This window comes from Cupressus sempervirens, chromosome 11, assembly GCF_028749045.1.
Source record: "Cupressus sempervirens isolate cs-2001-9-10 chromosome 11, ASM2874904v1, whole genome shotgun sequence".
Lineage (NCBI taxonomy): Eukaryota > Viridiplantae > Streptophyta > Pinopsida > Cupressales > Cupressaceae > Cupressus > Cupressus sempervirens.
In genome coordinates, this window is record NC_143128.1 from 263,425,161 (window position 1) to 263,497,249 (window position 72,089).

The following is a 72,089-nucleotide window of genomic DNA, read 5'->3' on the forward strand; positions in this document are numbered from 1 at the left end:
ATTGTTTGTTTTTGTCAACAATGTTGATCAAGGAAATGGATAGAGAAACCTTACCCACTGCACAAACAATTTTAAATAAACATAAAGAAAATATATCTGCACAAACAATTTTAAATTAACACGAAGAAAATATATTGGATAAACCCTTCCTGCAACAAACTCCACCATTTTATTTTGAATAAAAGAGTTTGATTTTATACACAAATATTAAACAAAATCCTTTAAATGAGTAGAAAATAGAACATAGAGATTGAATTAGTAATAATAATAAAAAATAATTATAAAAGAAAATCTCTTAGTTGAGTAGAAAATAGAAATTGACAAATTGAGTATAAAATAGAAATTGACAAAAAGAAAAAATTTTATCGGAAAATATAAAAATCGGCAAGGGCTCACAATTTTATGGCAAAAAAATGTAAAAATTGGGAGCAAAGCTCTCACATATAAGCCTATCGGCTTAATTATTCCCTTCATTTCATTAAATTTTGGGTTGTTTATCAATTATAATATTTTTTCTTAATACATGTTCACATTTTCTCATCATGAAGAGGAAATGGAGATTTTTTGTTCTTTACAAATACAACATTTGTTTTATGAATCTCCATGCATTTCTTTGGTATATTTTATTAGGATGACCCAAAAAAATATAATAGAATACCAATTTAGTTATTGGTGAATGGATTCTACTATGTACAAAGACCTCCTTTTACATTGTAGAGTGTCAATTTTATACAATTCCTTTTTTATTATCTAAATATTCATTTAAACTTTGTAGTGCCTGCCCCTAGATCGCATTTATGTTATCATTATCAAATTCTTTTAGGTTGACTTTATGCTTCGATTAGCTTTAGAGATACTAGAATTGTAATATTATGATATTATTTTATGACTTTGATTACAAATGTATTAGTTATTATTGCTTAGTTGATTTCATTCATGTGTTGTTAATGATATTTTAATGATCCTAGTTAGTAAATGTGATTTCTTTTATAAAAATGTTAATAGGATGTCTTTAATGATGATTATGTTGTATTGATAGAGATGCATTATTATATGTACGCATTTGATCTTAGATTTGTGATTTTATACTTACCCCATACTTGCACGTGTATGGTGCGCGTGTTTATTTTATCTTTCTGTCTGACGTGTTTAATGTGGTTAAGGGAGGGAGTCGTAGTCACCTGCTAGTCGGGATCTACACGATGAACCACTCCCCGCCATTGTCTGTTTAGTTTAGATATATTATATACATGTACATGCTCGTCTTTTATGCAGGATGCAGGTACCGGGCATCAACTTCCCTGAATTGCCAGGATGAGCGTGCCCTATTACAAATACTCAAATGGTGAGAATGGGAAGATAATGATCAGGTCCAATCCTAGCCATAAGCCTATAATACTTGTCCTGCAAGGAGGACTTGTAATAGACTGTCTACCCTTTTTAAAACCGTGAGTATTTTGTGCGTATGTTGTTTTGTGAGTCTTTGATGAATTTCTATTAATTAAGTCTAATTAATAGATTAAATTAATGATTTAATTTAATGAAAAATTATTATGACATTTTAATATTTAATTATATTTAATTAATTGATAAATTAATTAAATATAAAGAATTGAATTAAAGATAAAAGTTTTAAGATTAAATTTAGAACGTGATAATATTTATTTAATTTAATAATAATATATTTAGAGTTCATTTTTAAATAAATGCTAAATATTATTGTTATTTAAGTTAATAAATATTTATCAAATTAAACGTTAAAAAATATATTAAAAGGAGAAAGATATTAATTTATGGAAAAGATTTAAGTTCGCATGAATGAGTTTTAAATATAAAAGATTAATTTAAAAGATAAAATATATGAACTTGATTAAGATATTTTATTATAGTGCGCTTGAGATTAAAGTTATAAATTTATTAAAGTAAAGTAAAGTGGAAAGTTAAATAAAGTAATTTAACAATTCACTTAAAGTGCATGAAGGAATAATAAAAGAATATTTTAATTTAAAAAGAAAATTAATTGTGCATAAATGAATTAATTAAATAAGAGAGAATTAAATATTGGAGAGAAAAGTTAAAGTTTAAATTTAGAACATGATTATATTTATTTAATTTAATAATAATATATTTAGAGTGCATTTTTAAATAAATGCTAAATATTATTGTTATTTAAGTTAATAAATAAAGATTATAGTTCGCATGATTTATGCATGAGTTGAAAATAAAAGGAATTAATTGAAAAGATTAATCATGTGAAATTAATAAAGATATTTAATCGCATTAAGTGCGCATGAGATTTATAAGTTATAAATTGATTAAAATAGAAGTTGAGTGGAAATTAAATAAAGAGATTTAATAATCCATTTAACGTGCATGAAAATATGAAAGATAAGATAAATAAAGGTGGATTTTAGAGTTAACGAAATGGATCAGGAGACCTCTCGGGTAAACGCACAATGACTGCCCCGATTGTAGGAAGAGAACTCCTTATCAAAATTTGAGGGTTCATTTTTCAAGGGGGAGTTTTTTCAGACACGAGTTTGAAGGTATATAGGTTTTGGAGAGCAACTTGGAGGGGGGGAGAAAGAAGAGAAATTTTAGGTAGCTTGAAGGATTTTCGCTGGTAGCAAGAATTCTCATCTCGCTGTCAAAGGTTAGCATCAGATCTAGGAATTGTTCATAGCTTGAAGGATATTGTTGTAGTAGAAATCTTCGTTCCAGCTGTTAGAGTTTTAGCATCAGTACGAGGTAGGGTTTTGAAATCCTGTGAATGCAATTTTAATTGGAAATATCTGTCTGCTTCGTGATTGTTGGGTGATTGAAATTACGTTTGTCATCTTGATTGTGTTCCCGATCTGACTGATTGATAATTAGTCTCCTGAAATTCTATTTATCATTTCAATTATTTTCAAGATCTGATTGGTTTAAATTAGTTTCTCATTGTTTATACAGAAGAATCATTGAGGAAATTAATTAAATCATGTAGGGTTTGAAGGAAAAGAATATTTAAAATTAGAAATTCAAATGATTTGTTGTGTCTTCTCTACCAAACTATATTTGCTGATGATATTTAAAAATAAAAGAAAATTTGATTAGTTGCTCGAATTTTCTCTATCAGATTAAAATTGAAAATAATTTTTAAAAAAAATTAAAAAAATAAAATAAAATAAAATAATAATAAATAAATATATATATATATAAAGAAAGTTTGTTTTATAAATTTTATATGTTTATAAAATTTATTAAAATAAAATTATTGAGAAAAAAGTCTTTTGTTAAAATTAATAAATGAATTTTTTTTTAATTAAAAATAAAAAATATATATAAAATGAAATTGGGAAGTGGGGGCCACGACCTCCCCCAACTTCCCCTTGGCGTACAAACCGTCGGCAGACCTGCTAACGCAGGTACTGCGCAGGCGAGCTACCGCAGGCCCTGCGTCAGCAGGCCTGCCGCGATAGAGCCTTTATTAAGGCTTCGGCTTGCAATAGAAGCAAGCATTTATTTTAATATATGTGATTGTTAAAATTAAAAATTTTCATTTAAATTTTTTATTAAGTTTTAAAAAATTAAATTAAATTAATAATTTTAATCATTTATAATTTATTTTATTAATTATTAATAGTTTTATATTATTACTTATTAAATCTATTATTAAAATAATAATTATATAAATTATTAATAATTGAAATATGGTTAAGTAAAATTAATAATTGACTTAATTAGATTTGGATTTAATTAAGAATTATTAATAGATGAATAATAAGGATTAATGTATATTGTAGTAATTTAATTAATTTAATTGGATTAAGCAATATTGGAAGTTATGGATTTAAATGCTGAACTTATTATTAATTAATGATATTGAGTTTTAATTAAATTGCAATTAAATTTATTTAAAAATCAATAATTATTATTTTAGTGTTTTAAATCAGATAGTTATCCTTATATCATTTGGATTATGGATTTAAAGTCGTATGAGGGTAATTAAGTAATCATTCAAATATAGTAATGGGTTAATTATGAAGGTTAACTGGAAAACTTACTTACTTAAAAACATGTATTAAACTGGAGATTTAAACCTTAATTCAAACAAATATAGGGGTGTATTGTACGAGTAATGTTGAGAATCGTATACACTTGAACATACATTGAACACCAAACTGAAACTTTACTTTTGACTTAATTGGGTATTCTCAAACCAAACCCAGACTGTGAAACTGTGTTGTTTTGCTTGTATGGCTTATGCTTGTGGATTCTCGAGTTGTATAGATGTTGACCAGTCTAGGATGTACACCAGAGGTTTGTGAGATTTCTATTATACCATTTATGTGACTGGATGTCATGATATGTCTTGTGATTCAATTTGAAAATTATATTTATGAGGTTTACTTTATGAAGCATTTATGTGTGCTTGGGTGGGAGAACCATCTTATTATCAGGTTGCCTGTTAAGGAACCGAGTTTGATCTTTAGGGTTGTTGTGGTATGGGACACAACTGTGGTTTTATGTGCTTAGGAGAGGTTGTCTAGGTACGTGATTTGGGAGTGGCTTGCATAGGGGTCTGGGACCCAAAGTGGTCAGTACCAGGGTAACCTAATGCAAGTTATGTAATAAGTGATAACCTAGTAATTAAAACTTTTTGGGGGGGGGGAACACACTAAAAAGATAAGTTAGAGATTTTTGATCTAACCATGCCTTTAGTGCTTGTATAGACTAAGGATGGAATGAGATGAGTGCCTTGTCTTCTTGAGAGGGCTTTCTAGTTTCCATATGTGTGATGTTGAGGGTCCAGGGTTCAAAGTAACCAGTCTAGGGTAACTCAACGCTTGAGGGTCCGGGGTCTATTAAGAGATCAGTCTAGAGTAACTCAAGCAGCCATGTGATAACACTCCCTAGTATGTAGCCTGAGTCTCCTCTGTAGATCTTTGTGGACTTTGTGTATCTCTGGTGGTGTACTTATTGTTGGTGGTGTATCTATTGTCGGATGTGTTTATTGTGGTTATTACTTTCATTGAGGATGATTGATGATTCATGGATGATGTACTTTTGATGTGTGGCTTTTGACTTGAGGTGATTATCTTTTGTTGACTTTATCTTATGACCTTGGTATTTGGTTTATACTTGGTTCATGTATGATGTTTGATTATGTGGTGTCGGTATTGGAGTGAGTGTTCTTACTTTTGGATTATTTTATCTTCTTGAGTAGTATGGGTTACCTTTGAGGTAGTTTTGGCTATTAGGGGTACCTTGCCGAGGAATGTTTTATGTTTGATTAGCCGTATGTGGATCGTTCATTATCTTCCCTGCACGGTGGGAGTGGAAGCCTGACTAGGTAACCACGCGGTCGGGAGGTAGTGCCTTCTTACCATTTGGGTTCCCCTCACATTGCCAGCTGTTGGATGTTCGTTGCAGAAGATGTACCTTTATCATTCTTATTTCTTATCTTAGAGACTTCTTTTCAGATGATGTATATACGTTATCATGTATCATGATGTATTGTATCTTTTCTCACATACCCTGCGACATGTGCAGTGGATGTTATTGATTGGATGTACTTTCATTGTATTGTTTATACTTATGCATTTGCTTATGCGATTATGTATCTGTTATTTCTTTATGATCTTGAGACATTGTACTTGGAACTTAAACTAATTAATTTAAAAAATATATATATTAAATGTGACTCAACGTAAAGGAATCCTTGAGGAATTGAAACTGTATCTGTAATTGCAAATGTGTATTTGATATGTATGTTCTTATTGCTTCCGCATTAATATTATCTTGATGTTGTTTAAACTTTAAAAAAAAAAAAAATTTAGTAAACATTGTAACATGTTAGGTTTAATTCTCTTGGGTTCCCGAGCGGAGCGTTACAAACTTTCAAATTTAAAAACCTACTGGCTTAGTCATGGCACCTCCTTTGAGTGCAAGTACTAATATATTACCATCGACATAACTATTACATCTTTTTGTGATAAAATGCTATTATCCTTCTCACATAACACAAGGTCCCATAAGGAAGGCTTGGACTCTATTTTTTTAGGGAATAAAGGTCCCATGAGAATTTTTTTGGGGGCTAGAGGATTATTTAGAATCCTTTCCTCCAAAATAAGAGCCCCTATTTTTTAGCCATCTTAAAAAGAGGCGGGGATGGAAATAGCCCCACATGACAAGTGCTCATTCTTTCCCACTAAAAAACAAAGTTTTTACTTTTTAAAATATTTTAAAATTTTAAAATCTTTTGAACTTCCACAAATTTAATAGTTGAATTTCTAAACCAGGATACATAGAACCACTCATCTTTAAGGGCTCGTTTGGCAACGAAAATACAAGTGGAATAGGCATATGTATATTCTTAAAATTTTGAATTCTCTGTTTGGATGCACCAAATTGGAATTGGAATAGGAATAAAATTGGAATACTTATTTCAGTTTTGGCCCAAAAATGAGGATTTTTTATTCCATCTAAATAGGTGGAATAAGAATACGCATTCCTATTCCAATTTTTTTAATTTTAGAAAACATAAATTTTTGAGTCCGTCAAAAAGAATACGTAACCCAATTTTCTATTCGAAAATGGATATTCATATTCCCATTTTTATATTCCCGCAGCCAAACAGCCCTAAACATAACTAAAAACTGTCAACCCGACACCTCCATTGAACCCCACCCTAAAGAACATATACTTTCCCTTCCAAAACTAAAGCCCCACTCCATGGGACCATAGCCTTACTCCTGTCATACCAAATAAATATCTCGTTGGTTCTCAAAATATCTTTTTCCCTACATTGGAAAACGCAATTACGAAAACGTTGCAGACGCCCTCGGATCTCCAACTAGAGACACCAGCTTTCGCATTCTTTTCATCTTTTTGTTCATTGCTCTGAAGTACAGGTTTTTTAGAGGTAATGTAAATCTGAACCAACCTGTGCCCTCCTTTTTGTTCAATTATTTTCATCCACCGATCTGCAAAAAAGGTCTGGTTTTCCCATCCGCTAGGTTCTCCAAGGGAGTTTTTAGGGTTAGTTTTACTTTTCGTTTTTCCTGCACGAAATAAGATGGAGTCGTTTTTGGCTAGGTCTTAGAGTTATCGATAATGGTTTGGGGTTTTTAATGTAAGAGTTCTATGTTTGCAGCATTTAAGATGGTAGACATGAAGGAGAACGACACTTACCAGGAGGAGCTTCTTGATTACGAAGAGGATGAAGAAACCGCCCCCGATCTCGTCGCTACTAAGGCTACCGCTGAGACCGTTAAAAAGTAAGCAGAGCTTAGTTTTGTGATTTAAAGGCTACTAGAGTTTTTATTTTTTGATCAGTAGGGCTACTAGAGTTTTTGAATCAGTACGAAAAATTAACCCCATAGGAAACCACAGTACGTCTTAGAAAGGCTTTAGGATTAGGTGGGTAAGTGCCAGTATTGGTTCTGTATTCAAATTGTAGGAAATTATCAAATGCTGTGGATATCTCACAATACGAGTATTAAGGTATTTGGTCCGAATTCTCATACAGTTGTGAAAAATATTTAGAAATAATAATTTTCGTGTGTCATTTGTAGTTAGTAAATAAGATACATATCTAGAAGTTTGCCGTATTTCCCACTAATTTTCATTCCTGTGTAATTTTTTTATCTGATAAACATTATTAAATAATCTTTATAAATCTTCTTAGTCAAAATGATCTTACGTTACTTAAAATAATCTTGAATGATTTTAATTCATAAATAAGTGTTCAAATTTTTTAGAATATTTCAAGATGATCGATATATGTTGGAGCCAAACTCAGTATTAAATAAGTTTCTGAGATACAATTTTGGAAACAATGCATGATTTTGTTGGTGTCAAAGTCATAAGAATCAACAAGATATCGGTTTCTGCAGTGTAGGGGCTGTTTCAAATACAACACGATGGGCTCTCGTGAAAGCGGCTTGATAGTTTTGCCTTAAATGAATTTGATGGTTTCCACTAATTTATTAAACGAAGAGGGTGACAATTTAAAGTGCTTCTTTTATTGTCGAATCTTTCGTCTTGTTGAAGTCTCACTCCTTGATACCATGGAGCTGGATCATATCTTAAGATGCTCTTTAGATATACCAATCTACGAAAATCATTCTTTTTTTCAATAAACCTTCATATTGGTTGGTAAGCCGGACAAGTTCAGTGTAGTCTAGGTCAGCCAGAATAGGAGCTAGGAAGTTCTCGACAAATTCATAATAGTTTATCGGGGTGCATGCAGATATTGGTACTACTCTTTTAGGGGCGAAGGACTCATCTGTGATGTCCATGTAAAGAAATACCTAAAGGAATTGGGCGTTGTGATACGTCAATAAGTGCACAAGAATATTTGTTTCAAGTTGAATAAAACCTATTGATAATCCTAGAAGGATCAAACTTTTAATCTTCACCTTATTGTGTGTGTCAACTATAAATCTTTCTTTTCTAAGATATACACCGCTTTATCTCCATTTGTGAGCTATCTATGTCTTATTTTCTCTTTAACCTTTTCCTTATATCCACCAAAGTGTTCCAGAATGTTGGGAAAGATGTCTTACCCACCTTGCATAAAAAATAGTTTTGATAATGGAAAAATATATATTTATTTTTGATTCTTTCTAGAATATGAATACGATATGGTTTAGGTGTTCTTGGGTACATTTTTATGTTGTATGAGACATTAGGATAAATATTTAACATGGGTGTTACGGTTAGTACCAAATATTTAATGTTGGGGTTATGGTTTAGTGAGCACATAGTTTTGAGGTACGTGGTTTATATAATATTACTTAGTGGATTTATGTAAGCTTGTTGTTTTAGTTTTTGAGGTTGGCTAGTTGTAATTTTGGTCAGTTGGCAATGGTTGGATTAAGCATCTCTTGTAGGTTGTATATGTGAGCAGAGGAAGCATAGATAGGGATTGTGTAGCTATTGGTTCTCATTTGCTTGCTCTTATGAAAGGTTATCTAGGGTGCTTGATGCTTCACAGGCCTTGTTTGGAGACTCTCCAGGTGTATTGCAATATTTTCCTAGAGATAATACGTTGAGTTGTGTGGATGTTATTGGGGATTTGGGTATTTCCCACAATTTTTTTCTCAGTGTTCATTTGGTATTACTATTACCTTATGGTATTTTTATTATTCTTTTGTGTTGTGAGCTTGGAATATTTATTTCACACCTCTATTTCTCTCATTCAGATTGTGTAGAAATTGTAGATTTTGCTACAATTTAGTTTAAAAATTTGGGTGTTCTTTTATCTGATATAAGTTGTGCTTCCACCTTCAAGGGGTCATAGTAATTGTTGAGGACAAATCAATATAAGCAGAGATAATTTTTCGCATATGCAGAGTTCTAATTGAAAAATTCATATGTTATTGGGTTATCGTGGAAGAATTCTGAGTATGAATAGTGGGGGGGAGGGGGGTGATAACAAGAAGTGTAGAGAGAAGATTTTTGGTAAGAGGATTTTAACTAGCCAATGCTGGGAGTTTAGAGGATAATGATAGGGTTTATAGGAAGGGCCTTGGTTTATGAAGGATGCGGGAATATATCTACAGCCATATATATACCAAAATCTGATCAAATCAAGGAAATGATTACAAATCAGTTATTTAGGTTCAGTAATTTGGATTTCCATTATACTTGTTGAATGATCTGAAATGAGAATGTTCTAAATATTACTGGAGATCTTGTTAGCATAATCGATGTCAGTAAGAAACAAGCCAGACATGATTTGTGTGAAAATCAATCTCTTCAAACCTTTTTCAACAACAATTAAACTTCTTACACACTTCAGAGTTTAGCAATTGGAATGAGATTATGAAGATGTGCCTCTAAGGTGCTTATGAGTTAAGGCATTTGGAAAGGGGTTGCCAAAAAATGATGCTAATCCAACACTTCTCATGAAATAATGTTATGTATATGTCCATAATTGTTGTCACGAGGATTTTTTTTTTTAAACGATGGCACAAATGATGTTGCTATTGAAAAAGCCAATTTGTGGGGGATGGGGGAACATGAGGGCTATGCAATAGGGTTGTGATTTCTTGATTTTTTCCTGGAATCCTTGGTAGGATTTTTAATTATTGGCATTCATATGCTGGTCAATGCCTTGTTAAGGTAACTTTAAGTAATGGTTATTCAGATTCACTCAAGTTTGTGGTTTCATGTTCTATGTCTCTCAATCAAGATGTGACATCTTAATGATTTTTTTTTTAAGTACTCAAAAATCAGTTTAGAATCTTTTGCTTGACACTCATTGGTTGATGAGGATAATTAAAAATTTGATATTTCTGAGACTGACAATTATGCTTATGTTTTTGGTGGAAGCTATCTAGTGTGCTGTTTGCTTCCTTTCTGTTTGAAAGTGAATGACTTTGCATATTCACCATATTTTATTAGAAAACATCAAACTAATTAAGGGGCTTATACTTGCAGAGGTTATGTTGGCATCCACAGTTCAGGATTTAGAGATTTTTTGTTAAAACCAGAACTTCTTCGAGCTATTGTTGATTCTGGATTTGAGCATCCTTCAGAAGGTATGTGAGAAGTGTTTTTGAATTTTGCACTTAGCATTTCTTTTGTTTGGGTTTTTTGATTCTAACCCTTTCATTAAGCAGAAAGAACAAATATAGGGAGATTGAGGTAGGAAGCGTAAAAGGACCACATTTTATTTGTTTAGCATTTTTCGTTCCCTATATACATTTTGTGAAACAAGATGCATAGGCTACAGCTAACCTACCTCTACAACAATCCCTGAAAAGTAACTTGATTTTGTTTTCTGTATCTTAGTAATATTGATTACGATCCAGAGGAATTATTATGTTTAGTAATCTTTCAGGTTTGATTTATCTGATTTCTTTGCTTAACAATAAAGTATCTTTTGATTTGGTAAAAGAAAACCGGAGAGCCCAATTTGACCAGTGTAATATTTTTTTAAATAAATGAATTTTATGGAATGAGATACCTAAGCTAGAAGCAGTATATTTTTTTGTTAGATAATGGGCCAAAGCCATTATTATTAATCATTTTTTGACTACTATTATTTATTTAGATTAATTATAATTATGTGTTAAGCTCAAGTAGATTTGAACCCAAAACCTCTTGGATGAGAGGCTCACGATTTACTGTTGCGTTGTAGGCTCTTACCTTAAGGTAGAAACAGTATTACACTAGTTCAATTGATCCAATCAAAAAGCATATTTACTGTCCAATATTGTTTCTAACTTGGAAGTTTAATTTTTGGTAATTTTGAGGGCACTGGTTAATTTATTTGCGTTATGATACAATTACACTTTTCTGAAAATTTAAACAGAATTTGTTTTTGAGAAAACATTTTTTACCAGAGCTATGAACCTATGGGGCCACATATGGGAGACCTCATACCAATCATGAACACTTGGCAAGTTATACTGCACACCATGCCATTACCAGTGAAAATTTTAAACAGAATTTTTCTTTGTGTTTGAGTTGGTTGACTGTATGCGTATGGGGATCAGTTGATTGATTTTTATGCTGTAGAAAAGATATGTGGTTAATATTTTTTATAACTATTGTGATAGTTTATGTGTTGTACTTTAGAATGAGATAGATTAAGAATATGATTACGTCCAGTAGCATAGCCCTGGCCACATAACTGTCTTGTAAACAGAAAGGTATATACAATAATTAAGAACCTCTGCTTTAGAAAAATGTCAGGAAGCCTAGGCGGGAAGTGCATTGCTTCATTTCTTTGACATCCACATTATCACATACATCATTCTATCATTTAGCTTTAGATTACAATATATTTTTCCCCTTGTTTTATTCCCTTCAAGAAAACTTTGAACATTTCTTTGAACCAGAGGCATCACTGCAGCTGCATCGTGACACAACTGTTCATCTTTCCCATCATCATTTGTAATTCCTTTTGGATGCCTTTTTAAATGCATTTTATTTTTTCTTCCCAGTTCAACAATTATATTGACTAGTGCATTTTATTTTTGGATTTTCCCCACCGTCGAAGATTTCCTTTCTTTCAATATCTCTCTTTCCTCATTCCTTGGCAAGTCTCACTGTTAAGAGCAGGCTAGAATGATTAATCATCTAATGGCTTCAGCTGTCTGTATGAGCTGAATTTCCATTGAAGAAATGATAATCATTGTCTTTTTAAAAAGAGTATTCAATTTCCGTAAATCTACATTTTTTGTAGGCTTTTTTTTCACAGATAAAGAGAAGCAGCCCTACTATTTTGGTTAGAACTGTTTGTGAGAAACTGCAGTCATTGGTTTTTTTATATATTCTTGGTTCTAGGTATACTTCAAAATTTTGAAGAACAGATTTGTCTATATAGGTTGAGGATGATGAAACGTGCAAGGTGCTTGCACCTTTGTTCAAGGTTTACTGAACTGTTTTTATTTTCTTTTTAGCTTATGATTCAACTTTGTGTTTAAGAATTTCTAAGTGCAATTTAATAGTACCTTTGCACGTGTTGTTTGGGAGTTTATTGGCTGACTTGATTTTAATTTTTATATCTTGCAAAAATACTTTCAAAAATATTTTGCTTCTTCAAAATGGTAGAATTTGAGGCTGGGAAGAAAATATTGTCCATATTTAAGAAGGAAGCCACTCAGGTTATGGTTAGACATGTAATATTCTTTTGAATTCATGCTTCCTGATTTTATTGAGCTGGTCTGAATGTGAAAGATTTATTACAAAGTAATTGGTAAATATTTGCTTGATATTAACAAAGACCAAGAGGTCAATATATTCAAAAGAATGAATGATGTTTTCTTAGGAAACAATCGTAAAGAATAGAAACATTCTATTCTAGATACATGAAACTAAATATTAGAAACATTTTAATAGTTATAGTAGATCACAATAGATAACCATTAAATAATAAATAATAATAATAGAAACTATCTATTATCCTAATACCCTCATTTAATGGTTAATCTATCCACTACACCAAGTTGTCCTCTGAATTTGGCAAATTTGTTTGGACCAAGAGGTTGGTGAGAATGTCTACAGTCTGATCCGTTGTAGGAACATACTACAAGTCTATTGTCCTGTCTTCAACCAACTATCGTATATAGTGACACTGAACATCCACATGCTTGGTTCGTTCTTGAAAGATTGGTTTCCATGCTAATTCGACAATGCTTTTAACACCTTCGTTATCAACAAACAAAGCGGTTGGTCTTGTCGGCGATATCTGCAGATCCTTTGTAACGCCTCGCCAAGGGATCCAAAAGAATTAACCTAAAGTTTTACTAAGTTTGCTAAACACATTTTTTTTTTTTTTAAGTAAGAAAGTATAACATACACATCAAACACATAGTAGCGGAAGCAATTACATGTAATCATCAACAAACATACATAACAGGTTACATTCCTTAAGGATTCCAAGACGTTAAGTCACATTTAAATTAAATTAATTCTAAGTCTATCAACTACCATATCCACATGAAAGAATAATAAGAAAGTCCAATGTCCATATAATATACATTTGTTCCGAATGCCACTTGGCAAATTAATTCAGAATGCTCATTCATTCACTGTACAAGTCACAGGGTATGAAAGGCTTAAAAGAATATACATATGTAGAAATAAAGATACATTATCCTCAAATCCATGATACAAAGTACAGTAAAATAAATGAAATCATTCACCATATATGATACATCCATACATCCATAATGATAAAACATCCATCATAAAACCTAACCATCCAACATATAATATAACCATCTATCATAATGATCCATCAACAGAATGAAAGTAAATGCCAACCAAGAAAGCTCCAGCCACGGTGACCACGGACGGATCTCAATGGTAAGAGTAAAATGCACTACCACCCGACCGCGTGGAACCTAAGTGGTCCACTCCCACCGCGCTGAGGAGATAGTCTCAAGTCCTAAACAGGATAACAAAACACAAAACACAAGACACTCTCTAAGTCTGGGAAATCCTAAAAGTATACTAACTCAAAGGTTCCAACATAGATAGACATCTAGACCCAGAGGCACACAAAGACACGTAGGAAATCTATTATGCAAGCGGGAAAGTGTCATCACATGAATCATATTGGAAGTTACCCGAGCAATCCCTTAGGAATCTCGGGTTCCCAGTAATCTTGTGGCCATTAGTATCCTCTCGTATTGACGAGGCATACTATGGAATGCAAGGTCGTAACCAAGCGTTCTCTCTACCCCATCCTATTCTGTACTAGCACTCAAGGCATGAGAGAGAACATACAATTATCTTATTAGGTTCATTTAAGTCAGTATTTAGGTGAGATGTTTTCACTTATTAAAACAAACAACTTACAATGAGTCATCCCCAGAGCCACTTCAGGTCTCCTGTCCCTCATTGCAAGCCACTTCCCAACACTACACATAGATAACCTACCCTAGGCTCATGAAATTACAAAACACAAAATCACCTCAGTCCTATACAAGCGACTGGAAAGCATCAAAAGATAAGCCACAATAGTCATATCAGTTCTCCACGAGAAACTGGAAAGCATCAAGGTAAATCAAAGTATCCATTGGTTCTCAACGAGCAATCGGAAGTAATCCAACAATACTGATCAATGACTCATAATGATTATTTAGGTATCTCATAGCATACATCCCGTTATTTCACAAAGACACTGAAAACATAGTAACCAACAAAACAAACATACTCCTCATAAGCATACCATCACATACATAGTTGAGCAATAATGATCAAGATCGAGTCAACAAGATACCACACTCACAAAACCCCCAAGCCTCTGGTAGACGTCCTATAACTTGGTCAACAATCTAGACAACCCAAAAAATCCCAAACATAAATAGCATAATGAAAACAAGATACAAGCACATGTTTTCAGTTTTAAGTTAAATGTGGGGTTTCAGCTTTCCATTTTAGAGTTTGTTAACAAGTGATGGAATATTTTCATCGTTTTCCTTATAGTAAATTCAAGTATTAGCTTAAGTATAAAACAAATATTGACCCCATGATTAGTTTCCTAAATTTACTAAGGTAAATATTATTATATTGACTTCTAAGTTGCTGATGATAAGATTTCCGTTGATTCTCATTGATTTAGACTTAAATTAAATGCTCACCTAATTTAAAACAATTAATTAATATCATTGATTAATAATATAGTTGACATTATAAATCTTATAAACAAAATATTATTAAATAATATTTAATTTATTATTTAAAATATATTAATAATATTAATCTTGTTAATAATAATTATTAATAAAAATAATAATTAAAAATTAATACATATTAAAAAAACTATTAACAAATTTTAATATATTAAAAATGATAATTAAAAATAATCATATTTGTAACCCTGCGTTTATAGCCCGCGTGGCTTAAATTAAAAATTGTCGGCCGCAAGCCAGCTGCGGCCGCAGCAACAGTACTACGTACTGCTGCTGCTGCCGTAGTCTGTATTGCGGTCAGCACAGCATGTACTGCTGCGAACGGCAAGTGGGGATGGGGTGGGGTAAAACCCCCCCCCCTCCCAATTTATTTATTATTATTATTATTTTTATATAAATTTTTTTTTTTATAAAACGGACTTCAAATCAACGTTTTCATAAAAAACGTTTCAACAACCAAAATCTTTCTTTTAACAATTTTGAAAATAATGAATTTGGTTTTAATTAAGTTTATTTTAAATGAATATATGTTTATTGTATATATATATATTCTTTTACCAAAATTCAGAAATGAATCTGATAGACAAATACTAGGTACCCATTCTTTATTTCCTTATCATTATATATATATATATATATATTTTCCAATAAAATTTCTACCCTTTCTGATAAGTTTTCTCAATTTCTAATCTACTGGAGAGAAATTATATTGAACAATTAAAACATTCCATGTACAGAATAATTTTTCAATATCGAGATTTCACAAACATGATATATATATTCCTTACTAGAATTATCCAGACAATCATTTAGCAAACACGAAGAAGACAGGAATTAAAAGAACGTATTTAAAATTATGCAAATCTTCACAAGCGTCTACCTAGACACTGATGCTAATTTGCTACGCTCCAGAAATCTGTAGAGAACAATTCCCCTTTCAGAACCTTCTCCTTCTCTGAAAATTTCCTTTCTTCTCCACCAAAATTCCTAGCCCCCTGAAAAATGAACCCCCAATTTGTGAAAAAGGAGTTCTCTCCCCAAATCGGGGCACTAATTGTGCGTTCACCCGAGAGGACTCTTTGCTCACAAGACTCAACTCCAAATTAACTTTTATTAACTTATGCTTTTATCTTTTTATGCACATTAAATGAATTATTAAATAACTTAATTTAGTTTCCCTCTTGACTTCTATTTTTAATCTTTATTACTTTTAATCCCATGCGCACTTTATGAAATTAAAATAACATTATTATATTCACTTATTTGATCTTTTAATTAATTTCTTTTATTTTCAACTCATGCCCGCATCATGCGATCTAGAAACTTTAATAATTAATATCTTTCAACTTTTAATTTATTTTAGAAACTTAATTGATAAAATATTTAATTAATTTAAATAACAATAATATTTAGCATTTATTTAAAAATGAATTCTAAATCTATTAAAATCATGTTCTAAATTTATCCTTAAACTTTTATCTCCAAATTTTAATTCTTTTTATTTAATTAATTTCTCAATTAATTAAATATTAAAAATATCATATTAATTTTTTATTAAATTAAATAATTAATTAATCTTTTAATTAAACTTAATTAATAGAAAAATTCACCAAAGACTCATAAAGACAACATAAGAAAACCCAACATAGCAAAACACATACTAAAGCAACAAAGGGTTATAATCATGAAATAATATCATTTGATGCATTTGGAGGGTACTTAACTTAGATACTTGTCCTAATTATCGATTAGGACAATTGGCTAAAGGGTTTAGGATTTGGACTTAAAAGTTTATCTCCCCTCTCTTACCATTGAGATAATGCGATAAGGTATGCTCATCCTGGCAATTCAGGGAAGTCGATACCCGGTACCTGCAACCTGCATAAAATCCACGCATGTACAGACACAATATTCTAAGCTAAACAGACAATGGCAGGAAGTGGTGCATTGTGTAGATCCCACTAGCAGGTGACTACGAATCTCTTCCTTAACCACATCAGAAACACCATACATAAAGAAAACAAACACGCACACCATACACATGCAGTATGGGGTAAGTATCCATAAGAAAGCACATGTGATAATAAACCATCTAACTAATCATCATCGATAATTGAAAACATTGAATAATCATTATACATGCATGAAATATAGAGTACCAAGTAATCTCATCATATAATCAACTAAGTCTGAAATAATATCTGAAAATCTGAAAGTAATGCTACTAAATATCAAGTATAAAACTGGCCTAAAAGAGTTTGGCAAGGATAACTGAAATGCGACTTAGGGGCAGGCACTACATCCTTAAGCATCCAACAAAGCCAAACAACTTTACAACCTGTCTTAACAGTCCCTTTGTATTCAGCGTCTGTGGAGTAGAGAGAAACTGCCTTTCACTTCTTACTAGTCCATGTGACGACACCAAATCCTAAACTGAACACATATCTAGAAGTTGTCTTTTTATCGTGAACATAGCTTGCCCAATTTGAATCTGTGAACCCATTGAGTCTAGGATTAAAACTCCGAGAGTAAAGAAGTCCATAATCTGTAGTGCAAGCATACGCTTTGTTGCCATCCAATGATCAGTCTTGGGAGCTGTCATAAAGTGTGAGATTTAGGTGATTGCAAAGCTGATATCAGGCCTAGTAGTAGAGAGGTAAATGAGGCTGCCTGCGAGTTGCCTGTATGTAGTATCATCAATGGGAGGAGAATCAGACTTGGTTGATAACTTGAGACCTTTCTCCATGGGTGTAGATATAGGCTTGCAATCTTGCATATGAAATTTGTCTAATAGAGCCCTGACATATTTGGATTGAGAAATGAATATAGTGAAAGATTGCCGCGAAACCTCAACACCTAGGCAATAATGCATGAGCCCAAGATCAGGCATATCAAAAGACTGGCATAAACTCCGTTTGATTCCCTGAATCAAAGATGTCGAATTGCCAGTGATGGTCAAATTGTCCACATAAATAATTAGAAGGATGATAACACTATTAGTAGTTTTGATCTACAAATACGAGTTTGAAGAACTCTTTTGGAAGCCTTGATCACTGAGGCACTATCAGTATTTTCATGTACCATGCACTAGGGACTTGCTTCAAGCCATAGAGAGCTTTCACTGATTTGAGAACTTGATGTTCTTTACTAGTAACCTTGAAACCAAGAGGTTGTGTCATGTAGACCTCTTCTTGTAGGTCGCTATTCAGCAAAGCACTCTTGACGTCCCTCTGACGAGCCTTCCAGCCAAACTGTGCTGCCATGGCTAGGACTAATCTGATTGTGCTCATCTTTGCAGCATGAGCAAAGGCCTCCTTATAATCAATGCCCTAACCTTTGCAACTAAATGAGCTTTGCACTTATCCAAAGTACTATTAGATTTGTATTTGATTTTGTAAACCCATTTGTAGCCAATGGGTTTCATTCTTGCTGGAAGATCAGAACGGACTAGGTGTTATTCTTCAACAGGCTTTGGTGTTCAAATGTCATGGCTTATTCCCACTTTGAAATTCCTTTAGCCTCGAAATATGTTTGAGTTTCAAACACACTGTGAATGCTGGCTATGAGAGCAAAGTTAACAGACTCTGTAGGTTTGCTCTTTTTCTGAGCAGTTCTCCCATCAATGAGCTCATCATCTTGAAGATGAGCAAGTGTCTTAATCCATCACTCAGGCTGGAGAGGAGAATGACCAACTTTAGTATTAGGAGATGCTCTATGATCAGGTTCCTCATTAGAAGAATCTAGATCAAACTCAAGTGAAGCAGCTACAAATTTGGGTGATCCTGCAGGAGAAGCTGGAGGTGTTTGTACAAGGATCATTGGTATAATTGGAGCTTTAGTAGTTGTTGGAGCCCTCCCATCAGGTGTACTGTGGAGCTAATGGAAGCCTAACTCTCAAATCACCAGCCTTCATAGGCTGGTTTGCTAGATTAGGAACAAGAGAAATAAGTGTGGATGGTCCTCATTGCTCATCAAAGACTACATCACGACTGTATAGGAGATGAGTTGTCCTAGTGTTGATCAAATGGTAGGCTTTGTGAAGACTACTGTCGATCTAGCAAGCACAAGTTTTTGACTCTTGGCATCCAACTTGGTGTGTGACGCATCAGGTTTCCAAACAAAAGCAAGAGAGCCAAAAACCTTCAGGTGATTGATTTTGGGCTTGACTTGACCGGACCTCTTCTAGAGTCTTTACCTTTGACCGCCACTATGTGTGACTGGTTCAAAAGATAAACTGTAGTGTTAACTTCTTCTGCCCAAAACTTCTTTAGAACATGTCTGTGTTCGAGCATTGATCGAGCCATCTTGGTGATTGTTCTATTCCGATGTTCAACTACATTGTTCTGTTGTGGTGTGTGAGGTGTGGTTAACTGGCGTTTAATGCCACAAGTATCCAAGAAGATAGAGAATTCATTAGAACAAAATTCCCCCCATTTTTTGACCTAAGAGTAATAATAGCTTTCCTAGACTCTTTTTCAACTAAAGGTTTAAACTTCTAAAATACAATAAATGCATTCGATTCCTTTTTAAGGAAATATATACACATTTTTCTATTGAAATCATCAACAACCAACATAAAATATCTGTACCCAAGAATAGGAGTGACCATAGGGCCGTAGATATCGACATGAACAAGTTGAAGTACCTGAGAAGCTTGTAGACTCAAATATATCAAAATTTGTATGTATAGCATATATGATATGTATTACAGGAGTCAACGCACAACTTGAAGCTCTTTAAGGATTTTGAAAAGAAAGTTTGTAGAACAAACATTGTTAGAGAAATATGACATCCTAGTCACACACATGACATATTATACCTACTACCTAATATTATTTGAGGTATGATGAAGCAGACTTAGGACAAGGTTCCGATAAAGATAAACATTGAATATTAAGAGAGTCTATTGTGTGCATAAAGTTCTGGTATGGAGACTTAAACAACGATCATATAAAGAGTTAGGACATGTTTAAATGACTCAACAAATTCAAGGAAGCCACATTAGAGTAAGAACCGCCATGGTGTGGACACAAAGGAAGCCATCTTTGATAATGATAAAAGAAGTAAAGATAAATTGTCTTGAGTTTACTTCCTTACATTAAATAATAAAAGACTAAAGAGATGTTAATTAGAAAAATAAACAGTGATAAAAAAATGTGGTTTAGTTCAAACCAAAGTAATGAGAATTCGAATCAGCAAGGCCAAATCAAATTGCGAATCAGCCATGAACCAGAATCATGATGGCCACGAATCGACAAATTTAAAAAATCCTTGAAATTTAGAGATTCTAACAATTCAAAACTTATTTCATGCACCCTTACTTGAATATAACTTAAACACACTATAACATCATCAAATAGAAGCTAAAGGAACATAAATGTTAATTCCATCACATACGTTACACGTAAAATGTAAATAGTTGTTGAAGTAAATAGAAATCATAGGATCATAATGAGGCAAATCATAGAATGTACGTAAGATGAAGATCCATAAGACATCAAGTCATAAATGTATAGATGAAGATCCATGAAACGTATGTCTATCAGTACCTATAAACAAAATGACAAAACAAGGCTCTAGCTCAAGCCTCATCACCATCCTCATCATCATTCTCAAGCAGCCTTAGTCTCAACCTCTCAGTATCCTATCTGCCCTCTACAAAGGCGTCTAAGGCAGGTTTTAGGATCACTGACCTGTAGCCCCCACGTGTAAGATGGGCTCACGAACAATGTCACTAGGGCCTATGTTTGTGTGTGTGTGAGTGCGACTGCCAATTCCTGAACGTGCTCTAGTCGCCTCCTCTGCCATGGCCACAACCTCAGCCTCTCTATATACCTGGTCAAGCCACTCACGGTCTGCCTCAGTGAAGACCATATCCACTCTAATTTTGGATCAATCTCCTGTAGAATGATTAGAGAGGAGTCAACGCCCAAAATCTGTCTAATCCTAAGACAAAGGTTTTAATGAACAAAGACAAGATCATTCAACCTCTGCACAAACAACCTATTTCTTCTCTTTGAGTGGATATGCTCTAACATGGACCAACTATGCTCACATTCGGAAGCCTTGCTTGGCTGACTCAGAATACAAATGACAAATTTTTGAAGTTTGGGGGTTGTGGGAATTCACAACTTATAAGCCATAAACTTAAGATTCAAGAGTATATGGTTGTATTGTTTTTTAAGCATCTATGGCTATCCTGCTAGAAAAAATTGGCACTTCTTTATTATTGAATTTGTCTAGCTCAATGGTTGCAGCTACATAATCCTCATCACTACTCAACCTCTAGATCATTGTATATAGGCCGGTGAGAACCTCTTTATTCACCTTGAAGTCATGATAGAAACAAAATGCTGGATTCGGATAATACGCTGCCGCATGGATGGGTCGGTGGAGCTGATTCTACCATCCCCTATCAATGATCTCTCAAATAGGGGCATACTTTTCTTGCACTCTTGCATACTGGGCTTTAATGACCTTCTTGGCCCTATCAATGCCCTTATATATGTAGCCCATAGAGGGCTTCTCCCCATCAATAGTTCATAAGAGAGATACGAGGGGCTCAGTGCCTTGCATATAATGAAGAAATAACATGAGTCAAAACTTAAGTATAAAACTAAAAGTAAAACTAAATTATTAAACAGTTAAATAATAAATACTAAATGCTAAATTATAGGAAATTTAGCTCAAGGATTTCTTTAGCAGATTTCCAAAAACCATCCTCATCAAAGATGCAATTCGCCACATCTACCATTGCAGTGGTAGTAGCATATGAAGATGTAGTCCACTCTCGCCCAACAAACATGATCCTCAATTCTGCCCTTGATGTCAACAAGGAGTGTAGTGTGATGAAATTCGAGGCAAACCTTGTGATGCCTAGACGAGCTAACTCCCCGCCTCCTGTGTAGTCCCTCATTGTGCTAAGGACGAATGCATGATTGTAGATGAACTTGCATTTATTTTTGACCCTTTCTACTCATGATTTGACCCACTCAAGTTTGCCAATTTCCTTCAACATGAGGTCAAGGCAATGTGCAGCACAAGGAGACCAAAATATGGTGCAGTGCCTCTCCATCAAAAGCTTACCAACAACAATTTTAAATTAATTAAAAATTTAAACATGTTACGAAACTTAGAATTAAAAAAGCTAAAATAAAACATTTTCAAAACTTGAAAAGTTAAAAGTTCACCTGTAGCAACATAACTTCCTGCATTATCTGTCACCACCTGCACCACATTTTCTTTCCTCACCTCTACTATGACTTCCTCAATAACCTCACATAAGTACGTGGCATTTTTTTATATGAGCGGATACATCAACAAATTTAAGGAACATGATATATTCTACAAAATAATGAATTATCATGGATCATCAACAAATTAGCAATAAACAAAGTAAAGTTATTCAATCATGTTTCACAATTCACAATACATGTAGGAAATTAAATTGATCAATCACCTCCATAGGAAACAAGAAAATTGAGGAGTGTTCTATTCCTCCTATACATCCAACCATTGGTCATGATGGTGCAACCCTTTTCGGTCCACTCTTTTCGAAATTTAAATGACAAATCATTATGTAAAGTGGATTTATGATTAAACGAGTAGATATAATTAAAATTTCACTTTAAACTCAAAGAAAACAAATAAAAAAGAATCGATTACTTGGCTGCGATAAATGGATGTTGCAAAAGTACCAAATTTTGCAAATTTCTTTTATCGGAATATCATGAATATGCTTGTTCAAACTCATGCCCTCAAGCGTGGGTTGTGAACCAGGATTAGTGCGGGGCACAAAGTAACTATCCAGTCTGTTCTTCTGTGCTGCAATAGGCTGGACTCACTAGCATTAGGACAAAAAGGAGGCTTGAAATAACCCTTTCCAACACAACCTACAAGTGTGGATGCAGATGTAGATTGGCTCTGGGAGCATGAGAGCCAATAGCCCTTAACCCATCAAGTTGCCTTTTCTTATTTAAGTTCTCCTGTTCATATTTTTCTAATGCCACTAAACAAGTGCGCTTTTTGTCAATAGTTTGTTTAGTGTAAATTGTAATATCATGTCAAGGTATGGCAGCAATGTGGTATTTTGTTTGAAATTTTGTTCTTCCAAGAAAGTCTTTGATATATTTCCAATATTGATCTTTTTTACCCATTGTGGAAAATGAAAGTCATGGCTGCTGCAATAAGAAAATTCAAGTAAAACATCAAAGTTTCAAACTAATAAACAAAACAAAAATGCCTACTCTGCAATTTAGTAAAACTAAAAAACATTCAAGATTTGCAAATGAAAACTAAAAAAAAAGCAAAAAATGAATAATATATTAACATACAAAAAAAATCAACACTTATCCAATGCAAATGATTTGAGAAGTGTTGCTATTGACTCCATAGTGCTCCCAATGCAATCTTACGGCCTCCCCAAATGGAGTTTTAGTCTCTTTGGTGCTCATCCTTCTTACTAGATGCAAACTTGTGGTTTTTCTTTTCTCTTCCCTCTCACTTTTCCTCTCTTCTATTTGTGCTAAACAATTAGAAGGCTCTTTAGGGTTAAAACAAAGAGGGAAGACAAAAAAATACATTAAAAAAGATTGTTTTAAAAAAAAAATATTGCCTTGACTTTTTGTCAAGTTGCATGGGTCGATTTTTTGTGATTCATGCAAGCGATTTTGGCGATTCTTTGGATGAATCGTTGAATCGGTGATTCATGCAATTCATGGTGATGAAATAACCAATCTGGTTCAATGATTCAAAAAATTGGGAAACTCGAATCGAATTGCCAAACTGGCGATTCACGGGATTTCTAGGCAATTCTCGTTACTATGGTTCAAACGACACATCACTAATTAAGTTGAAGGAAGATATCTTTTCATTAAAAGATGTCTTTCGTGAAAAGGATATATATATATATATAGAAATCAGAATTGGGCTAAAAGGTGCAGAAGTAGAAGAATGAAATAAAAAGAATAATATCTAGGTGTGAATGGAGAATGATGTGTGAATGTGTATTGGATAAGAGAGCAGATGACAAGAGAAGTGTATAGAGGAGTATGAAATAAAAGAACATTTGGTATGGAAGTCCAGAAAAGAAGTGAAAGCAAAGAGAGTTAATGAGGAAAAGAGAAGTGTAGAAAGTGAAGGGATGAGCAAAAAGGAAGTGTAAAGAAACATATATATCGGAACATGTGTAAGAGATTGGAGGAGGAGAGTGTTAGTTCTATGCAACTTTGATAACATACTGATTTGAACAGCAGATCGTACATGATCAGATAAAGCATGGACATCCTCATGTAGGATTTGCCTATTTATAACCCTTTATGAATTACCTTATCGGTGTCTCATTTAGGAGCATTAATGAATGGAGAATGATGTGTGAACGTGTATTGGATAAGAGAGCAGATGACAAGAGAAGTGTACAGAGGAGTATGAAAATAAAAGAACATTTGGTATGGAAGTCCAGAAAAGAAGTAAAAGCAAAGTGAGTTAATGAGGAAAAGAGAAGCGTAGAAAGTGAAAGGATGAGCAATAAGGAAGTGTAAAGAAACATATATATTGGAACATGTGTAAGAGATTGGAGGAGGAGAGTGTTAATTCTATGCAACTTTGATAATATACTGATTTGAACAGCAGATCGTACATGATCAGATAAAGCATGGACATCCTCATGTAGGATTTGCCTATTTATAACCCTTTATGAATTACCTTATCGGTGTCTCATTTAGGAGCATTGCATAGTTGTTAAACTTTGTTTGCTATCTAATTTGATCTTCTAATAGACGCCGATCTTGGAGGATAATTATGTGTTTATTATAAGGGCCGACCTAGAAGAGTCATGCCCTTTGTAAGGACATGCCTTTTGGGTTCAATATAAATATTAGGTAAGTATGAGGATAGAGAGCACACGATACAAAATAAATTATTCGAATTATTGCAGAGTAAGAACATTTCCAGAATAGTATTTATACTGTTGATAAACACTCCAAGTTTGAACTAAAGAAGGTCATCTTCAGCAAAGCAATATAAAGAAGGTATTATCTCAGTCTGATTTATAGCAGAATTTGCAGAAACTTTACAGAGAGGCTATATCAGAATATTCAGATTTGATCATTCATATATAAATATATTATAAGCGTTGGTCAGAATAATTGCTGCTCCTTTAATAAGGATATAAAGGAATATATTTTTGAGATAGGAATGTAAATTCAAAGCAGATATAAATATTAGTTAAAAGAAATGAAGTTTGAAATAAAAGTGTTCATCATCAATTGAGTTAGCAACAATATAAAGGTGGAGAAGCAGTTCAAGTGTACTGGGTTGGTGCTCACAAAGATGACATTGGGGGAGTTGGTGCTTATAGAAGGTTGGTGCTTGTGAAGTGAGTGAGTTGGAGCTTCCAGTGAGTTGGTGCTCATAAACATAGGGGTTGGAGTCTCTAGTAGGTTGTAGCCTGCAAAATATTGTAAACGAACAAGTTTATATATAAAGCAATTGTTTGACGTGGCTTTCTTCCGCATTGGATTTCCACGTAAAACATTGTGTCATTGTGGTCATGTGCATAATTGTTTTTCAATATCTGAGGTTACTTGTGTGAATTAAAATTTATAATTACAAGAGTTGTTAGTATATTGATTCACCCCCCTCTCTGTATAATGGTGTGTTCTTTTGGAAATATGTGTGGAATTGAGGTGTGATAAGTCGAAATGCAGGAGGGAGGCCGCACTTGGTAAAATGGGACTTAAGTAAGCCTGGGCATCTGTCGCCCATGTATGTAGGTGTTAGCTCACTCCGGGTTGTTTGATGTCGACGTTAGTATAGGCAATTTTTGGTTGATTTGACGATGGCAAGTGCTATACCCATTACTTGAGTTTTTTAGTAAATTTTTCTTTTGAATCAATTTTTATGCAACAATGGTTTGCTAATTTCATGATATTGTATGAAACTACATTTTTTTTGGCAATTTTTGCGAATTGTAAGGAAAGAACTCCATTTTTTTGTGTCTCAAAACCCTTTTGCGCATTGCTTGGATTTATAGGTTTGTGTGCCTTCTAAGCCCAATTGTGAGGTTCGTACCATCTGAAATTTCTTAGTTGAAACTCCAAAAGGAGGAAAGGGAATTGCTAGATTTAGAGCTCTCATTTTATGTCAAAGTTGTTGATTAACCCCGAACCCTAGGAATGCTTGCGACCCAAACAACCTTCCTCACAAGATTAGCAATGGAAATGTTATGAAGCAAGACATCTCATTAGATGCAAAATAGAACTAATAAAATATGCAATGATGAAACTAGTGTTAGAAGATAAGACCTAAGAACATACTAAGAGTATTGCAAGTCTAAGAAAGCTTAATTATGAAACAAAACAAGTAAACGACCTAAGAAAGCTTAATTGTGTGTTATGAATATGAAAACGTTACGTAGTATACTTGGTTCACACCAATATATATTTGTATGTTGTTGACTATTGTATGGTATAATCATCTCATGGTTTATGGATCAAGCAAGGGTATAAAATATCTAATTTTATTAGATGCTTTGGGTATGTTAGTTTTTGTAAGGTGCCTATAGTCAATGGTTGCTTGCTCCATGTGAAAGTTATAATTCCCAAGCACATGGTTTTGCAAAAGAATCTTTTAGGCATTGCTAACCTTGATAAGAGCTCTTGCTGACATTGATTTGGTGTCAAAATTTGCTTGGATAGTCTATTACATAGTTGGAAAACTTTACTTGTGAATAACTTGGCTGACCCAAAATTTTCAACAATGTGCTACTCAACAAACTCTTGTGAAAAAGCTTTGCAGTGGGTTTGAACCTTTTTTAACACTAAGAAATGCATAAATTTGAAATTCCCCCCCTAGAACATGCATACTATTGAAGTTGGGTAAAATATTATGCATTTCCTTTATATGTAGATCAAAATTAGAGTTCCATACATACCATAGACCAAAAGGAAAAATAGTTTAATGCATACCAAGTGTAATTTCCCTAATCGAATACTTTCCAAAAACCCTTAAGCCGGAAAGGTCTAGATAAGACGCTCCTAGTCTATCCCTAAAATGCCAAGAATGTTGAGCTTCTTCACTCACTGAAAATACTAAGTGTATATAAACCCCACTGGGAAACCCTGATTAGCCCACAATTGAAATTGCCTAGACCAAAATTTGCTTTGATCATATAAAAGACATGGTTTGTCTATGGGACCAAGGCAAATGAGCTAATGGCGTAGAAAAACTCAATGGCTAGGTAAGGGGACATGACAATTCTCCCTTCCCAAAGACTCCTGCCCCTAAGCAATCCACAATTGTAAGCTGGCACCAAATGCCTAGATACTAGATCTACGTCAAAGTTGATATTGTGTCCAAATATTGTGCTACACTGGTGTAAACATCTCTAAACCCAGAGGTGTAAAACAACTTAACATGAACACAAACACCAATCAACTGGATATATGACATCCAAAACATCTCATGTGTATACACAATCTGGACAACTTGCCATGCACTACTATCATAAAAGGAAATACTCACTATCCAACTGAGCTCATTACTCCAACTGCAACTATACACACCTGTAATACCATGAGGTGGTAGGAGCTCAACTATATGCCAATCTTCATGAAAAATGGAATGCAACAAATCATTCCTCCCAACTCCCTAATTCATAACCATTAAGTGAATGCCCCACATGGATCCCAAGTGCAAACCTGTGTGATGTCCCTTATATTGCAATCTAGCTCTTTAATAGCTGCTCCAATGGAGATTATAGTTTGTGCCTAACTGACGCAATCACCAGGCTACCATGATGGAAATGGTGGGGCAATCTAACACTACATGGAGAGTGAACATCTCTATAGAGAGAAACTCAAAAAGCCAACTTGTCATACCTCCATCAACTATGCAAGTATATATGCCATACCCACTATCCAAGCCTCGCACGCTCAAGCAATCCATAATAATCAAAATAGGCCCAAGGTGATCACTAGACTCTTGGGCCCATATTTGACCTCCACTTCACCATCCTAGAAGTAGTGAAGTCCATCAATGGAACCCATCGAAGCTATACTGCTAAATTTGGCTATATTCAAGTCCCTAAACTAATTGCTCTCACATCCATCCGTCACAAAGAGATACAAATCACCGAAGGAATCTGCAACCTCACAACTACATCCAACCTTTGCAAGATGTGCTAACTCAACAGGTAACCCAGGTGATGACAACTAATGCAATAATCACATTGTAACCTTGTATTTGCATGAGATTATCCAATCCTCTTGGATACATATCACTATAATGGAAAGTTGATGGGAGCCCCTGTAAATGATCTCCCATAATTACTTGATTAAGATACTTGCAGCCTCTAGTTTCATCTTCAAATGAAAAGTGATGGGCACTCCTCACTGTATGGTCATAATGTCTAACCTCAACCTCAACCTCAACCTCAGTCGATGACTCATCGCACAATACTATGTGCCCACTAAATGTGGATGAAACATGTCCATGCTAATCAACCCTCTTGCTATCATCATTGTCAACCTCCTCAACTCCTACATCTGAATGTTCAGCCAAGGCAGAGTGTGCCAAATTTAATTCCTGATTAAGCTCAACAATTTGAATTTCTGCCTCATGAAATGTCGCTAGGGCAGCCTCTAGGATGCCCTTTGTGTTTGTGAGCTTTCAAGAAAGAATATTTACCACTTTTTCCCCTTCTTTCTTAATGCCTCAGATTAGATCTCTGTGAGATTGAGAAGATGATCACAATTTTAAAGAAGATATAGTAGTCTAATTTCATTGTTACGATCCCTTCCTTAATCACACGCAAATGTGGAACTCCTCTTTGAGTCCGTTTTGTCTTCTCTCTAATTGTTCCTTCAAAAAATATTTTTCAACCATCTTATATATTTCATCAAAATGTGATAGAGTTGCAGCCATTTTATTTTCACTCACTTTCATTTGGCTCTTCAAACAAGGTGAACTAGCAGGTGTATGAGATAAGTCAAATGCACAAGAGGTGGGAGAAAGCATTTCATTATACAAATCCACATCATCAATGTCATCTTTCATACCCAGCTGTGAAAAAGAATTTGGGACAACACCGTGTTTACAAATAAATTGATCACAAGAAGAATCCATACTATATATGGAGACCCTTAAGTTTGAGTCAAAATCAGCATCAGCACTCACAAAAGATGAAGAATCCATACTATATGTGGAGACCCTTAAGTTTGAGTCAAAATCAGGATCAGCACTCACAAAAGATGTTGAGTTCTCATCATTGGCTGATTGGATAGTCTTCTCCAATGCGTTATCAATGTGTCCATAAAAAACACTAGTGTAGGCAGCAAGGCAAGAAACCTCTACCTTCATAGTACCAATCAATAGACCTCTCCCATATTTAACATCTTCTATACGATCATGAGAAGGCTCTAAATTAGTGGTATTTGCCTGCTCTTCTTTCCCAAGACCATCTGTTAGTTGATTATTGTCTGTTGAAAACTCCTCGCGCAACTCTTTGCAAGCTCCTTGTGCGAGAGGTTCATGAGCTAGCTTGTGGTATTCTTTCTCTGCCACATTATTCGTGTTCTCTAGCTTTGGATGAAAGTCCACATAATCAATGAAGGTTAAATCTTTCTGGACATGTGGAGGAAGTTTGTTGTACTCGTCATAAATGCTGGGCATTTCAGTTTTTGCATCGGGTTCAAAATTCTGGGCTAAATGATATCTTAATATAACAAGGTCTTTTTTGATTTTTTCCAGACCGTATATCTTTCTTATAACTAAAATTTGCTACACTTGTACTGCTCTTTTCTGTGTTTTATCTCACAGAACTTTGTCAAATAGATGTCAAGTTGGATATTATGACAAACAGTTTGTAAGAGAACAATTCGGTGAACAGTTTCAGATTTGCCTTCAATAGTCATGCCAACTTGAATTTGCTAAGTATGTATTCATTCATAAGAAACTTACAGCCTAACTGAGACAATCTCTGAATTGGTATATTGCCCAGCCTTTGTGTGTCAATGAATTTGCTTTCTTGATTGATATTAGTTACAGAAGTCTCTTCTGCGTCCTGTACTTATTTCTACGTTGTCAAAGTTGCACATTCTATGCCACTAACTTCTATGTTGTCAAAGTTGCACATTCTATGCCACTAACTGATGGCAGCAGCTAAAAACCGCAAAGCCTCCTCAGACTGTTCAACCCACTTGTGTTTTTGTTTGCAATGTTCAGACTCTCGTTACTGAGGAAATTAAACTCTATTGTTTTTGGCGCTTTACTCTTCGCAGTAACTTTTTCAAGCAGTTTGCTTATATTGCACTCATCATGAATGTAAAGTGCATAAGAAGGAAACCGGTCTGCTGTAGCTCTTGTTTGTTTGTTATATTCCAGCACTTTTAAACCTTTTCAAGATTCCAGAAGTCTGCAAATTTGTGAGTTGCTTTGCCAAATGAGAGCCCTGATTGCTTGCCCAACAAACGTCTGATAAATAATATAATATTAACAACAATTCCAGCAATCACCTTGTTGTTCACAATCTTCCCTCTTCGCAGGTTGACTTGTAAATAGTTTCTAAATGTTGCTGTAGCTGCAGGTGATAATCTGGAATCTTGTTTTGAACAACACAAAACAGTTCATCTCCTCCTATTCTGATCACAGTCAGAAAAGTTCATGTTCAACTTCCTTTGCTTAAAATTTTTGAACTTCCACTAATACATATTACATATGCACATCAGAGGAAATACACACTGTTCCAGAATATCGATATGGTTCCAGATTGCATGTCAGAGGAAATACAAACTGTTGCTATAACTGCACAAAAACATGTTCACAACCGGAATAATGAAATGAAGAGTATTGTTCATTTGGTATCCATGATGATTGGTGGCTTTCTGTTTTATCCGCGGCACTGGTAGACCAAAAATTCATAGTATCAATATTCATGCCACTATAGTTTTGATTCTTGCATGTTCCAGACACATGGCAATGGTTGTTGGGTGGTAAATGCCAAAGCAAAACATAACAGATTTGGTCTGTAACAGCAGGCTCAAAGAATATGGCAGAGTCTTAATATTTTGTAATGCTTCCTTCCTGTGTGGCTTCAGATATGGCTATCACCACTCCCAACCTGTTCACATCCCCACTTGCTATCAATCTGTATCACTTTATACTGCAGTGGTTATAGGCAAACTATATATTAATTGGCACCTTTGAAATTGCCACAAATATTAATCTTGACACTTTATGGAAACCCACGATATCAAATATTTGTTTTAAACATTAATCCTCCAAATACCATTATCACCAAGAACTTAGCACTAACTTGTCAAGGTACATATGAGAATATTCTTGGCCAACCGTGTTTAGTTTGAGTTAAATATTTCCTTGCTGGCAATTTGAATTAAAACTTAAAGGGCCCCGCCACTTTGCAATATGAGCTGGAAATATTAAACCACAGATGTAATTGCAGCCCGATAAAATTTGATAAAGTCCACTTAAGGTTACTGTCACCAGCAATATTAATGCCACAAAATTAATGCAATCTGTAATGTTTGCTCCAAAAATGTTAACGTCGAGCAATATTTTTGCCACTCTCGTAGAAAAAAACTTTACTAATTTAGAGCTAAGTCACAAGGTTCGAGTTCAAGTTCGAGTTCGACGACTATGAAATTCGGAGAAAATTCGACAAGTCCAAAAAATCGAAAAAAATTCGACATTAAATTCGCCTAATATAATTTAAATTTAAATTTTTTATAAGTATATGCTATTTTTATTATTATATATTTTAATAATTGATAAAATAATATAAAAAATATAAGTATTGACATGTTTAGTTATAAATATATGATATTTATGATTATATAATACAAATAATATTAACATGTTTTATTATTTAATAAATAATCTAAAGTTAATAACAATAATAAATTAATAACATTAAAAGAAAAATTCAATAATAAAAAATTATAACTATAAACTAAATCTAAAGTTGAATAATCTCCAAACATTAAACATCCTATAATAAAAATTTAAAACTATTACCTCAAAACTAAAATTAAATAATCTCCTAACATTAAAAAATAATGTTTGTGCCCAAACTGCAAATGAAGAAATGCGCAGACGCCATTGAGTTTCACGACGGAATGATTTTGGACGGCGCCAAAAAGCCTTGATTCTCCATCGTTGTTCATTGCAAGGCAGACGGAAAGCTGAGGTTTGTATCCCACGACCTGCACAAACGATTTGTATCCCACGACCTGCGATCTACAGTAGAAACGATGACCTGCGAGCTACAGTAGAAACAATGACCTGCAACCTAAGACGAATTTGATCCGAATTTTTACGAATTTTGAATTTATTTTTTAGGTTCGCCGAATTCTGAACATGGAGCCGAAAATTTGGCGAACCTTGTGACTTAGATTTAGAGTGTCAATGCAAATATCTGACGTTGAAATAATAATTGCAGATGGCTTGATAAAATTCCGTGCCAATATGAATATTCAATGCTTTGATATTTTCGACTAAGACTAGAGATTTCACATGCCTCCAGGCTTACACATGCCGGCAGCGGTGAAGGAAATTTACTTACTATATGTGCAACTTAGATGTTGAGTAACTGCTCCAAGCAATATGAGAACCCGATGCAAAATATATTAATATGATGCTGGCAGATGTTTGAATAGATATGATTATGGATGACATTACCCTTAGAATAGGTGGTTTTTTGGTCATTTGAGTCAATACTTCATTTGATTTTGCCCACACTACACATTTTAATACATTTTGAAGCTTCAGCCAAATATTATCAGTGTTGCAAAGATCCTTGACCAAACATTAACCCACGACACACAATCTCTTGTATTCTTGACCCTGATAATAATATAATCTGTAACCAAGTTCTGATGAAACCTTTGACTATACCCAACAGGATGGCAGGTTCCATGCTTTGATACCACTGTAATATCCCTAACTGGATGTTTTCCAAAAACCCTTAATAGAAACTCAGAAATTTAAAAAATATATTCATGCAATGATTTTTCAGATTTCACTAGCTAAACCCCAACAAACAGCCAGATGAAATAAATCTCAAAATATTATTGCAGTAAATCTCCAGTAGAAGTACATTTTCAAAAGTAATGTTTAATTGAAGTTCTTTAACAAAACGATCAAGAAATCCAATCATAGACACAGTAACTAAAACAATATTGGATAACAGAAAAGATGAACCTGGAATACAATGTGAAACACATGTGCAACGAATCCAACCAACAATGGGCTTCCGTCCACTGCCCAAGCTTGAGGGTTTCTATCCTCTCATTTGCTAAAAGCTGAAACTTCAAAAAATAACTCTCCAGGAGAGAGTGAAATCCAAGTCACAAAACCAAATACGCTGGAAATTAAGCTCTCGTCCCTTTTTAAAAACAAACATATGACTCCTCACATTCCCATTTTGTTTCTTTATTTCCCTTTTGAAGTAATATTTCCCCCCAACTTAAGGAATTAAAGTGCCACAGATAATAAAGTGACATTAGCAATATGATTTTAAGTATTAAAGTCACTTATAATAAATTAGTTAAATCTTCAGGCATTAAAGTCCTGAATCAGATGGTCTTGGATATGCATGTGTATAGATTGCAAGAAAGTTTTCGACAAGATGCTCCTAGCCCAACCCTGAAGTATCAAGAATGCTGAGCCTGCTGACCTACTAAAAATAGTAAGTGTAGAAATCCATTAAAACAACCCTGATTAACCCACAACTGATCAGACCCTATAGAAAGCCTGGTTTGGCCATGGGACTAAGGAAAAATGAGCTAATGGCACAACAAAACTCAGTGGCTTGGAAAGGGGAGATGACACCAAGTTTGAGTTTCAATATAGGTAAAAAAACACAAATTATAAGTTCAATGTTATCATCTGCTCAAAATCCAGGATACCGCTGCCAGAAATCCGCCTTTTTAACACTGGCAAACTCTAGCTGAATGCAGAGCCCTAGAAACAGTTGAAATGATCAAATTGGAAACTATTTTTGGGTTTGACAGAGAAAGATGAATGAGTTTTTTGCAACTAATTGGCAAACTATTGGTGTATTATTTGTTAATAACTGCGTGGCGAGCTATAGCTGGTGTGTTGAAATACTTACAAGCAGTTTCAACTTGCAAGTTTTGCAACTATGGTCCTCATATACGTCTTTTGACCTTTATTGTTTAGTATGCAGATAAAAAGAACCATGAATGGAGTAACAGAGTCTCTGTATGGTGTAATAAGCTAGCAACTTTTAGTTTTAAGCTAAATACAATATTCTGTTTTTGCCTCCTGCATATTATGGAATGTTACCATTCTTATTGAATATTATATGTTGTGCCCTTTCCCATTTTAACAAAAGTAACCCAGTTTTTAAATCTTTGCTGGGGTATTGCAGGTAAATAAATTACTTGCTCTAAACTACTACATTTGGAGCATAAAGATGACTTGCTTAGAGAAAATTCAATCAAACCATCGTCAAAACATTTAAGCCTAATAGACTTTCTTCATACCGGATTCATTTGGTTCTGCTTCAGTGCAACATGAGTGCATTCCTCAGGCCATCCTTGGTATGGACGTTATTTGCCAAGCAAAGTCTGGAATGGGGAAGACTGCTGTATTTGTACTTTCAACCCTTCAGCAAATTGAACCTGTTGCAGGGCAGGTTGCTGCCCTTGTGTTGTGCCATACTCGAGAGTTGGCATATCAGGTAGTTAATAAGGATTTTTATTAAGTACTACTATGTTTGTCATGGCAGTTTACCTTTTGAACTGCACGTTTGTACCGACTTTCCTCAAAATCATGTCTTATTGGTCAGTTACTTATGATTCTTGTTTACTCCAACTATGTAGATATGCCATGAATTTGAGAGGTTTAGCACCTACTTGCCAGATGTGAAGGTTGCAGTATTCTATGGAGGTGTGCATGTGAGAGTTCACAAGGAATTGCTGAAAAATGAATGCCCTCATATTGTTGTTGGAACACCTGGACGAGTTTTGGCATTGGCAAGGGATAGAGAACTTAATCTTAGAAGTGTTAGACATTTTATTCTTGATGAGTGTGATAAGATGCTAGAATCTCTTGGTATGTTCTCCTCTGCATTTTTCTCAAGTTTTGCCCAATTGCTTGTTTTGTTTGGCTTAGTTATTTGAAATTTTTGCTTCTGATATCTGTGAAAGTGCATGTTGTGTAGACATGCGAAGAGACATACAGGAGATTTTCAAGATGACTCCCCATGACAAACAAGTAATGATGTTCTCTGCAACTCTGAGCAAAGAAATTCGGCCAGTCTGCAAGAGATTTATGCAAGATGTAATGTTCCATGTCCCAATTACTCTCTTCAAGCTTGATGAGTCACAGCTAGCTTTCCTTGCCACCGCTGTTTACTAAAATGTAAACAGCCGGGATTCCTTCAAATGTTGTTTCATCATCAAACTGGAATTGGTTTTTAACTTCTGGGACATTCAATGTTGGAGGCATTTTATGTGGAAAAAATATTGGCGGGTTTATCTGGACCATAAGTTCTGGCAAATTATCTCTGGAGCATTCATCTCAGTCGACTCTAATCACATAATCTTAATATATTCTGATAATAATGAACTGGTCGATCATAGTTGTACAGTCTGCTAATAATAACTAATATAATCATTGCCAGTGAACTTTTCTACTTGAGAGCTTGCGAAGTGGTAGATTTCCCAGATTTTGCCATTTAGCTTTGCACATATGAAGGATATTCTAGCTGCAAATGGTCCAAGTTGACGTTACACGTGTTTTAACTCATTGCTATAATGAAGTATTAGATTCAGAATTGAGGGGATAATTGGATAGAGATGTGGTGAACATTTGTTTTGGGAGCCAAAGAAGTGAATGCATTGGCATTGGTGACTTTTATTAAATAATCACCTGAATATACCTTGCATTTGTTTCCATTTACAGCCAATGGAGATATATGTTGACGACGAGGCAAAATTGACATTGCATGGATTAGTGCAGGTTTTAATTGATATAATGCATAATTTAATTTATATAATATTTTTAAGTTATAAAAAGATCTCTCAGATCAATATTGATTTTGTCATTTCATCACTTGTTCTGGCAGCACTACATCAAGCTTAGCGAGTCTGAAAAGAATCGGAAACTGAATGATCTGATGGATGCATTGGATTTCAATCAGGTTGTTATTTTTGTCAGGAGTGTAAGCAGAGCAGCTGAGCTCAACAAGTTGCTTGTGGAGTGCAATTTTCCTTCTATTTGCATTCATTCTGGAATGTCACAAGAGGAAAGGTAATTTCTAATCCTCAATAGATTTGCTTAATAATTTTAATAGAGAACTACTGAGCATTTTGGTTCTTAACTAGAATTTTTCAAGGCAGATGCCTCTTAATTTCTTGGATTCAGAGTTGCTGGGTACATGTGATGCCCCTCCCTGGGGTGTGTGTATCTGACTGTGCTCAGATTTTATGCATGTTAGCTGTAGATGATTAAAGCATTTTATGTGTTGACTTATCATCATTGTTAGATCTGTGATTAGGTTGTGCTGAGGTTATTATGACATGTCAATATATTCTGAGAGCATCCACTGAACTGGTTTAGTAAAGCATTCAGTTGCCTACTTGATTGAGTCTTTTGGAGAGATAATAGGTTTCAAGGGTGGCTGCAGAAGGTAGGGGAGATATAACCTTATGCAATTTAGATGTATTGTTTATGATGTTTTAATGAACCATGTTATTGCTTCATTATTGATAGGCCAATTATTTCAAGGCAGTGCAACACCAGTGCTGGGGTATGTCAGGATGATGGGATGAGTTTCTGGGATGGGGGGACAAAGGGCCTCAATTTTGGGACGGTGGGGGGACAGTGGCAGGGCATAGGGGTGTTGTATCCTATGCATGTAGAACTGGAAATGCTAGTTATGAAGTGATGTTTCAGTATGATATACCAAAATGAAATACTTGAACATAGCAAAATCACAACACTAATTAGAACCATTGAACATTTAACATAGTAGCATGGTACATGTCACATTCAAAAGTCAAAATTCAATTAGAGATTTAAGCATCCATCCTGGTTGCAGCGTGGGGGTACTTGAGTACTCCAAGTAACCGGTATGGGGACATCTCAGGGACGGCTACTACGAGGCTTTGGGAGGGGTGCAAGTCACCATGTTTCACTGTTTCAAGGTCAATGGAGCAGTGTGCTGTTTGGGGAAGTTGAGAAGCAGTTGAGATTGGGTTTAGTTTTTAAAGGAGATGAGACTTAATGTCAATATTTACTAAAAGATTGTTCTTCATGTCTGGTGTTGAAGAAGTGAGGACATTTTTTTTGTGGGGATATGTTCCATGTATTCTTACTGTATTTATTATTGGATGGTATGAAATGGTAACATTTTGATCAATAGCATCTTGTTCTTTCCAGAATAAAAGGGAATGCCCTAAAAGATCTTCCCTGTATATTAAGCATTTTAAACCATCAACAACATATGAACATTTTTCTTGTATTTGAGTAAAATCATAAATGGAAAGGTTGATTTCTAACTAAATTTTGTGTTATATATTCCCTAAAACCAATTAATGCAACAAACAACAACAAAAAGAAGAGCACAGAATGCAATTGTTTAGGTAAACAAAATTAGTGCCCAAGATTTAGGTTTGAGACTTGAGTAAATCAGTGACATTGCTTAAGCACAAAACAGAGCACATGCATCAGAGAAGCATAGCCAAGGATTGAAAGGAATTCATCAACTTGAATATTTCTGATTGTTTGTCTGACTTGTCATTTATGGAAAAGAATCTTAACGACAAATATTTACTAGTCAAAACATAATATGCAGTGGCTCCATGTGATTCTTTGATGCAGTGGTACAAATCTGAAACTTTAGTTATTTGACTAGTTATGTGTTTGTGGTTAACATTGAGACGCTATAATCTTAAACCAAACAATGTCTCCTTTTATTTGGTCAGTGTATGATTTCCTGTCCTCATGGAGGTTCTGTGTTAGTTACCTGGTGATTCTTTGTTAAGATGGCTTCAAGTGGGATTAATTAGTTACCTGGTGCTTCTTTGCCAAGGCAGTCTGGATGGGATTTTTCTGCTCACTCCCTCTTATTTGGTCACTTTATGTTTTCCGGCCCTTATGGAAATACAATGTTAGTTAACTGGTGATTCCTTGTTAAGGCAGTTTCAAGTGGGATTAGTTAGTTTCCTGGTTATTCTTTGTCAAGGCAGTTTGAATGGGATTCTTCTGCTGACTTCACATAATGGTGTCATATATATATATATATTTGGGGACATTTGACATGGTTGCAATGCAGGATGCAAGAAAAGCTGAGGGCATAGACTCTGCCTATGACCAAACTGTAGGAATTTCTAATATTCATAGAGAGCATTCTGGTGCTTGGGTTTTTGGGGACATTTGACATGGTTGCAATGCAGGATCAAAGAAAAGCTGAGGGCATAGACTCTGCCTGTGACCAAACTGTAGGTATTTCTAATATACATAAAGGGCATTCTGGTGCTTGGGTCATTCACAAGAATTAAATGGGTTTACTAGTGAAGATCTGTATTTCAAGCATCATCTTCCATGATTCAAATTCAGGAATGGCAAGTTTTGCAGGACATCTATAAGATATCTATGAAATTTACTGAGATTTGGTTCTTAATAGTGATTTTATTAGTTGCTTTTGCATTAGAATTCATATGCCATTTTTCATTTTTTTTGGTGCTAACACTGCTGGTACCACATGGGTTATGACCTTAGTTACTGATTTGGATGCAGATGCAGAAAGCGGGTGCACAGGTGTGTGAATTTTTTTTGGGGGGTGTGGATGGGCATGTGTGTGTCTGTCTATATATATATATACTTTGTATATGCAAATAAATGAAACAAATATACGAAATTAAAGCATTTGATAGTATGATACTTATTAACTTCACCAAGACATTCACATTGAAAGTCAAATATTCAATAAGATTATAAATCATATCATATACGTCTATGTTCATGATTCCAATGCAAATTAACAAATCATAACAATTATAAAATCAAAATATAGTTCATCATTCAATGTTCATCAATCCAGATCCAAATAATGGGGATTTGCAAAAAATCTTGTCAGCTCTTTTAGGGCTGTTTTAGAGTTTAGGAGCAAAAAATAGGTTGAAAAATGTATTTCCCCATGTGGTAATAAAGTGTTTTAAGTGGCAATAATTAAAAGACAGGCTTTTCATCTGTCTGGGTCTGTGGAGGCTGCTGGAGGTACCTGGATGCACATGGAGGCTGGCTCAAAGCCACTTCCTCCCACCTCCGGCTGGCTGGAGGTCGCTTCCAACCAGTTTCCAACCTCCTCTCCCGAACCTGCCTCTGATTCCGCTTCTGCAGGCAGGAAGCCTGAATTGGTATCCAAGGTTATGACCTAACAGATACTTTGATAATTGATATGGCTCCTTTTCCCATTTTTTTCCATCACTCTCCTTATCTCTATCTTCAATGAAAGAAGTGTCATAGGAAGCCTTCTGGAGTAGGATGGCACTTTTTATCTAGTCAATTTGACAAGATGACTCACTTTGGGATAACTTATAAGCCGGAAACTCTCTGGGCTCCAGAATCCTTCTTTTAGATGCTGTCTTAAAGACTTAAAAGAAGCTTTCTCTTCATCTTTTTTCTTTTTGAAGAAAGAGTGATCTGCTGTTTGTCTTCCGAGCTTGGTGAAGCTACTTATTTCCGAACTCTAAATTTCTTCTGTCAGAGGCTTGTTCTTCATCTATCGTTTTCAAAAAGGAAGGTAACATACTGTTGATACTTATTGCTAGTAAGTTTAGTCACATCCATATCTGCAAAAAATTTCAGTTGATTACAGCACATATCTCATCTACTACTTCTACCCCTACAGAAAAAAACTGTACAGCCATGGCACCTGTGCTAAGCTAGTACACTATTACCAGCATAGACAAACACTCAAAAAAGTCCAAAGCAAGAAATTTGGACAACTAATGTACAGTCATACAAACATACTAAATTGACAAGATCTTACTCAAAATCCCTTTCCACGGGGCCCTGGTCCTTCACCTTACTCATCCTGCCCTTGGCCTTGTGCCTCCCTTCTTGCCATGGCATGTACTGAGCAACTCATGGCGATCCTTGCTGTCCTTTTTTTCATTGCCTGCTTCTGAGTTCGCTCTGCCTCCTCTGCTTCCTTCTTCCTAACATAATCCTTCAGCCTGTTCCATGCAACCCGAGCTGCTGATATCCAAATCTCCTTTATCTCTGTCATTCTATATAAGGAATGGTTGAACTGTATCCCCATAGCCAATGAGTCGATGCCACCCTTCCTTAGCCACCAGAAATCCAAGCCTTGGTTCTGTGTATTCAAGTATTGGAACCATGCCACCCATCCATTCTGCCTTCATTGCAGCCCTCATCACCCACATTGTCTCCCCTTTTCTACCAAATAGCAAATCCCAAGCCAGGAGAACAGAAGATATGTCCATGTTCACTCGGTATCAGTAGCTGGTTTGCAAGAACTCAGTACCCAGCAAAGACTCCATGATCTTCAAGAATTTGGCATTCTTATACCAAAATATGCCTTTCATACTCCGCCTTGAAATTTCTCCATAGAAAGGCTCCTGTGTTCACAAAATGTTTTTAAAAAGAATTTCTCTCCTTTTTTAGATCCTATTCTCTGCTATACTTCAAGCTATTTCTGCAGTGCAAATGGGGTTTCCACCGGTTGCCAGTCTTTTCTCCGAGGGCTTCCAGATCCTTCTGCATGGTGTATCCTTCCCATGATAGCCTCGGTACATTCACATGCACCACTTCATCATGTTGGCATCATCCCCTACCAACACTTAAATGCGTTCATCACTCCCCAAACATGGTTGTGTTTGGATTTAATCACAAGGCCATCTTAAACTAGATGGCCCCCTGACCAATTATATGTTTAACTAAAGTATTATCTCTTAATAGGCTTTACCATAGCTTGACTATCCTCTACCCATTAAATCAGTAACCAGCTATATCTTGAAAGTCTTCCCCCACCTCATCCATCTCTCCTTCCTTCAATCTGACTCCCCTCTAGGACAACGCATCCGCCTCCACATTCCCTTCCCTCATCATATGCATCACCCTGTAATTGTAATGCCTCGCCACGGAACCCAAAAGAAATTAACCTAAAGTTTCACTAAGTTTGTCAAACATTTTTTTTTGAAAGATAATAAATTAGTAGAAGCAATAACTCACATACATACAACCATCATAAACAAATTACATCTCCCAAAGGTCCTATGATGTTGAATCACATTTAAGTTTAATTAAGTTTTATTAATACTAAATCTGATACACAATAATTCCACATCATAGAATAATCACGAGTACAAAATCCATTTAAATAATATACAATTACAGGATGCCACTTGGCATAAACAAAATGCATAATCATACACTGTATAAATCACAGGGTATGAAAAGCTCAAAGAATATAAATCATCAAATAAAATACATCATCTCATAAGATCTCTGATAAACAAATACAGTACAATAGAATATAACCATCCAATAGAAATATAAGATTAGATAGAAAAGGAACAACTGCTCAAAGACATCCAACAACGACATCCAATTGTCGAATCTCAATGGTATAAGAAAATGCACTACCACATGTCCTCGTGGAACCTAAATGGCCCACTCTCACTGTGCTGAGGAGATAATCTCAAGTCCCATACAGAAATCAATCCACAAGTCATAACGAACATCTAGGTTAAGGAAACACCTGAAAGCAAACTATCTCAAAGGGTACCAAGACACAAGTATCATCTAATCACAGAGGCAACAAAGACATGTAGGAAATCTACTATATAAGTGGGCAAGTGTCATCGCATGAGCCAACTCTAAGGTTACCTTGGTAGCCACTTTGGATTTCGGCCCCCTAGTGTCTCTTTGTGGCACCAGTATCCTTTCATATAGACAAGGCATACCAACGAAGCAAAGTTGCAACCAAGCATCCTCTCTACCCCCATCCTAACCTGTATTAGCAGTTGAGGCATGGGCGAGAAAAAATAGTCTCTTTTTTATTCATTTTAAAACCCATTTAATGAAATGTTATCACTTATTAAAACAACTTACAATGGGTTACCCAGGCAGCCACTCTGGGCTCCGGCCTCTATTGCAAGCCACTTCTTAGTACACAGAGATTACCTACCCTAGGCTCATAAAAGTACAACTCAAAGAATTGCGATTTTCACCTCAACCCTTTACAAGTGATTGGAAAGTGCCTATAGATAAAACATAGAATTCACCTCAGTCCTTTACAAGGAACTAGAAAGTACCTAAAGACCAATCTCAATATCACCTTAGTCCTATACAAGCAACTGTAAAGCACCAAAAAATAAAACACAATAATCACATTAGTCCTATTCAAGCAACTGGAAAGCAACAAAAGATAACTGATCGAAGACTCAAAGGTTACACCAAAAAAGTCACATCATTCACCTTAGTCCTATACAAGAAAACTGGAAAGCAATAACAACCAACATATCAAACTCATCATAGAAGACATGTGACTAAATCACAATGGTTAGCTATAAAAGATCGTATAAGTAACATCATTATAGAACAAACCCCAAGCCTCTGGTAGACATCCTGATTGGTCATACAACTAAGTCAAACCCGAAACCCCAATACCAGCAAACTACACATCACATAAAGTGCCAAACAATGTTACTTTCATAATTCATCAAGTTTTGGAAAAACACAAAAGTTCAATTTTAACTTATATGTTTTCAAGTTTTCATTTTCATTTTCAAGTATGATAGTTTGATAGGGTTTTTGATTATAACTAGGGTTTACATTTTCGTTCCTCAATTAGTAATCATAATTGATGAAGTTTTCTTTTAAATTCTCAAAGGAAATAAAAATCTATTTCGTATAAATTGAATCCAACTTTTAGAAATAACACCCCCATTCTCAAATAGAAAGTTCCCTTAAAGAAAACCAATCGAAAACCTATCTATTCGAATAGTAACAATTAAAACACCCCATGATTTGATACTATTATTAAAATTTATTAAAATTATTAAATTACTAATAAGATAATATATAATATATTATTCACTAACAATAATAATGATTAAATTTACTAATATAGTAATAAAAAAAAAAAAAAAAAAACCTTTAATTACAATCAATAATTAATAATAATATATAAATTATACTAATTAATTTCTAACATTTAAAAAAATATTTTAAAAAAAACTTTATAAAAAAAATCAAATTTAACAGCCCTAACTAAGGGATGGCTGCCCACGGCAGCTCTTGGGCTGCTTGCGGCAGCCTAAGTGTTGACCGAAGCAGCTCAAGCTGCCAACGCAGTGAAGAAGGAAGGAGGAAAGGGGGAGGTGGTTGCCTCCATCTCTCAAGCAATTTTTTAATTTTTAATTTTTTTTTTAAAATACAACCAAACAACAAAAAGAACCCCCCCCCCCCCCCCCCCCACCCTTTTCTAAATATCATATTTTATATTTTATAAGATGTACTTTTTCAAACAAGGCACAGTAAAAACCATAATACAATTACCATATTAATATAAATATTACCACAACAATTTATTTACTATGGTAATCTTTATATAATATATATTTTTTATCAAAATTTCACCATAGATCTGATATGGTAAAGAATTTCAAACAATAAAAAATAATAATTTAAAACTAGTCTTCCTTTCAAACCCCATCCCGAATTCAACCAACTAAATACGAATTCCCAAAATTTCATCGAATTAGGGTTTCAATTTGCATTTGTTTACAAACGATTTAGAAACCAAAAATAATAGAGTCACAACAAAGGTTTCAGATAATCAAATTGCTTACAAAGGTTTCTGAAAATGAAGAACAATCAAATTTGTACACAAGGGTTTCAACCTAAATATAATCTGAAACAATTTCAATCAGACATGGAGAAAGATATTTTAAATGCAAGAATTACTATGTAAAACTCACATAAACCTCCCTAGATCGGATGCTAAAAAACGAACGCACAAAACACGCAAGAATTTTCCTTTTCTTTCAAAAAACCCTCTTCTTGGAAATTGGCTCTTCGAAATCTCGGTCTGGAGAAATGAACTCTAAATTCCTAATAAAGAGTTTTTTTCCAAAAGGGCTTCAATTTTGCAATCACGCGAAACCCTTTTCCTTTATTATTGTACTATATTTTAATTTTCATGCACAACTTTTGCAATTTTAATTAAAATAATCTTAATTAAATTAATTTCTTTCTCTCTTTAATTCTCGAGACGTTTTTGATAATTTTTTTAACAACTTAAATAATATTAATATTTAGAGTTTATTATAAAAATGGAACTCCTAAATATATATTATTAAATTAAATAAATATGATTACGCCAAAATAAGAACTTTAAGTCTATCTGTAGATTTAATTCTTTTATTTAATTAATTTCTCAATTAATTAAAAATAATTAAATATTATATTTTTTTTCCGTTGCGAGATTATGTCTACTTGTGAAGATATTAAAGCTTACATTGTAAATATTCTGCAAATTTTGAATATCAGATTTGATATAAAACCTTCTTAGACTTGCTGTTCTGATCTTCTTTAATGTCAGACCTTGAAAGGAGATGATAATATTAATTGACTTTCTGAAAATGTATTTATCACAGCAAGAATTGATTTGAGGCAGAGTTGCTTAAAGGAGCAGACTTGTAATTTTTAATGTGTGTCCTTTAACTACAACAATACCCTCCATATATATAATAACCAAAGGGCATGTTCCTTAAAGGGACATGACCCTATCTAGGTCGGTCCACAATGACTCATAATCGACGCCTAGAAGGAGATTAATTTAACAACAAACATAACTAATTGTTAATGTTTTAATGCTAAACTTAGAGTCACCCTAAAAGGACGACCGATCATGCCTATTCAAAGGGAAATATATTAGTAGCCTTAACAATGGTTTTATATGCTCTAAGAGGAATGTGTAATCTGCACAATTAGACTGTATGAGAATCAAAAGTTATAGTTTTAACTCTTCCTTGTAACTTGATAATCATACTGTGAGATAACATATCTAGCATCAACAATTACGATGAATAAGCATAGAATGATACTCTATATCTATCTGAATCTTCTTCTTAGCATGTGGTGCTATTGAACACATGATACAATGTCATATTACTAAACTTGTGATATTACATATCACTGATACTAGTGATAACAGTATTGCAAAGAATACAATATACAGGATAAACCCGAAGAATAATTAAATTCTTCATTTATCCAAGTAGTGACTCATAGGTACCACTATTCCTATTTCACAACATGATCCTGAGTTTAAGATCTACTAGAACACAGGATAAACTCTGGAGAATAAAATTCTTCCTTTATTCAAATTGTGATTTATAAATATAGCAATGTCCACTTCACAATGTGATCTTGAACTCATCTAAATCTTACAGTAGAACTCTATTGTTTAGCACATTCTCTAAGAGATCATCATCTCTCATAATGTCATTCATGCAAGTGTTCAATATCTCAGAGATCGTCACTTCTAAAATAATGAATACAAATGGTGGAGCCTATAACAGTCAATAGCCTGACAATAAAATAATTTTATTAATAATTTAAAGATTACAAATGAATTACAATTCAACCATACCATGTCTTTTATTGAAGTGATCTATCTTCACTCTAGAGAGAGGTTTGATGAGAATTTCTGCCATCTGATATGTAGTGAAAATGTATTTTAATTTTACAGTATTCCTATCTACCATATCTCTTACATAATGGTAAGAAATTTCGATATGCTTGGACCTGTCATGGAAAATTGGATTCATCGAAAGCTTTATGGAACTCTAATTATCACAATGAATAATCATAGGATTCATGACTTGACCAAATAATCGCATAAGTAATTTTCTAAGCCAAACTAATTCCTGAGAGGCCATTGTTGCTGCAATGTATTTGGCTTTTGCAGAATTTTGTGCTACTGAAGATTGTTTTCTGCATATCCAAGATATATCATTGCTGATCCTAAACTGAAACAACATCCTGAAGTACTTTTTCTATCGTTAACACTTCCACCCCAATCTGAGTCAGTGAATCCATGTAGATCCAAGTCAACTTTCTCATATTTGAGCCCAAGGTTAAGAGTGCAATGTAAGTATCTCATAATGTGTTCTACTGCGACTAGGTGAATCTCCTTTGGCTCGCACATAAATTGACTTAAGGCATTAACAACATAGCATATATCAGGTCTGTATTTACCAAGTACATAAGGGACGCAATCATCTGTTTGTAGAGAGTAGAATCTATGGAAGGTGATTTTGCTGCTGCTTCTTTACGTTTATGTAAATTAGTCTCCATTGGAGAAGACATAGACTTGCAGTTCCGCATTCCAAATCTCTTCAAAATATATAATGTATACTTCCCTTGATTAAGTATAATGCTGTAAGAGTTCTGCTGTACTTCTAGTCCTAGGAAGTAATGGAGTCCCAAGTCTTTCATCTCAAATTCTCTAATTAGATCTTTCTTGCATTGATCTATGAGATGATCATCGCTTGATATTAGTAAATCATCGACATACATTATCAAAATTACCATATCATCGTTATCCCTTTTATAATATAGATATCGATCGGCTTCATTTTTGAAGAATCCTAAGCCCATGAGATACTTATCAATTCTTTCATACCAAGCCCCTGGAGCTTGTTTAAGCCCATAGAGAGCTTTCTTGAGCCTGCAAACAAAAACGTTAGGATCATGAGTTTCAAATCCTTCAGGTTGTAATCTTTCCATTTAGGAATGTTGTTTTTACATCCATCTGATGTACTTTACATCCCTTCGATGCTGCAATAGCTATGACTGTTCTTACAGAGGTGCATTTGGCAACAGGAGCAAAGGTTTCTTCATAATCAATCCCTTCTTTCTGAGAGAATCCCCTGGTTACAAATCTGGCTGTATATTTATCAATGCTACAGTCAGCAGCATGCTTTATTTTAAATATCCACCTAGAAGGGACAACAAATTTTCCTTTAGGTTTAGGGACAATTTCCCAAAAATCATTCTTCATAATGGATTGGTATTCTTCCGTCATAGCACATTTTGAAGTTGTATGTTTAATAGCATCTGAAACATTGGTTGGTTCTGATTTAGACAAATCATTCATGTTTGCTGTATAACTAGAAAATCATTTGGGTCTCTTGCTTTCTCTGATTTTTTCGGATGGTGCAACAAAGTCTTGTGCTTCCTCTATTTTCTGAATGACCCAAAGTGGTGTTTTCTTAGAATTTTGAGTTTCTTTACGATTAAGATTTTGAATTTCATTTTCAATTTCTTCAATGTTCTCCCTCTAAGACTCAAATTTAGTATTTCTTTCGAAACTAGGTAAAGGAGAGGGTTCTTCAGAACTCGGGGCTCTTTTCAATGCTAGATCTTCTTCAAAATTTACATCCCTACAAAGTTAAATATATTTTTGACCAGGTATGAAAACCCTATATGCTTTTGATGTTTCACTATACCCTACAAAAATACCTTTCCTCTCGGAGGGTTCTAACTTAGTTCTCTTTTTTTTGGAACATGGTTATATATTAGGCACTAAAAAATTCGAAGATGACTTATATTGGGTTTAACCTTAGTAAAGACTTCTTCAGGAGTTTTATCTTTGAGGTAGGAGTGATGATTTCTGTTTTGAATATAGACAGTAGTACAAGAGGCTTCTGCCCATAGATAATATTCTAGATTTTGATCACATATCATAGCTCTAGCAGCTTCTATAATTGTTCTATTCTTCCTTTTTGCTACCTTGTTTTGTTGCAAGTTGTAAGCAACGGTCTACTCCCTCTTAACTCCTGTTTCTTTACAAAACCTTTTAAACAAATCTGAGGTGTATTCCCCTCCACTTTTAGTTCTAAGAGTTTTAATTTTATGTCCTGATAAGTTTTCCGTTAAGGTTTTAAATTCTTTAAATCTCTTTAGGATTTCTTCTGATTTTTTGCATTTTAAGAAGTAAATCCAAGTTTTCCTAGAGAAGTCATCTATAAAAAGTAAATAGTACCAAAATCCTCCAAGAGAAGGAACAAACATAGGTCCACATAAATTTGAGTGGATTAATTCTAAAACATTGTTAGTTTTTCTAGTGTTATCATGAAATTGACTTTTGATGTTCTTACCCAGAGCGCATCCTTTGCATTTGCTTGAGTGATCTTTATTCAGTTTAGTTAAACCAGTAACCATCTTCTCCATAGTTGATAAAGTTTTGAAATTTTTATGTCCTAACCTTCTGTGCCATATTTCATTTATATCCGCAGCTTCATGAATTAATGCTTGAATAGGTCGACTAGGTTTTGAATTTAATTCATACAAATACCCTTTTCTTTGACCAATCAATTTTGCTTTCTTAAATGAGGAGTTCTTAACCCAGGTTATTACTTTACCGTCCATGAATGCAACATTATGTTCGTCATCTTCAAGTGTTGTAATTGATATTAGATTCCTTTTTTTCCTGGTACATAGAGTACTGCTTTGAGAAGAAGAGAATATCTCGACTTTAGTTTGAAGGTGCAATTTCCAATTCCTTTGACAAAATGTGCTGAATTATCATTGATGGTGACCTCGCCATTAACCTTTTCTAATATAGAGTCTAGTGCTTTTTTGTATCCTGTAATATGTCGAGATGATCCACTATCAAGCACCCATGCTTTACTTGAGACTTCATTTGATAGTGACGAATACAATACATGATTCTCAAGATCATAGTTATCTTTTTCCCTAGTTATGTTTGTACAGCTCACTTGCTGTTTAGAATTCTTTGTGCCATTAGGTCTATAGTGTCCAAAATTTTCGCATCTTAAGCATTTTATTTTGTATAGATCTTTCTTAGGTTTGTCATTCGTTTGATTACCCTTTTTCTTCTTGAAGTGCTTCTTTTTGCCTTTATAGGAATTTGTATTAAGAACTTGAAGTTCTTAATTTCCAGTTTTCAACTTTCCCCCTTTTTTAAGTTCTCTGGATTCTTCTTGAAGACAATCTCCTTTAAGTCTGTTGAAGTTAGGAAGTTTGTCTCTGGCACTTACTCCTGTGCGAATGTTTCCCATGAATCTGGTAATCCATTTGTAGCCATTAGTGTTAGTTCCGTGTCATTAATGATGGCTCCTATACTTGCAAGTTCATCTCTTAGACTGACAACACTTAGGAAGTAAGAATTCATCGATTCTCCCTTCTTTATTTGTTTGTGATTTAGTTGCCTTTTCAATGCGAGAACTCTAGTTGCATTGTTGACCTAATATGCATTTAGTAATGCATTCATCATAACAAATGTTGTTTGATGTTTCGTTAGCATGGGTACAATATCATTTTTCACTCCATCTAATATGACCTAAATGGCATTTCTATTTCCTTTACTCTAGATAGTTTTATGAGGTTCATAGTACGTTTATTGGATGCTGAATCAACAAATTGTTCTACATCATTTTCTTCAATAATCATCATGATTCAGAATTTCCAAGCATCAAAGTGTTCTTTTCTATCAAACCTGTCCTCGGATCTGATTGTGTATGCCATTGAAGATAGGAGAATGATGCTAGATATATATAAAGTCTGATTAATTAATTTGCAGAGCCTAGGTTTGACTACTAGAGCTCTGATACCATGTAATATTCTGCAAATTCTAAATATCAGATCTGAGATAAAACCTTCTTAGACTTGTTATTCTAATCTTCTTTAATGTCAGACCTTGAAAGGAGATGATAATATTAATTGACTTTTTGAAAACGTATTTATCACAGTAAGAATATTTGAGGCAGAGTTGCTTAAAAGAGCAAACTTGTAATTTTTAATGTGTGTCCTTTAACTACAACAATACTCAACATATATATAATAACCAAAGGGGATGTCCCTTAAAGGTGACCCTATCTAGGTCAGCCCACAAGGACTCCTCATAATTGGCGCTTAGAAAGGAGATTAATTTAACAGAAAACATAAATTATTGTTAATGTATTAATGCTAACTTAGAGTCACCCTAAAAGGACCGCTGATCATGCCTATTCAAAGGGCAATGCATTAATAGCCTTAACAATGGTTTTATATGCTCTAAGAGTAATGTGCGATCTGCACAATCAAATTGTATGAGAATCGAAAGTTATAGTTCTAACATACATTTTGTAAGTTTCAAAATCAATTTTGGAGGACTAGAGGCAGTTTTTGGTCTAAAAGTGGTAATGATTGGGATAGCAATTTATTGCTTGTTAGAGAACCTAACCAGCTTGTTGACACCTAAAATAGTTTATCAATTAGATTGTTGGATCAAAAGTTATGGCCTCCAAAAGTTACATCTGCGAAAGTTGGAAATATAAGATAGTGTTGGCCATATAAATGAGCAATAAAACAGAGTTACGCGTGCTGTTGGTGTGTGCTTTGACACGTTATAGTGCATCTTAGATTGGGGATAAGTTGGGTGCCTTCACGAGTTCTTTGACACACATAAAAGAGTTTATCAATCAGACTCTTGGATCACAAGTAATTATGCTCAAAAGTTAGGCCTTCTAGAATGAAATTGGAAATCTAAGAAAGTTGTTGGACACATAAATGAGTTATACATGTGTTGGGATGTGCTTTGACACATTATAGCATATCTTGGATTGGAGATAAGCTCGGTGCCTTTTTCTTGCATGGTTTTAGCTCATTGTTTTGCAATATTGTTTGATAGTTTCATGCATTTTACCTCATTTATTTCAAGTTCACGAGATGGAGGTTGTGTAAGACTGAAATACCTTAGATTTTTTAGTTGGTATTAATTAATGAGAAGCTTGCTTTGGAAGATTCTTGATATTTTGAGTAATATATTGGGTAGCTTTTGGAGTGTGGGAGGTTTCTCTCAAAATTGTTTTCCCCATAAAAAGCACTAAATTGTGGTATGTATGTTATTTATGTATAATTTTGTTAAGTTTTTGTAATTATTGTAGTAATCTAAGAAATATTGTGTAACCCTTCTCTCAAGGTTAGTGAAGGAAAATTTTATAGTACCAATAAACTCATAACTACATTTTTTAGGTTAAGATTAGAGAGGAATCTATGAAATATTGCCTTGTACCCTTTGCTTGCTTCCAAATCTTTGTATGTAGTAACTCTTGTTGGCATAGAAAAGATCTCAATATGATAATATTTTGGATTCAATGCCATGTAGCCATAGATGGAGGAACCTCAATGAGATCAGTCCAAGTGTGCAACAAGAATAAACACACCGAAAGCAACAAGGAATAGAGAGAACAATGCCAGATCAACCTTTATTTCATATGATATCAAAATACAATCAATTTGCTACACACATGCCTCGTTACGTGTGAGGCTACAACAAAGGTTCATATCATAGTTACATCGCCTTGTGGGATGAGGGGACAAGTTTTCGAGATGGGCGGACAGAGGGGCCTTGATTTGGGGACGACGGTGGGGGATGAGGGGGGGGGGCAGGTGGAGCAGGGGTATACATACTATACATATGGTACTTAAATGCTAGTTATGAAAACATGTACTACAACTATATAATATATAAGATATAAAGATGTAAAGAACTTATACATTTAACATTGCATCGAAGTTATGTAACTGGAACATCATGATTCATGATCAAATGACAAACAATGAACATTGGACATCAGCAAATGAAAGAGTGTCAAATTATATAATTTTAAATATATAATATAATCAGATCAATAGTATGAGTATCTACTATCTAATAGTAATCAATGATCATATGAGTCATGATGTAAAGATGATTACAATAAGTATGATGTGCCATGAATCATGATATCAAAATAAGTATATAATGCAAACAAAAACTACAAGTCTCCAAGAGTCCAAATCAAAATGCCGAATGAATGATCAATGATCATCCCTTGAAGGCTGGAAGTTGAAACTCATCGCCGCTGGAACTATTAGTGTCTCCAAAAAATATTAAAATAATGCCTTGTTTTTTAATTTTTTAATGCCCCCCATCTTGTTGCCGCAGGAGATGTCCTAGTGGCCCCCTGCACTTTAGGGGATGTGGTTGTGCCCCCCGTACTTAAAGGGGATGCGAAGACGTCTCGTCCATCTCCAGTGGAGGTGGCCCTCTGTTTGGCACCGCTCAAGACGCTGAGACGGTGTCCCCCTGTCTCGGGTGCAGTCCAGTTTTGGTGGGGAGACGTGTTCCCATGTTACACTGGTTCATATAGTAGTTGAAATTACTGTTGAAGTTAACTTTTGCCCCTATATCCGTGAATTTCTATCCTTAATCTATAGATATAGATCTGTAAATTTTAAGTGGGATATTTTGCAATATCTGAAATTCTTGTTTGCATCAATGTATCTTGGATCACAGACTTAGCTGGCAGTTTTGCATGAGATATTTTAGTTAGTGATGTCTGGTTCTCATTTGCAATTGTGTTTTCTGATTGAGATGGAAATGATGGATATAACCTCTGTAAAGCATTCTGGAATATAATGTATAAACTGTAGGTACTTGCAAAAGATATGATAGATTAAAGAGAAATAAACAGAATTGGTATTGATGCCAACATTGTATTACTTGGTTTAGTTATTTTGTTGCTAGAGTTTAATATAGTGTTACTTGGGGCAAAATCTCAGTGGGGTCAGATCATTTTATTTGACCGATGGGGTCAATAATATGCCTGAGAGAAATAATAATTAGTTTAGTAATAATATAAAATTTATTGTGAAGTTTGGGAATTTGTTGCAGAGAATATTCCCAGAATAAGAAATGTTTGTGATATGACATTCAAGAAAGCAAGATGGGGCAAATTGTCTTGTTCCATGGATGATGTTAACTGTCTCAGGCATTGTGTTTGATATCTGTTATTAAAGTCTAGCGCTGTGAATTGGTTATATGACAGTTTAGTAACAAAATAAAATTTCTTGTGAAGTTTGGGAATTTATGGCAGAGAATATTCCCATAATAGGAAATATTTGTGATATGACATTCAAGATTGCTGTCTCTGACATTTGAAGATGGGGCGAATTGTCTTTTTCCATGGATGATGTTAACTGTCTCAGGCACTGTGTTTGATATCTGCTATCGAAGTCTAGCGTTGTGAAATGGTTTTATGACAGCTGGTCTAATTTCTGATATCTGATGGAATTGCAGTAGTCCAGTGCTTTGAAACTGACACATTTGATGTGTTTGGTTTCTATTGATTCATACAAATTTGCATGTGATCTGCATTATTACCAAATCTCTCATTGAATACCCTCCAGTGCTTTGTTCAATTGCTGCCATATTAACTCTCGATTTTTGCACCATAGATCCTAGAATTGCCGCAACTCAGATGATTTTGTTGAGTTTGCGAGCCAAGTGAAGCTGGGCGATTTTTAACGACTTGGCTTTGTGACTCAGTTTTTGCCCAAAAATTGCCCAACTTGGCGATTCATCATAATCATTTTATATTTTGCTAGTTGTTTAGAAATTAATTCTAACAATTTTACCAAAGCAATGGCCACCCATCAAACTCTTTGAGAGTGTTAGCAACAGCAATTTACTCACACTGTTATAGATTCTATCTTAATTGATGACTTCAAATAGAAAGGTTCCCCCAATTTTCAGCAATGGAAGTTGAATGCATGTAGGAAAGACATCGAACTTTTCCAATTGAATTCACTACAGTTAGCCAAAGACATAGGAGAAGGAAATTAAGTTTTTTATTACTTGAGCAATCTGCCTCTAGCTAGAATGAAACTAAGAAATGCCAACTGATTATACAAACTCCCTCTGGATTTTTGCTTTTTGGTCAGTTTTGGCTTTTACCTCTTACCTTTTATTTCAATACTATTAATCTAGGCTTGTTTTTAAGGGCTACAAGTCTTCTCAAGGCTAGTAGACATGTCCAATGAATTTTTTCCTTTTTAATAAAACATTTTCCTTTCAAATAAACAATGTTAAGCCAATAAGTGTTATTTAAAAGATAAACACAGTAGTTAATACTCGAAATGACTCCCTGAAAAAAGCTCATCTAACTTTTGGACAACTTTTAAGTGGCAATGGCATCAAATAATAACACAATCTCCAAATTTTGTCATTTCATGCACACATTAATCAACCATTATTGAAGGAAGAAGCAAGTAGGAGGAGAAACTTTCAGGAATGATGATGTCATCAATAGAGAAATGATTATATTACTACACTGGCGCCATTTGTACAAGCTCCCCATTGTTGATGGAGTAACAGTGAGATGCAGGAAGAGCTTTTAAGTTTTCATCTTTGTAAATAATCCATATCATATGATCCTATGTTTTCTATTTTACTTTAGCTACAATTTCTAATGTACGTATGTCATGGATTTATCATTTATGTTCCTTGTTTATGTATGTTAGCTTCTATTTGATGATTTTATAGCGTGTTTAAGTTATATTCAATAAAGGGTGCATGGTATAGTGTTGAAATCTCTAAATTTCAAGAGTTTTTTCATTTTGCCGATTTGTATTCTGAGCCGATTCCGAGTTGGGAACTACACTTTGTACTGAATACATAGTTGGAAATGAACAATACTTTTACCTGTAGATGGTTTTAAGTTAAATTGTATCTGTTAGTTATAATTTTTGGAGTAAAACAATATTTATATCTGAAATGGTTTATGGATTCAATCTTATCTGTTAATATTGTTTTCCAAAGTTTTTTTTCCTACTAAATTGTGTAGTGATAGGACATCATCTGAAAATTATATATGAGCATATAATTGACCATATTAATGTCTAAGTGATTCAACGAATTTGGGTCTTGTGGCTATCCAGTAACAGAGCATTGTATGATCACACTGTAATAGAAAACCTGCTGGATGGACGTGGATGCAAATATTTAGTTGGAAGCTATAAATTGTAGATTGACAAACAGATGGTAGATAACTGTTGTGATAGTCTCTAGTGACTTAACAAATTTCAGAACTCAACTTCTAGCTAGTATCATAACTGTTTATTACCCAGTTTTGCTCAAATTTTTTTTTAACTAAAACTGGATTGATAGCCTAAATGCAGATAGGGCTATTGTTAGTCATATAAAGAGTTTTAGTTGGCTAGGCATTATGGGGAGGGGAAAGCCAGATCATCCATCATGTGTAGGTAAGGTCACAAGTGATGGGTCCGAACTAGCAAATTTGGCATTGGCAGACTTGTCACTAGTTTCCTGTTTAAAATTAAATTATCTATAAACTAAAATGAATGCTATATGCACTTGTGGTGACTTGTTTATTTTAGTGACACATAGGATGTGCTGATGCAATTCAAGCAATTCTTGTATTTTCCTGTGGACGATCTCATCTTCAGAGAATTTATGCAAAATTAGGATGATATTGCATATCGGTTGTCAGTTCTCACTATCATCAAGATTAGTTTTGTGAGATCAGTATCTTGATTTGGATTGAACTAACTATTTGTGTTTACTTTTTTTTGGTAACATTCGGAGATATTGAATTTTAGTGTGAGATCAATATCAGAACTGTTTATTACCCAGTTTTGCTCAAAAAAAAATTAACAACTAAAATTGGATTGATAGCCTAAATGCAGATAGGGCTATTGTTATTCATATAAAGAGTTTTAGTTGGCTAGGCATTATGGGGAGGGGAAAGCCAGATCATCCATCATGTGTAGGTAAGATCACAAGTGATGGGTCCGAACTAGCAAATTTGGCACTGGCAGATTTGTCACGAGTTTCCTGTTTAAAATTAAATTATCTATAAACTAAAATGAATGCTATATGCACTTGTGGTGACGTGTTTATTTTAGTGACACATAGGATGTGCTGATGCAATTCAAGCAAATTCTTGTATTTTCCTGTGGACGATCTCATCTTCAGAGAATTTATGCAAAATTAGGGTGATATTGCATATTGGTTGTCAGTTCTCACTATCATCAAGATTAGTTTTGTGAGATCAGTATCTTGATTTGGATTGAACTAACTATTTGTGTTTACTTTTTTTTGGTAACATTTGGAGACATTGAATTTTTGTTTCTGATGCAGATTGACCCGGTATAAGAACTTCAAGGAGGGCCTCAAAAGAATTTTAGTAGCAACAGATTTAGTAGGCCGAGGAATAGACATTGAACGTGTAAATATTGTAATTAACTATGACATGCCAGATTCTGCAGATACTTACTTACACAGGGTGAGTATAGTTTGTATTAAAGTTAGTTAACAACGCATCAAAGACATTGAGTAAACTAATAATTCCTTACTTTGCAGGTTGGGAGGGCAGGAAGATTTGGTACTAAGGGTCTCGCTATTACATTTGTTGCTTCAGCAGGTGACTCAGATGTGCTTAATCAGGTATTAGTTTGCTCTTGGAATCAATTTAATTGGTTTACTTAACATGTTGAGATTAAAAGAATGTTCCCCATTTGGAGGCTCAAACTTGTTTTGCATCTTGTTTTTAGGTTCAGGAGCGATTTGAAGTTGATATAAAGGAGCTTCCTGAGCAAATTGATACTTCAACATATAGTATGTATACATTATTGAATACAATATTTATCATTTATTGGTTGTTGCTTTTGAAATGAAAGTTTACCCATCATTGAAGTTGTTGCTGTTTAGAAATGTTAATATCATTTTGTGTAAAATCTTTAGTAGCTTCCAACAATTCCCACAGTAGGTGATTGCTTCACAAACCATATGTCACTGAGCTGGGTGCACAATAGGATGCCCCACTTCAGAGTTTTCGATGCTCCACTTCAGAGTTTTCAAGAGTGAGTTGGTATGGGTTTCCATTGCACATCCTGGAGATGGTTAGGAATCTTCCATGAGAGTCATGCTTCAGTGCTTCCATTAGAGTCATGCTTCAGTGCTTCCATTAGAGCCATGCTTCCATGAGGTGTCCAGGCATTCTGAAGACACATCTAGAGGTGGTTTGATTACCCTTTTGTGGGGTCCGGCCTCAAATAAAGTCTTTGTTTTTCTCACTTACATGCACACCAATGAAACAAATCTTGATGACTTCCATAATTTTATGTTGAAAAGGCCTTTATCTATGGGCATTTAGGGACACACCATACAACTCTGCATTGTTGCTTTTGATTAAGTTTTTCTGGCCATTTCAATCAAATTCTGTTGTGTTATCTCTGTGATGTATGTTTCTGAATAATTAAGAAATTTGCAAAAGAAGATACTATCTGGTACTTACTGCTTGAGTTCACTTTGTGACCACGACAATCTTAAATTTATAGAAGCTACTAGCTATCCAGGGCATGACTTGAATGCGGGCACCAGTCTGTTCAACTTCGAATTGGGGTAAAATGGTCAGTTAACAGTGGCAGTATGCAGTGCTCATTCATATTGCAAACAAAAGTATCAACTGTATGTAACTACAACTTAGGAAGATTGTTCCCATTGATCTATACAGCCCTTTATTTTACCTAAAAGTTTAAAACAGTAGTATCAATTCGTCTGAGAATTCTTCGCACCTTATTGCACAATTGATACCTTCGCATATATAATTGTTTCATGTGGATTTGCTCAGTAACTTATAGGTACCTCAGATGCCTAGGAACCATATCCCTTTCCTTCGAAAAAGTATGCTTTTGAACTTCCAGTTTTCTGAACGGTTTTGGGCATGTGGAGATGTCATTGGAACTTTAACAGGTAGTGGACATCTGTTGACCTTCTGGGGGACCTGTTCTTTAAGAGTTTGTTATATTAAAAGGCTCATAAATGAAGATAAAAATAATGTGCAAAGGATAGCTAAGATCGATCATTAACTTGTTTACCACTTTAAGATTCCAATGTCTACCATGTATTTTGTATTCATGGAATGCTATGGAGAAGAATTTTTGTTGGTTTTTTCTATAATTTCTTTCTTAGGCTTGTTAATAATTCTGTTGATGTTTTCCGATTTCTTTTTAAAAAATGTCATGCATTTGCTTTGCTGATATTTTCCCAAATAATTTTTATTGCTATAGAACTGATTAACATCCTCCTCATGTTATTATTGATGAGATTACAAGGTTCAGCTCTTTTCACCCTTGTGTGATTGCTACTTAAACATTTTAATCATGTTGTGAGGATGGTACTTCTAATGTACTTATTTTGACTTCTGACACATATCTGAAATGATCAGGATATGCACTAATGATTTTCTTGTGAAATTACAGTGCCATCATAGATATTTGCTGTACCTCGTGGTAATGGTGGTCGGTTAGGGTCTGCAGAGTAATCGCAAGCACATCATTTCTTAATTTATAAGCATCGTGTGGGGATATTGTATTTTTAAAAATCTATCAGCTCAAATTGCCTGGAGCTAATTACTTTTTAATTGAGGCGCCACCATATTTTTGGGGTCTGCACTTTAGCTTTTCCATAACATATGTAGTGCATTTATAATTGTAATAATTGAGGCAGAAACTTAATGTAACTTGGTTTGAGCTTTTCAGTGACTTCGTTGATCTGTTCGTAATGGATTTCTCTCAACTGAAAAATCTAGTCACTGGCAGAAGGGCTGATTGTTTTTGTCCATCAATGGATTGTTTTGGAATGACAGCAGAAGTTTTATCCTCAAAACTATCGGAAAATTGCATATTAGTTGTCAGTGAAACCTGTTAGAATCTTGATTAAATTCTGAGAGTTGTTTTTGTCCATCAATGGATTGTTTTGGAATGACAGCAGAAGTTTTATCCTCAAAACTATCGGAAAATTGCATATTAGTTGTCAGTGAAACCTGTTAGAATCTTGATTAAATTCTGAGAGTTGTATTCTATTGACTTCCTAACCATTCTCCAAAATTCTGGTCAAAGAATAGCTAAATTTAACCAATATAACTTCATTATACTTATCTAGTTTCTATTACTGTAACAAGTCTTTATTCTATTCTGTTTTGAACGGGTTGTCAGAGAAGCAATGCTATCTGTGCTAAACATATATTATCAAATTTCCCTCGGAAATTTCATTTGATTAAATAGCAGAGAACCAACTGCTGTACACCTGATTGGGGATGCTTTGCTTATTGTGCTGTCTTTTCCTACAGACATTCAAGGATATTCTGACTATGGTGAACAAATTCAAGTTGAGGGGACCAGAAGCCACTTTTCCTATTACATTCTCCAGTGTCTGGTCAACCATGGTAAGGTTGGAGGTGGATTTTCCCTGAGCCAAAATTCATTGTACTCCTTTGAACCCAGGATACTGTCAAAATAAACTAACAAATAATAAACATGCACAATTTTCTACTCGAGCTTGCATGAATGAAATAAATTGTACAGTACAAGCAGCTTAGTTTATTATGGTGTTGCCCTGAGTAGAGGTTTCATTGTTTTCCTTTGAACTCTAAGGACTGTCAAGTACACTAACAATTAATACACATGCAAATTCACTAGCTCATTAAGTTTATCTTCCACGCAGTTCACACAATCCAAGAAATCAAACTTGTCAACTCAGATTCATCGAATTCACAATCTTTTTCATAATGCTAATATTTGACATTAACTTGCTTTCGATGCTCGACACATACTGTGTTGCTCGACATCCACTGTCAAATCACTCGGCACGAACTAAAGTTTATTGGTGCTTGACATCAACTAAACTTTACTTGACTTATACTGTATCACTTGACATACACTGAAATTTGACTTTTCTTGGCTCGAATTGATTTTCAGCTTTACTTACACTAAATTTGCTTGGCACCTACTATGCAGATTGTTAAGCTTCGTAGACACAATTCGTTTTTATTTGTTCTTTTAAACTTAATGTATTTATCTTTTGCAATCTTAAGTAGATAGTCAATGCACTATAATATCACTCTCTTAACTGATCTTTGTATTTCTTTTCCATATCATAACTCAACCTTTCTTTTAGGTGCTATTGTTAACTCATTTGATCAAATCCTCTACATCAATCAAACAAATGATAGTACTCAAATCATCTAAGCCATTGTCTTACCAACAAGTAGCAGGTTTGACATGAATGACAAAACAATGATTGAAACACATTTTCATACTTGTATCAATTTGTTTTCAACAATTTCTCTCTTTGGCATTGATGGCAAACCAAACTTAATTAGTACAACTAACAATAATACCAAAAAGAAAATAGTCCTTGTATTAAAATCTCTCCTTCTATCAACAATTTTCATCTTCTGAAAAGGTTACAAAATTTTGTTATGATCAACAAACAATCAATCAACTCATCCTTATGACTCCCTTTGGATCACTTCTTACATCTCCCTTGACATTATCTCCCTTTAACTAGGTATTCCATGTTTCTTCTATATCTTCTTTCTCCCTTTCCAGTTTGCTAGATTGCTCCCTTTATTTATGTTTTTCTCCTTTTATTTTATGCTTTTCTCCCTCGCTTTTCTCCCTCACCTTCTTTGCTCCCTTATGATTTCTCCCTCTTTAACAACAATGCCAAAGACTTGTCATCTTAATATGCAGATATGAACATTTTCACTTTCTTCTTCTGACACCTAACTTGTGATTGATTTGTACCTCCAGCACTTTGATTACTTTAGGTAGCTCCTGAAGTAAGATCCACATAATCAATGTGTAACATATGTCAATCATCTTGTTTGATGCAGGGAACTTTTCATGCTTTTTAAATAGCCTTGGATACGAGCATCACACCTAGTTTACCTCTTAGATACTCATGAGCATCCTTAGGTAATGCTTTTGTTAATATATCAATTATTCGCTCTTTTGTGTTAACATATTCCATCTTCACCTCTTTACCTTGAATTAACTCTTTCAAGTAATGATATTTGATTGCAATGTACGTAGTGTTTGTATGCATCAAAAGATTTTTTGATATATTTATAACACTTATATTATCACAATAAAGTATTACAGGTTCAATGATTTCCTCCTTCATACCTTTGAGTAGCTGTTTAATCCATACAATGTTTGTACAATTTATTGTAGCAACAACACATTCAACTTCAACAATAGATTGAGATATGCAGTTTTGTTTCTTGCTAGTCCATGTAACCAAGTTTTTTTCCAAAAAAAATGGTCCTCCACTAGTGCTCTTTTTGTCGTTAATATTTCTAGCCCAATCAACATCAGTGTAGGTTTTTAATTTGAATTTCTCATTTTTCTTGTAGTGTAGAGCATAGTCTTCAGTTCTTTTTAGATATCTCATTATTCTCTTAACAACCATCAAATGATTCTCCCTGGGATTAGCAGAGAATCTTGCAACTATTCCAACAAATAATGCAATATCATGTCTTCTGTGTACTATGTATTGTAATTTTTCAATCATAGACTTGTACAATGTTTGATTCACCTTAGCTAAATCATTATTCTTTGACAATTTATGTCATGTCACCATAGGTGTGCTTACTGACTTGGAATTTTCCAATCTAAAAGTTTTCAGTATCTCGTTCACATATTTTAACTGAGTGATGTATATACCATATTTCATCTAATGTACTTGCAAAGCCACAAAGAACTTGATCTCTCCAAACATAGACATCTCAATTTTTTTTTTCATTTCATTTGTAAAAGCTTTACATAAAGTATCTTGACCTCCAAATATGAGATCATCAACAAAATTTTTAGATAGTAAAATACTTTTGCATTTCTTTGTCTTCAAGTACAGATTGTTGTTATCATCAATTCTCTCAAATTCATTCTTCACAAGATAATTATGAAGCCTTTCATACCGTGCTCTTGGTGCTTGCTTCAAACTATATAAAGCTTTGTGTAGTCTAAATATCATGTTTTTATTGTTAGTATCAACACATCTTTCTGGCTGTTCTATATAAACCTCTCCCTCCAATATGCTATTCAAAAATGCAAACTTAACATCCATTTTATAAACTTTGAAACCTTTGTATGCAGAGTAAGCAAGTAGAGTTCTTACTCCTTCCAATCTTGCAACAGGAGCGAATGTTTTTTCATAGTCTATCCCTTCTTGTGCACATCCTTTACAAACTAATCTTGCATTATTTCTTGTGACTTTACCATTTTCATCTAACCTATTTTTGTACACCCACTTGGTGCCAATCACATTTTTATTTTCTAGTCTAAGAACTAGAGTCCATGTCTTATTTTTCTCATTGTTCAATCTCTTCTTTCATGACTTTACTCTAGTCTACATTTTGTAAGGCATCTTTCAATGTTTTAGGTTCATGCATGCTAAGAAAATATGTATCATTTCTCAACTTGTTCCTTGTCATTGGTCTTGCATCTTTATTTCCAATGATTTGTGCAGTAGGGTGATGTCTTTTGATATATTTTGACAATCTTGGTTCTGCTCTATTTTCCTAACTTTGTCTCTCAACTTCTAAATAACTATTTGCATCTCTATCAGGTAGTTCAACATATCTTTCATGTACACTAATCTCAAAATCTGAATGTGCCTCAACTTCATTCTATAACTCGACATTCAAAGTATGTGACTTGATAGTTACTGAAACTTGCTATTGATTTGCAACTTGATATATAATATCTTCATTAGCAGACATACCTTCATAAAAGTATACAAATGATTTGCATTCCTTTGGTTCCTTCATAGGTTCAACCTCATGTGCTTTTGTATATTCATCAAATTTCACATTTGCACTTTCCAAAACTTTGTTTGTGTTAGTATTTAAACACTTATAAGCTTTACTTCTTGTGGAATAACCAAGGAATATATCTTCTTTAATTTTTGCATCTAATTTAGGATTTTTGAAATCTTTAAGAATATAACACTTTCTTTCAAATAACTTAAAATATTCTACATTGGGTGAGTATCCATACTATAGTTCAAAAGGTGTTGAATGAGTATCTTTTTTGATTTGCACACGGTTCAAGGTATAAACAACTATACTTATAGCTTCTCTTCACCATTTCAAAGAAACATTTTTCTCCATCATGAGTGTCCTAGCATAGTCCATTACAAATATGTTCCTCCTTTCAAAAATTCAATTTTGTGGCAGGGTCCTAGGGGTAGATGTCTATTTTTTTAATTCCTCTGTCATTACAAAGCATTTCAAACTCATTTGATGTTAATTCTCCTCTTTTTTTTAGATCTCAAACATTTCAGACTTTTTCCTATTTCTTTCTCAACTATTGCTAAGTACCACTTAAACATTTGGAAAGCATTAAATTTCTATTTAAAAAACATAACTGTTATCATTCTAGAATAATCATCAACAAATATCATAACGTACTTATCTCCTTTGTAGATTTGCACATCAATTGGTCCACACAAGTCAGTATGAATAATCTCTAATATTCCTTTAGAGGTATGAGTCTTACTCTTAAGACTTGACTTTGTATTTTGCATAACAGACATTGTTTGCAAATTATGTTGTCAGGTTTCTTCAACTTAGGTAAACTTCTGGCTCTTCTCATGTTACTAATACTAACCAAGTTAACAAAATTAGCATGACATAACCTATTGTTCCATAGCCACACATCATCAAATTTTACAACTAGACAAGTAGCATCCTCTATATCAAGGTAGAGTAGATTACGTCTACTTTGATCACCTTGTTCAATTAATTTTCCATTAGTATCATATATCTGAACAATTTTTTTCTCAAACTCAATCTTGCAACTTGAACTATTCAGTTGTGACACACTTAACTAATTATAGTTAAGTACTTCAATATAATAAGCATTGTCACATAAAATCTTTTCTGTGAGTTTGATAGGGTGCATCATTACCAAACCTTACACCATTTCCATCATAATAATTCAAGGTAACGAACTTACTTTTATCTCTAGTCGTGTGATGTGACACCCACTATCAATGATCCATTTGTCATTCTTGTTCACACAAGACACTAGTGTAGTTGCTTCATCCTCAACTAATTCATCCTTCATTGCAACATACAACTCTTCATCATCATGATCGTCAGATCTGTCTATAGTTTCCTCTTCAACAATGTAGAAAGACTTCTTGCTTTTGTACAATGTAGAAAGACTTCTTGCTTTTCTCTTTGTAATCTTTGTTGTCTTCATCTCTTCTACTTTTGTATTTGTCTCCACCTCTGTAATTCTTCTTCTCTAGGCATCTACAACAATATGACCAACTTCATTGCAATTAAAACACATGATAGATAACTTACCTTTGAACTTGCCTTTACCTCTTTGAAATCTTCTTGCTAGTAGTGCTTCAAGTTGTTCTACATCCTCCTCATTTGTATCACTATCACTGGAAACATATTTTACTTTTTTCTTCTTCTTTTCATTAGGTTCCTTCAATGACACCTTAGCATTGAAAGAAGATTCAACATTGTCAGATTTGAATTTATCAAAATTAGATAGCTCAAGAGTAGTGAAGCTACCTACCAGATCTTCAAGAGTTCAATTAGAACCTGGTATAAATCTCAGTTCTTGTATTGCAGAAACTCTAATACCATAGATGGGCAATAGTGCTCTCAAAAATTTTCTTAGTACAATCTCATCATCTATTTTATCAATAGATCCTCTTATTGCATTAATGACATCTTTTATCCTAGAGAAATATTGAGCAACATTCTCACCTTCTTGTATTCTCATATCATCAAATTTACCTCTAAGACTTTCAGATTTGGCTCTTAGCATATTTATGTCTCCTCCATAAATGGTGTGAAGAACATCCCACATTTTCTTTGCACTGTCACAACCCTTGATGTCATCAAACTTAATATAGCTTAGGGCAGAGGCAATCTCCAACATTGCTTGGTTTTTTTCTTTTTTCTTTTTCAAATCTTTAGTAACATGATTGACATGCTCTATGATGATGGTAGATTGTGCATAATTTGCAAGGCCTCTCTTTTTGACACTTGATCTTTTGCTTCTAGTACCTTCAAACTAGTCCTCTTAAGAAGATGACTCTGATGCCAAATTTTGAAATTCTTTAGAATAACTAAGAGGGGGGTGAATTAGTTATCCAAGGTCTAGATGTACAAATAATTTTTATCACAACTTAGTGAACTCATATCCATAAAATATTTTCATCATGCATGCATTCTTTAGATCATATATTCACTTAAACTTGTAGGTTACTGTTAAATCAACTTTGCAAAAATGTAAGCATGAAACATAACATATTCAATAACAAATTTGACACAATGATTTAACTTGGAAACCCAATTTGGAAGAAATCACCAGTAACATGCTACTCATTCTCACTCTTCTGAAGTGATGCCCTATGAAAGGCCAACCTGTTAAAGGTTACAATGCACACTATTATATGTGACTTGGTTAAATGATTTCAATCATCCTATTTTGAGTGAGCCTTCTTAGTGGACTTTAGATTATTTGGAATGACACCCAGTTAAAAGATTTACAAATGACTGTTAGGTCAACCTTAATCCAAAGGATTCACCCTAGATTGGTATAATGATTAGAATGTAACAGTGAGGCTTGACCTGATAACAACTTAAAACACACTTGTAGATTATAGATCTATATTTTCAGTCCTCTATTCTACTTAGCTTTCACACACTTTAGCTCTGATAGCTTGTTCACCCTTCAAGAATCCATACTCTTAAGCCTTCTTGCTTTGCTTGCCAATTGCAGTCTCTTCTCTTATGTCACTAAATGAAGCAATACCCTAGACTCCTTATCTTCCTTAAGTTCTCGCACATGACAACCTTTTCTTCTGACCAACCATCTTTATAAATAGAAAATTAAGATCTTTTTCCGTTCAAACTCCATTGTCCTTTTTAGGGTTAGGTTGGATTAGGTAGGATTTAATGAATCTACCCATCTTTGTATTTTATTCTCTTCTAGAAATTTCTCCTTCAATCCTCTTTGAATTTTCCTCAAAATAGTTCATCTTGAATTCTGTGCCACCAGCTCATCAAGCTTATCTTCCACACGGTTCACACAATTCAAGAAATCAAACTTGTCGGCTCAAATTCATCGAATTCATGATCTTTCTCATAATGCTGACACTCAGCATTAACTTGCTTCTAATGCTTAGCACATACTGCATTGCTTGACATCCACTATCAAATCACTCAGCACAAACTAAAGTTTATTGATGCTTGGCATCAACTAAACTTTACTCGGTTTACACTCTATCACTCGACATATGCTAAAATTTGACTTTGCTCGGCTCCAACTGATTTTCTGCTCAATACCTATTATGCAGATTGTTAAGCTTGGTAGACATAATTCATTTTACTTGTTCTTCTGAACTTAATCAATGTACACTAATCTCTATCAAGTAGCTCAACATCTATAGAGTATGTATGGTAAAGAAGCCAAATAGGAAGAGCTGGAGGCCTTGTTTGTAGAAATAATGACACGAGGAAAAGGGAAGCACAAAGGTGAACTTCCATTCAAATTCTTTAACTAAAAAAAGGTAGGATACTATGTTGCTAGATGTCTAGAGAATGTGAAGAAGGAGACCGACAAAAGATGGAAGAGCTCAAAAGGGAAGGAGAAGCGATGCCACATTGATAAAGGTGGTGTGACTGATAAAGAGTCAACTAGTGATGATGGTAAGGAAGAGGATGAAGTATCATTTTTTGTCATAAAAAAAGAAAGGGTGGAAAGATCCCTGATAACTAGCACCGATATCCACAAGAATTGGATAATAGATAGCAGTTGTTTGCACCATATGTCTGGTGATAGGAGAAAGTTCCATGAGGTCAAGGCCTATGATGGAGGAATGATGATGTTCTACAATAACTCACCATGCACAATGATAAGGGCACCACATCCCTAAATGAATCCACTACTTGTGAATATGTATACCTAGTGGAAGTATTAGAATACAAGTTATTGAGTGTGGTTCAATTGATTGATAAAGGTTATAAGTTTGAATTTAACAAAGGGTCCCAAAGGGAAGGAGAAGTAATGCTACATTGACGAAGGTGTGACTCATAAAGAGTCAACTACTGATGATGGTAAGGACGAGGATGAGGTATCGGTTTTTGCCATAAAAAAAGAAAGGATGGAAAGATCCCTGATAACTAGTACTAGTATCCACAAGAACTGGATAATAGATAGCGGTTGTTCACACTAGGTGATAGGAGAAAGTTCCATGAGGTTGAGGCCTATGATGGAGGAATGACAAAGTTCAATAATAACTCACCATGCACAGTTATAGGTAAGAGCACCGTAGCCCTAAATGAAGCCACTACTTGTGGAGATGTATACCTAGTGGAAATATTAAAATATAACTTATTGAGTGTGGTTCAATTGATAGATAAAGGTTATAAGTTTGACTTTAACAAAGGGTCTTGTAAAGCATTTGACAAGACAAGAAGATTCTAAGCTATAGGAGAACAAAGAAGAGGTAATATTTTCTACCTCAGTAGTTCTAACTATACATGCATTGTAGCTAAAAATGTCAATAGTTGGTTGTGGCATATAAGGCTCTATCATGTGAATTTTTAAAGCACTACCAAAGTAGAAAGGAAAAAATGTGTAAGGGGTTTACCCTCTATTACCAAATCAAACAATATTATGTGCAAAGACTATCAACAAGGAAAGTTGACAAGTTCTAGTTTTTCTAGCAAGTCACTTCTGAGAAAGTTTTAGATCTATACCATACAGAATTTTGTGGCCCCATGAGGATGAAGAGTGTATTTGGTGACATATAATCTATGTTATTTATTGATGATTTTTCTAGAATGATTCCAATTGTCTACTTAAAGGAAAAGTTAAAAGCCTTCCAAATGAACAAAGTCTACAAGGAAAAAGTTGAAAGGGAGACCGATAGAGCATTGAAATGCTTGAGATCAAAATAGGGAGGCGAGTTCACCTCATGGGAGTTTTAAATTTACTATGAGGACCACATAATCCAAAGACAAATTTTAGCTCCCAAGACACCTCAACAAAATAGTGTTGCTAAAAGAAGAAATATAACCATCATAGATTGTGCTAGAACGTTGACGATTAAAAAATTGTTGCTCATTTCTACAAGAGAGAAGCTGTGAGCACAACTATGTACACCTTGAACATGGTACAAGTGAAAAAGGGAACGGATATAAATCTCTATGAACTATCATTTGGTCATACACCATCTACCAATTATTTCAAGGCATTTAGAAGAAAATGCTACATCAAGAGAGATGAATACCAATGAAAGTTTGAGCCCAAAAGTGATGATGATATCTTTCTGAGATAATCTACCAAAAAAAGGGAGTACCAATGTATAAACCTTCAGACAAATAAGATTGTGGAATTTGCCAATGTGTGGGTAGATGAGTTCTTAGAGAAGAACGAGGAAAAAATAAAGAAAGAACTAGAAGACTATAAATAATTTGAATGTGTCCTGCTAAGTGATACAATGGAGAGAGTACAGATAGATGGGGAACTTGTGCAATAATTTGTAACAACTCAAACATAAGGAGTTCAACCTGAAGAACAAAGAGAAAAAGTACCTAAAGGGGAATCCCTGCTAGAAAAGTATGTGAGAAGGCACCACTAAGTTCACCAGATCATTGGAGATATGGATGCTGGAGTGATAACCAAGAGAAAGGAAAGAGAAACAATATGTCTTCTCCCACACATGGAGCCCAAAGCTACAAGGGAATCTCTAAAAGATTAATATTGGAAAAAGGCCATGGAGGAGGAGATTGATCAAATATTAAAGAATGATACATGGACTTTGGTTGCCCAACCAGAAGACAAGAATGTCATTGGTACATATTGGGTGTTCCAAAACAAGATGAACGTAGATGGAGAGATAGTCATAAATAAGGAAAAACTTGTTTGCAAAGGATATTCACAAGAAGAGGGAATAGACTATGGATAAATCTTTGCACCAATGGCCAGACTGAAAGGAGTTAGAATACTCCTAGTTTTCACATCTCACAAGAACTTCAAAGTGTACTAGATGGACTTAAAGTTTACATTTCTAAATGAAGTTTAGAAGGAGGAAGTGTACATTAAGAAACTTGAGGGGTTTGAGAACAAACAAGGCAAAAATTAAGTATGTAGACTGAGAAAATCCATGTATGGATTGAAACAGACACCTAAAACATGGTAGAGAGACTGCACTCATACTTGATAAAGATTGGGTTCATAAGAAAAAGTGATAACTGCAATTTGTACATGAAGCAAAAAATATAAGCAAGTTTTCTGATTGTAGAAATCTTTGTTGATGACATCATCTTTGGAGGAGATGCTAAGCTAAGTGCTGAGTTTGTTGGAGCCATGAAGAGAGAATTCAAAATGTCCGTGATCAAAGAAATAAAATTCTTCATTAGACTTGAAGTATCCCAATTGAAAGGAGGGATCTTCATAGGGAAAATAAAAAATGTGAAGGAAATCCTAAAAATGTTTTGTATGGAGGAAGAAAAAATGGCGGGCATTCCAATAGTGACTAGTTGCAAGATATCAAAGGTGGATGAAAGCCATAAAGTAAATGAAAAACTTTACCAATCCATAATTGGTAAAATATAGTATGTTGTGTACAAAAAACCAGACATAACACATGCTGTTGGAATAGTAGCTAATTTTTCTACCGACCCAAAGGAGTCACATAGGTAGCTGTGAAGATGATCTTCAAATATCTAAAGGGTATTGAAGAGTATGGGCTATGGTATCCTCACAAGGGAGATTTTGATCTTAGTATCTTTATTGATGTTGACTAGCTAGGGAACATATATGCCAGAAAGAGCACAACCGATGGTGCATTGTTTCTTGGATGAAGACTAGTTTCATGGGTTAACAAGAAGAATTGCATATCACAGTCAACAATTGAAGTACAATATGTAGCTGCAATAATGAATTGCACTCAAGTTGTTTTGGATCAAACAAATACTTGAAGGAATTTAAGAGAAAATAGATAAACTGGTAGTTATCAGTTGTGATAACACTATTGCAATCAACATATCCAAAAATTTAGTGATATACTCAAAGACAAAGAACATATTAATCAAGTACCATTTTTGAGAGAAAAAGTGCAAGCAAAAGAGGCCAGGTTGGAATATGTACCAACCAAGAGAAACTCGCTAATATCTTCACAAAGCATCTTCAAAAGGATATTTTAAATTATTTAAGAGAAAAGTTAGTGGTCGTACCCCTATCTAGCTTGAACTAAGAATAAAAAGGCAATAATCAATCCATGATCAAGAAGTAGAGAAATCTAATGGTGGATTAATGAGAATAAGAGACTACTTCATAGAGTAGTGATCACAGGTGTTAAGAGATGATCACCATTGACATTGTTGTGAAAGGGGGAGAAGTTGAGAAGAGTAGAAGAAGATAAACAAATGGGGAGCCAAACAAAAGGAGCTAAGAAGAGAAAGTGCAAAGACACAAGGAAGAAGTTGAGAGAAATTGAAGACAAACACTAAAAGGAGTGAAGTCTAAGTTAAATCCCACAATGGACTAAGAATGATCAAAGCATGTGGATGCATCATCTCAAGGGGTGATGTTGAAAAAAGAAGAGAAAGAGAAGGAAAAACACCAAGATGATGACAAAAATGTTTGAGTGTTGCCATCAATGCCAAAGGGGGAGATTGTTGGCATAACTGACTTGAACATTAAAGACTATTTGGTAGATAGACCGGTAGACATAGTTATCAAAGACATTGTCATTGATGTTAAGACACAAGAAGGAACTAAGACTGCTAGGGAGTAGTGACCGACAAGGCACATTGATCTAGGATGTGAGACTCTAGTTTACAAGGGTGATTAGAGAGATGAAGTGCAGGTGCAATAGAGGCAATGAAAAAGGAGATCCACTTAGAGAAAAGTATGCTAAGTGAATTCAATATGTGCAATAAGATTCCAAGAAAAAAAGAAATCAGATGAATTGGTGTCTATACAATATGGTTTGGCCAAGTCAACAAGGAAAGCATGAAGCAAGATACCCGTGATTTCCGTATCATGAAGTAGATAGAAGTGGATTCATCATTGCACTTAATGGTGATGGGTTAACATATCGAGAAATAATCAAAATAACTCAAAATTGAATTCTTTCCAACAAGAGAAAGCCATCAAGGACACATAACACCTATGACTCCTATACGAATGCACTACATCTGACAAGAGCAACACACTACTACAACAAGAAGTTGAGCTAGAAGTAGGGGTGATAATTCAAATTTTGAATTCATAGAATAGGGTTTCAAAGACAAAAAGAAGTGAGTATAAAAGAAGATAGAGTCAAAAGAGAAATGGTTAGATTACTGAGTGATTAGCTTGAGAGACAAGACTAGAGAAAAACTAAGTGTTATCTCAAAGTGTGAAGAAAAGTGACAAAGAGATGTCATTACTGAGGAGTTAGAAAATGTGCTAAGGAGTTAGCAAATATGCTAAGGAGAACCCAGTGAGCCAAAACAACACAAGTGTGATCATGTGCATGAGAAAGAAGAGCCAAGTGCACAAGTGATCATTTCTAAAGTTTTAGATCCATGTGAATGCAAATCATTGTTCCAAATGGGTTGGAAGAGATGATGAAGGATCTATTTCCAAGCTAAGTGTAGTAGCTACTTTGTTAGAACATTCTCTATTATTTACTAATCTCTATAATGGTAAATCCAATTGAAGGTGGACCATAATAGGTTCTTTGTATTAAACCCCCTAACAGGGTGACACATTAAGTTGTGGTCAAAAGTCCTTTAACCAGACTGCCCCTGTTAAGATTAAACTCAGATAGAAATAAAAGTTACATGCAAATATAGCCAATATCAAAAAATAGTAGATCGTACATAAGAGAACGCAAGACACCAAGATTTAACATGGTTCACCCAATCCATGGGCTATGTCCACCAATAGTAAGTCCAATAATATTATAATCCAATGATTACAACCAAATTACAATCCATAATCCCTTACAACACAATACCATCGTAAGAATCAATTTTTGCATCACACGTTATGAAAATCCCTAATCCTGAGCCTTTTTATACAAGCTTTTTTTCTCTAATAGAACTAGGACAAGAATAATAGAAAAATATTAGTTGACACCTTTTAAAATATAAGGTAATTTTTGGCTTCGGGTTTCTGCCCCTAAAAATCCTCGCAGGGGCCCCACCCTGTATTGCAATAGGGAGCGCACCTAGGGCCCCAGGGGCATTGCCCCCAAAC

At 34.4% G+C, this 72,089-nt stretch overlaps 1 protein-coding gene across 1 annotated transcript; it reads left to right on the top strand.

Annotated features, from left to right (window-relative positions):
- The first annotated feature begins 6,787 nt into the window (after window positions 1-6,787).
- On the top strand, window positions 6,788-58,555 carry LOC149529143 (DEAD-box ATP-dependent RNA helicase 15-like). The gene is made up of 12 exons (XM_089811047.1): window positions 6,788-6,907; window positions 7,139-7,262; window positions 10,432-10,532; window positions 34,688-34,860; window positions 35,003-35,234; window positions 35,344-35,462; window positions 36,087-36,143; window positions 36,250-36,434; window positions 56,155-56,299; window positions 56,377-56,460; window positions 56,568-56,631; window positions 58,278-58,555. The coding sequence occupies exons 2-12, from the start codon at window positions 7,147-7,149 to the stop codon at window positions 58,286-58,288; spliced, it is 1,287 nt and encodes a 428-aa protein (XP_089667173.1). The 5' UTR covers window positions 6,788-6,907; window positions 7,139-7,146; the 3' UTR covers window positions 58,289-58,555.
- The last annotated feature ends 13,534 nt before the right edge of the window (window positions 58,556-72,089 follow it).

What these genes read in the sequence shown, in the direction of transcription:
- LOC149529143 (XM_089811047.1), top strand. Translation starts at nt 7,147, where the DNA reads ATGGTAGACATGAAGGAGAACGACACTTACCAGGAGGAGCTTCTTGAT. An exon ending in GCAAGAGATTTATGCAAGAT is followed by an intron (nt 35,463 to 36,086) that starts GTAATGTTCCAT and finishes TTCCATTTACAG; the next exon opens with CCAATGGAGATATATGTTGA. An exon ending in CAGATACTTACTTACACAGG is followed by an intron (nt 56,300 to 56,376) that starts GTGAGTATAGTT and finishes CTTACTTTGCAG; the next exon opens with GTTGGGAGGGCAGGAAGATT.